The sequence below is a fragment of the Petromyzon marinus genome, chromosome 37, assembly GCF_048934315.1.
Source record: "Petromyzon marinus isolate PM22_M1 ecotype Great Lakes invasive population chromosome 37, UKy_Petmar_22M1.pri1.0, whole genome shotgun sequence".
Classification (NCBI taxonomy): Eukaryota; Metazoa; Chordata; class Hyperoartia; order Petromyzontiformes; family Petromyzontidae; genus Petromyzon; species Petromyzon marinus.
Window position 1 is genome coordinate 18,464,566 of NC_133703.1, and position 72,089 is coordinate 18,536,654.

The following is a 72,089-nucleotide window of genomic DNA, read 5'->3' on the forward strand; positions in this document are numbered from 1 at the left end:
GCCTTTGTCTCCCCAGTGGCGATGTTTGTGCACATCGCACCAGGTGCTCATTTGAGGCTGAGTCGACCGAGGGGCGACCCAGGACCGGGTTCAGATAATCGTCACCGGTGTTGGTCGTGAGCGGGAATCGAACTCTGTTCAGCGGGTTCGTAGTGCAACGTTGTCTTTACCAGAGAGACACAGACACACACACACACGTGCATTGTGTATGGTTAGTACGGTATGTTGAACTTCTTTCGCACCGTACGTCGCCAACCGTGCAAATCGGAGGTGCGCTTAGCGGCAGAAGAGCAGTCTCGGACTGTGTTGATCAGAGAAGATTGTGAACAACTTACAAATCCATCTCCATTAAGCACCTTTAATTAAAAAAAGACTTACATCGTATACATATATTTAAAAAAAAAACGGAACAATACAGTCCTCCGCAACGCATTGTACATTATTGTCACACAATTCATGCATTGGTTCACTACGCGGGTCGTTGTAGTCACCTGTGACATGAGATTAATATTACCGGATGCTGGATTTATGACTGATCATTGCGCCCGGATCATTGTGTCGCGTAAGATTCCGTGACGAAGCAGTCCTTCAGGTGTGCGTGCGTGTGTGAGTGTGTGAATGAGTGTGTGTGACTATGTGCGTGTGTGAGTGAGTGTGTTTGTGCGTGTGTGACTGTGTGCGTGTGAGTGTGTGTGAGTGTGTGAGTGTGCGTGTGTGTGCATGTGTGAGTGTGTGAATGAGTGTGTGTGACTATGTGCGTGTGTGAGTGTGTTTGTGCGTGTATGTGTGTGACTATGTGTGTGTGAGTGTGTGCGTGTGTGTGATTGAGTGCGTGTGTGTGAGTGTGTGCGTGTGTGTGTGAGCGTGTGTGTGAGTGTGTGAATGAGTGTGTCTGCTTGAGTGTGTGTGAAGGACGCTGCTGCTACTGGGCAGTTGGAGGCAGTCGCTCTCCAACAACAACGGAGGGCAGAGGAGCGACGCTCACAACAACGAGTGGAGCGCCGGGTGGCTAAAACACAGCAAGTTGGCACAGTAGGGGGCACAGGTGGTGCATCGGCCAGTCATCTCAGTCAGTCGACCCGTGGCACCTGGGTCTGTCCCGTGACCTCCTGCCAGCGGGCGTTCGACACTTCACGTGGACCTAAACGTGCACATAGCCTGGCACAAGCGCCGTGGGGACGTCACCGCCACTTAGTGACGAATGGCGGTTGTTGTTGTTGTTGTGTGTGGAGCGGCAGTGTAGCGGCTAGCGCGCAAACCTGGCGACCCGGGTTCGATTCCCGCTCACGGCCAACACCCAGTGACGATTATCTGAGCTGGTCCTGAGCCGCCCCTAGGTCGACTCAACCTCAAATGAGTACCTGGTGCGGTGTGTAGTAAACATCGCCACTGGGAAGGCAAAGGGGGGCCGCGCGTGGTGCTGGCCACCCACCCCCTCGTGTGCCGTGCCGGCTTTCACAGGTTGCTCGCTAACAGCACTTGCCCCAACAGTCTGTTGAGGCAACACGGGGGATCTGTGTCTGTGTTGTGTGTCACCCTTCTTTAATCAGTCAGAAACGTAAACATAAACCCGCTTCTCTTGTTTCACCGACGTACCGCTACTCGTACATATGGCTAAAGGGTTGGTGGATGGGAGAAAGTCCTCACCATCAATCGTTGGTCAACTTGTCTCACTGATGAATGAGCGTTTGTGTGTGTACGTGCGTGTTGACTTAGGTCGGCTCAGACTCAAATTAGTACCCGGTGCGGTGTGCAGTAAACATCGCCACTGGGGAGACAAAGGCGGCCGGGCGTGGTGCTGGTCACACCACCCCCTCGTGTACCGTGCCGGCCTTCACAGGTGCTGCTCGCTAACAGCACTTGCCCAAACAGTCTGTTGAGGCTATACGTAGGATATTTGTCTTTGTGTGCATGTACTGTATGTTGAACTTCTTTCGCACCGTACGTAGCCAACCGTGCAAATCGGAGGTGCGGTAAACGTGGTTATGCGCGTGTGTGTATCTAGACCGGATTTTTTGTTTAAACAAAAATAGTTTATTCCGGAATATCAGGAACGCATCCTACATGTATGAAGGCCACGTGTTCATGGCCCCCCCCCCCAGCCTAGCTTCTCTCCCCCAGCGAAACGAGACGTTTAAATATTAATAATAATTAAGACACATCAGTTAAGGTACAGCAGGAATAATCTCATCAACTCTAATCCACCAATAACCACAACACCGCGTGGTGACTACTCGTGTGTGTGTGTGTCTGTGTGTGTCTGTGTGTATCTATGTGTGTGTCTCAGTGTGTCTGTGTGCATCTGTGTGTCTGTGTGTGTGTCTGCGTGTGTCTGTGTGTATCTGTGTGTGTCTGTGTGTATCTGTGTGTGTATCTGTGTGTGTGTCTGTGTGTGTGTCTGAGTGCGGCAAAACAACCCCCTACCTCCTCGCGGTGCCGGACGGGCAACTCTGTCGTGGACAGTGCTGTGGGGGGAGGGCCAATTCCGATTGGCTCCTCCCCTCATGGCGTTGGTGTCCACCACAGTGGCTAAACGGGGGCTCTGGACGGGTGCGAGGGGCTGGTAACCCCTCCACCTTCAAAAATTTACCACTAAACCACGACTGAAATATGTAACTAATAAGCTTGTGCCGGAGGCCCCGGGGAGACAGGCGTCTATGACGTCTCCTGGCCAAACCCCAATTGGCGGAGCCAGGAGATTGAATCTCTACCCTCGGGGCTCCTCCAGAAACAACGAAAAGCCACTTTGTGTGGCCACGTGGAATGTTCGAACGCTCCCTGCGGAGGAGAGGCTGCCACTCCTCTGTCGGGAGCTGGTCCGGTACCGCCTGGATCTCTGTGGCATTCAGGAGGTCCGGTGGACCAGGTCAGGCTCCTGCCACCATGTGGGGTGGACAGTCCTCTACTAGGGGCAGCAGACAGCCAAACAACAGGGTGTGGCTCTTCTTTTGAACAAAAGAATGAAGGGGGCATGGGTGCGTGGCGGTGAGGTGTGGGAAGCTGTAAGCCCCAGGCTACTTTCGGCTCGCCTTCCCATCAATCGGAAGCGAGGAGTGGTGGTCGTGCTTACTTATACCCCCACCGAAAACGAACATCCGTGGAGGGATGCAGGCAAAGCCGATGAGTCAGATGCCTTCTATGAACTCCTGTCACAGGTGCTGGCTAAAGTGGCCCCTCGGGATAGAGTCATCTTGTTGGGTGACTTCAATGCCCGAGTTGGTCATGATGCTGGCACCTGGTCTGGAGTGATTGGAGGGCATGGGCCAGATCAGCTCAATAACAACAGTAGGAGGCTGCTAGATTTTTGGGCAGCCCATGGGCTTGTAATTACCAACACGCTGTTCCGGCATCGGCGCTTCCACACAACATCATGGATGCATGCCGGGTCCAAGCAAGAACATCTGCTGAACTACAGAGTGACGGACCAGCGAATGCGAGCCCATGTCCTTGACACCAGGACCTACCGTGGAGCTGATCTGCCCTCTGACCATCGACTAGTCATCTGTAAGATGCGCCTGCCATTCTTCCACTCCGGTGGTGGGTGTACACCCAGGACCCCATTCCAACCTAAAGTGGCCTGGTCTCAGTTATCTGATGAAAGTTGCAAGCGAGAATTTCATCATTGCTTGCGGCTGGGGTTGGCATCGTCCCCCACTCCTCCTGATGTCGAGAGTAAATGGGCGAGGTTTAGGACTGTGACTCATGCAGCTGCATTGGCTGCTTTGGGTACACGGTTCAGACGTCCCCAGAGACCCTGGCTGATAGAGGAGGTGTTCAGGATGGTTGAGAAAAAGCGACAGGCCCACTGTCATCGGCTACAGAATCACACGTCAGAGAATGAGGAGGCTTACCGCAGCCTTCGCTCGGAGGTTCGGAGAGCCGTGAGGCGCTGCAAGGGTGGGTGGTGGTCGCAGGTTGCTGAGGAGATGGAGTCTGCCTCAGTGGCCCGCGATCACAAATCTCTATTTAACTCCATCAAAAAAGTAACCTGCAGCGCCACACCTATTACTATCATTATGGGAAAAAACAGTGATCCAATCTCCGACCCCCAGGAACAGGTTTGCAGATTTGCTGAGCATTTCTGTGAGGTCCTGGGGGAGGGGAAATCCCTCAGCCAGGAAAACATCGTGGCACAAAGTGAGGATGACCCTTCTGAGGCTGCAGTGCCTCAAATATTGGAAGAAGTCACCCCCTGTGAGTGGCTGGCTGAGGTGCCATCTGTTGAGGAAGTACTGAAGGCGATCCGGAGTCTAAGACCAGGAAAGGCACCAGGTAGAGATGATCTCCCAAGCGAAATGCTGAGGGAGGATGGCGTGTGTGCACAGACTACCCTATATGACATCATAACAACAGTCTGGACCACTGGACGGGTTCCGCAGGATTGGAAGGATGTCCTGGTGGTCCCCCTCTTTAAGAAGGGGGACCTCACAGACTGTAATAACTACAGGGACATCTCACTCCTCAGTGTGCCGGGAAAGGTCCTGGCAAGGATTATTCAACATCGCCTTGCCAGGCACACTGAGGAGAGGCTTGCGGAGCCCCAATGCGGTTTCAGGAAAGGGCGGTCCTGCACAGATGCCATATATTCTGTCCGTCTGCTACAGCAGAGGTGTCGGGAATTCCAACAAGACCTACATCTCTGCTTTATTGACCTGGTCAAGGCCTATGATACCATCAGTAGGCCTGGGCTCCGGGTTGTTCTTCGTGCTTTTGGAGTCCCTGACCCTCTGCTCACGATCATTAAGGACCTTCATGATGGTGAGTGGGCCCGGATAAAACTACGTGGCCTGGAGTCAGAGCCATTCCTTGTACACCTTGGGGTGCAACGGGGATGTCCTCTTGCTCCCACATTATTTAACATCTATTTTGACCACGTAGTTCGTGAATCCTTCAATAGCTGTACCGGGGGAATCTCCATTTGGTACAGATATAATGGGAGGCGATTCGATGCCCGGGTGCGGTCAAGGGGGATGGCTCCCTATTGCTCAACCACGTTATGTATGCCTATGATTTAGTAATAGCTGCTCATTCAGAGGAGGAGTTGGAGACGCTGCTGCTGAGACTGGAGTGTGCCACTAAGAGATGGGGCCTTACCATCAGCCCCACCAAAACTAAGCACCCGCCTGGGTATTTTGTACCATCGGACACTCCACCCCCACAACTTCCAATCGGTGATTGGAGAGAGTGGAGAGTTTCCCATACCTGGGCAGTGTGCTTATGACCGGCTACAATTTAACAGCAGAGGTCTCACTCCGAATCAGTCGAGCGGCAATATCTTTTCATCGGTTGCGTAACGCTGTGTGGAAGCTACCTGGTCTGTCGCTCCGCACTAAGCTTCAGGTCTGCTCGGCCACGGTCATTTCCTCCCTTCTCTATGCTTGCGAAACGTGGACCCCCCTAATGGAACATCTTCGCCGGTTAGAAACATATAGGCTAGCCTGCCTACGATCCATCCTGGGTTTAACCAGGCTGGATTGTGTGAGGAGCTCACAAATCTTTGAAAGATCTGGGCAAGGTCCCATCGGTGAGCTCCTCCAGCAGGCAAGGCTGCGTTGGCTGGGTCATGTAGCCCGCATGCCCAGCTACCGCATGCCGAAACAGCTTTTGTTTGGCCGGATCGAGGGGGCTAAACGGGCGCGGCACGGGCTAGAGAAGAGATGGAGTGGTGTGGTACAGCAGGACGTGGAGCTGAGTGGATTTGCCGATGACTGGTACCAGCGGTGTTAAGATCGGCCTCTGTGGAGGAGGCTCGTGAAGGACGCTATTGGGCAGTTGGAGGTAGTCGCCCTCTAACAACAACGGAGGGCAGAGGAGCGACGCTCACAACAACGAGCGGAGCGCCGGGTGACTAAAACACAGCAAGTTGGCACAGTAGGGGGCACAGGTGGTGCATCGACCAGTCATCTCAGTCAGTCGACCCGTGGCACCTGGGTCTGCCCCGTGACCTCCTGCCAGCGGGCGTTCGACACTTCACGTGGCCTCAGGGTGCACATAGCCTGGCACAAGCGTCGTGGTGACGTCACCGCCACTTAGTGGCGAATGGCGGTTGTTGTTGTCTGAGTGTGTCTGTGTCTAAGTGTGTCTATGTGTGTGTTTGAGTGTGTCTGTGAGTGTGTCTGTGTGTGTGTCTGTGTGTGTCTGTGTGTGTGTCTGTGTGTGTGTCTATGTGTATGTTTGAGTGTGTCTGTGAGTGTGTCTGTGTGTGTGTCTGTGTGTGTCTGTGTGTGTCTGTGTGTGTTTTGAGTGTGTCTGTGTGTGTGTCTGTGTGTGTGTCTGTGTGTGTCTGTGTGTGTCTATGTGTGTGTTTGAGTGTGTCTGTGAGTGTGTCTGTGTGTGTGTCTGTGTGTGTTTCTTTTGTGTGTGTGTCTGTGTGTGTGTCTGTGTCGACTCAGCCTCAAATGAGTACCTGGTGCGGTGTGTAAACATTGCCACTAGGGAGACAAAGGCGGTCGGGCGTGGTGCTGGCCACCCACCCCCTCGTGCACCGTTCCGGCCTTCATAGGTGCTCGCTAACAGCACTTGCCCCTACAGTCTGTTAAGGCTATATGGGGGATCTTTGTTTCTTTTGTGTGTGTGTCTGTGTGTGTGTCTGTGTGTCTGTGTGTGTGTCTGTGTGTATATCTATGTGTTGCTGTGTGTATCTGTGTGTCTGTGTGTATCTGTGTGTATCTGTGTGTGTGTGTCTGTGTGTGTGTCTGAGTGTGCCTGAGTGTGTCTGTGTGTGTGTCTGAGTGTGTCTGAGTGTGTCTGAGTGTGTCTGTGTGTGTGTGTCTGTGTGTGTGTCTGTGTGTATGTCTGTGTGTTTATTTGTGTGTGTGTGTCTGTGTGTATCTGTGTGTGTATCTGCGTGTGTTTTTGTGTGTTTCTGAGTGTGTCTGAATGTGTGTCTGTGTGTGTCTGAATGTGTCTGTGTGTGTGTCTGAGTGTGTGTCTGTGTGTGTGTCTGAATGTGCTAACCGCACTTACCCCAACATTCCGTTAAGGCTATATGTGCGGGGATTTTTGTCTTTGTGTGTAAACATCGTCACGAGGGAGACAAAGGCGGCCGGGCGTGGATGCTGTCCACGCACTTCCTCGTGTTGCCGTTCCGACCTTCATAGGTGCTGCTCGCTAACAGCACTTGCCCCTCCAGCCTGCTCAGGCTATACGGGGCGGGGGCGGGTCTTTGCCTTTGTTGCGTGTCTTTGGAGCGGTGGCGCGGTGGTTAGCGCGCTGCGCTACGAACCCCGCGCGCGCTCCGAGTTTGAATCCCGGCCACGGCTTACATCGGCTGCTTCGTAACCATTAGAAGAACCGGTTGCGGGTTCTCCCCTAGGTCGGCTCAGCCTTAAACGAGTACCTGGAGTACCCAAACAAATTCGGCGGCCGGGCGTGGCGCTGACCTCTCACCCCCCCCCACCCCCGCCCAACCTCGTGTGCCGTGCCAGCCTTCGTAGGCGCTCGCTAACAGCACTCGCCCCAACAGTCAGTGCAGGCCACCTCTCGTCAGTGCACGTACAGGCGTAGGGCGCGGCGAGCATCTTGCCGGACACCTCGGTCGGTGAACGCCGCCGCCCTCCCCCCCCACCAACACCGCAGCCTCCGTTGACCTCCTGCCAGCAGCGAGAGACCTCCTCCTCCTCCTCTCTCTTCTCGTCCTCGCTTCTCGTTCTCCTCTCGCACGCTGCGCGTGACGGCCTCGGTGCACCCCGCCTGGCAGCTCGCGCCGGGGGTGACTTCGACGTCCGTGGGCTGTGGCCAACAGCGGCGGTGATCGACGAGGTGGGGGCGGGGGGCGGGGGGGGCAGCAGCAGCAGCAGGAGGAGGAGGCAGAGCGAGGGGCGCGGAGGAAGATTCCCGGGTGGAGCCAGGTGAGGGAGGACGTCAGGAGGAGGAGGAGGACGGACGGACGCGGTTGTGTCCACGTTGCGAGACTCGACGCTACGTCGCCTCGACGTTGCCGTGACCCCGACGCCGCGTTGTGTCCACGTTGCGTGGCCCCCACCCCCCCCACCCCCCCGCCCCCGACGCTTCGTTGTCCTGCGCGCGTCGACGACGACTCAACGACTCCGCGTTCGTGGCGATCGGCAATGGGACGCGGAGTCGAGAGTGGGGGTCACCGCCGCACGCCACGGGGCGGGCCCCGCGCCCTGCCGCTCGAGTCGACGTCGCGTCGAGACTCGGACACCATCACGTGGACCCGAGCCCCCCACCCCCTCCCCCCCCCGTTGTGGATTTGTTGTTTTGGTTCACGCCGCGGGACGCCGCGTGCGGTGTCCGTCTCGCGCCACTCACGATTTCCGCACCTACGATCGGCGCGGCAGGGCTACGTGCGGTGCGAGAGAAGATCGACACACGTGACACACGACACACGTGACACACGCCACACGTGACACACCACACACGTGACACGTCACACGTCACACGTGACACACGCCACACGACACACAACACACGTCACACGTGACACGACACACACGTCACACGAGACACGACACACGCCACACGTGACACACGCCACACGTGACACGTGCGTGCGTGCGCGTACACAGCGCAGAGAGGCTCGATGGCGCGTTGCTTCGAGTCGACGCAACTCGATTCGTGAGTTGCACCAGCGGCGGCGATGTTGTTGGGTAGACGAGGTATAGAGGTGTGGTCGCGGCGACGATGATGAAGACGACGATTATGACGACGATGAGCACGACGATGATGCCGATGACGATGCTGATGAAGACGACGACGAAGAACGATGCTGCTGATGAGGAAGACAACGACGGCGACGACGACGACGAGGAGGAGGACGCGGAGGACGAGGAGGAGGACGAGGACGAGGAGGAGGACGAGGAGGAGGACGAGGAGGAGGACGAGGATGCTTGTGGCTCAAGCGAGTCGCGTGGCGCTCGTGAGCGCGGCCGCCGCGTGCTGAATCCCGGCCGCGTGCTCCCTCGCCTTGGCGCGGAGGATCGCGATGCTGCACGAGCGGCGCTCCTCCACCGAACCGGGCCCCGGCCCCGGCACCGTGGACATCGCCGAGGAAGCCGAAGGAGTCAGCGCCGAGGAAGGGGCCAGAGCGAGGGGAGCCGCTGGAGCCGTCGGGGTCAGGCTCGGGGCTCGTGCGGGCGGGGTCGCGGGAGGCGAGTGGACACGTGGCCTCATCCCCAGCCACACGTACTTGGACTGCATCTGTTCTCTGATCGTCGGCGCCTGCTGCTGATGATGATGAGTGTGCTGATGCTGATTCCGCTGCTGCTGATGATGATGTTTCTGGTGATGTTGGATGCGCACGGAGGCTGATGGAGATGACGAGTCGCTGCCTTCGTGACTCGATTCTCCCGAGTCCCCTCGAGCCGACTCGGAGAGGTCATGATCATCACCGCCATCACCACCACCACCACCATCATCGTCATCATCACCCCCACCACCACTATCATCATCAACATCTCCGGCATCGCCATCATCAACACCATCACCGTCGTGGCTGGAGGCACTGACTCGGAAACTACCGTTTCCTCCTCCTCCTCCTTCATCTTCAAGTCCTCCTCCGTCTAGGTCTTCATCATCACCTCGTCCACCATCATCATCATCACCACCATCACCACCACCATCACTCCCTCCTCCTCCTCCAGCCCCGGTAGCAGAGTCGCTTGCCTTCCCAGCCATCTTCATCTGGCGTCGCATCTTGGCCCTTCTGTTCTGAAACCAAACCTGGAAGAAGACGATGGTGGTGGTGGTGGCGGTGATGGTGGTGGTGTCGGTTATGGTGGTGGCGGTGATGGTGGTGACGTTAGCGGTGGTTGTGATGATGTGACAATAATAATCATGATTATGTTGATGATGATGATGATGATTGTGGTGGTGGTGATGATGATGGTGATCATGATGACGGTGGAGGTGGTAGTGGTGGTTGTGATATTGATTATGATAATAATGATCATGATGATTGTGGTGGTGGTGATGATGATGATGATAATGATGATGACGGCAAAATGATGTTGGCAGTGGTGGTGATGTTGACAAATGATGGTCACGACGATGGTTGTAGCGATGATGATGATGGCATTGGTAGTAATGATAACCATGACAGTAAGGCGGTGGTGGTGACAATAATGACGGTGAAAGGTGGTGGTGGTGGTGGTGATTACCGTGATGGTTGTGGCGGGAATGATTATGATGGAGATTATGATGGTGGCGGTAATGATGATCGTGGTGATGACGAGGAGGAGGAGGATGGTGGTGGTGATGACGATGGTGATGAGCGCGAGTCACGTGAGTGCTCTAAGCAAAACGAGTGCGCCCTGTGCAGTCTTGCAGATAGGCCCCGACAACCTACTTGCTGCACCTCAATTATATATTCTTCTTCGTTGGTTCTTTCGGTAAAGTCACGTAGAATGAGAATAAAATAATAAATTGATAAAATAAAATAACATAACACAATAATATTCTCATTCTACGTGACTTTACCGAAAGAACCAAAGAAGATGAATCATTGCAGTCACGAAAGCTTTAAATCGAAATTTATATATTCTTATCGGGTGTTCTTTTTTTTACCGAATCAGGGCCGCCTTGTGGCGACCACCACCAACAGACAAAGAACCCCCATGTAGCCTCAACAGAACGGTTGGGGCAAGTGCCGTTCGCTCTTAGCCAGTAGCAACCCATTAAGGTCCGAACGGCAACACGAACGGGGTGGGTGGCTGTCAAGACCCCACCCCACCAACCCTCCCCCCCCACCACTCCTATCACCCCCAGCACCCCCAACCCCACCACCACCCCCTGACCACCACCCCCTCCCCCCCCCACTACCCCCCCCCCCACCACCACCCCTCTCTCGTCCCCCACGATCTCTCCGTCTCCTCACCTGCACTCTGGCCTCGATGAGGTCGAGACGGAGCGCCAGGGCCTCGCGCATGAAGATGTCCGGGTAGTGCGTGCTGGCGAAAGCTCGCTCGAGCTCCTCCAGCTGCCAGCTGCTGTAGTTCGCCCTGGCCCGTCTCTGCTTAGTGGGCTTCGTCTCGTCTGAGTGCCAACAAACATTGAGCCCCGCATGAGCCGTGGACACGCTGTTGGGCGGGGCAAGTGCTGTTCGCGAGTGGCGGCACGTGGCGCGCGCGCACACGCGCACACACACACATCCAATGTCCAAAACCTCAACACACACAGACAATCTCACAAATTTCACCACACACACACACACACAATCTCACAAATTTCACCACACACACACACAATCTCACAAATTTCACCACACACACACAATCTCACAAACTTCACCACACACACACATCCAATGTCCAAAACCTCACCACACACTCACACAATCTCACAAACCTCACCACACACACACAATCTCACAAACATCACCACACACTCATCCAATCTCACAAACCTCACCACACACACACACACCCAATGTCCCAAACCTCACCACACACAATCTCACAAACCTCACCACACACAATCTCACAAACCTCACCACACACAATCTCACAAACCTCACCACAAACACACCAAATCTCACAAACTTCACCACGCACAATCTCACAAACCTCACCACACACAATCTCACAAACCTCACCACAAACACACCAAATCTCACAAACTTCACCACACAATCTCACAAATCTCACCACACACACACAATATAACAAACCACACAACACACTCAACCTCACAACCCTAACCACACCCAATCTCGCAACCCTCACCACACACACACCCAATGTCCCATACCTCACCACACACACACCCAATCTCACAAACCTCACCACACACACCCATTCTACCAGCCCTCACCACACACGCACCCAATCTCACAACCCTCACCACACCCAATCTCACAACCCTCACCACACCCAATCTCGCAACCCTTACCACACACACACCCATTCTACCAGCCCTCACCACACACACACACAATATCACAAACCTCACAACACACCCAATCTCACAACCCTCACCACACCCAATCTCGCAACCCTCACCACACACACACACACATTATACCAGCCCTCACCACACACACACACAGCGGCCAGCCAGACCGTGTGTGATTTCAATCGAACGCCTTGCAAGACATTGAGAAACTGTGATCATCCCGACCCGCACTGTTTAGTCGTTACCGTTTGCTGCTACCACATTGCCCACCCCCCCCCCCCCCCCCAACTAGGAGCATCATATATCAATCACCCTGCGCTAGAGAGCAGCCCGCAGAAGCGGCTGTCACATAACTACTTCTGAGATACCTTCCGGTGCTTTCCCTCTCTATCACTCTCTCTCTCTCTCAACCCGTGGCAGTCAAGTCAAGCTCGAATTTGTTTAGCTCTCGTGCGCTGGAATTTGTCCAAATTCAAGTGAAACCCCAAAATTTAACTCGGGGGGGGGGGGGGTGGGGCGGTGTTGGTTGGGTGTTTAATGTGTGGCAGTCACGGGTGACCGGGCCGAGAACTTTAATTCGCCGCACTCGAGAACCCGGGTCGAGATTCACGGGAGCGGCTGAGACCGGGATTTGAACCTGGGCCCTCTGAGCCGTTCCCTCTAAGGCCCCCAACGCCTTTGAGGCGGCGTCGCCCTTCAGCCCCCCTCCTCTCTCTCTCGCTCTCTCTCTTAATTCCTTGCAACTCAGCGCGCTTTGCGCCCGGCCGCTGGTGCAGTTCGACTTTCAGAAACGCGCGTTTGGACCCTTAGGGTTTTCTTTGCTGCCATAGAATGTCCGTGTGGTGAGGACGCCTTGTTCAGCTATCATTTGTGATGGGCCAGGCGCGTGTTTGAACAATAAGTTGATGCCTCGGTGGGCTTTGCCTGGTAGGATGTGGATGGTTTAGTGTTTTATTTGTACGTGTTTTGGGTGTTTTGTTTACCTTTCTTGAAGTTTCATTGTACAAGGGGTTTTTTTTGGGTTAGATCGCGTAAATATATAAATGTGTTGTTGAACCCGCCACCACCCGACACAGCCAATTAGTTCTCCAACACACCGGTGTGCTGCACTAGTGGCGGACTGGCACGTTCTGTTTAAGTGACAATCCTTACTGGTTGGCTGGGTAGGGTGGTGGAGGATTTAACGACACATTTATATATTTACGCCATCTAACCCCCCCCCCCCCAAAAAAAACCCTCTATTATGAATGATATTGGTCGCGAACGCCTTCTACGTGTTGAAGTTCTTGTACTTTACACTCCTATCGTGTTGTTTTTAAATTGTATGTTGTAACATTCTTACACGCTCCACCTGGACATCTGTGATATAAACAAAGAGCTTCATAGCCCATCAGATTCCTCCTGCAGCACAAATAAATATTGTGATTCTGATACTGTGGTCTCCACCATGGGCCCTCCCTCCGTTCGCCCATCCGTCTTTGCGTCTGTCCGCCTATCCTTCCTTGTCCGTTCGTATGTGTCTGTGTGTTTGTGTCTGTCCGTGTGTGTGTGCGTGTGGGAGCGGTGGTGTAGCGGTTAGTGCTGCACTGTGCAACGAACCCCGGTGACCCAAGTTCGATTCCCGCTCACGGCCAACACCGGTGACGATTATCTGAACCGGTCCTGTGCCTCCCCTAGGTCGACTCGGCCTCAAATGAGTACCTGATGTGATGTGTAGTAAACATCGCCACTGGGGAGACAAAGGCGGCCGGGCGTGGTGCTGGCCACCCACCCACTCGTGTGCCGTGCCGGCCTTCATAGGTGCTCGCTAACAGCACTTGCTCCAACAGTCTGTTACAGGCGACACGGGGGATTTTTGTCCGTCCGTATGTACCTGTGTGTGTGTGTCTTGCCTGTCTGTCTGTCCGTATGTACCTGTGTGTGTGTGTGTCTTGTCTATCTGTCTGTATGTACCTGTGTGTGTGTGTTGCCTGTCTGTCCCTCAGTATGTACCTGAGTGTGTGTGTGTGTTGTCTGTCTGTCTGTCCGTATGTACCTGTGTGTGTGTGCCTTGCCTGCCTGTCCGTCTGTATGTACGTGTGTGTGTGTGCCTTGCCTGCCTGTCCGTCTGTATGTACCTGTGTGTGTGTGCCTTGCCTGTCTGTCCGTCTGTATGTACCTGTGTGTGTGTGTGCCTTGCCTGTCTGTCCGTCCCGACGCGTCTGCGCTGTCTGTCTGCCTGGCGCCGATGACGAATCCGTTTTGACAAATCATCCCAATTGTTTGCCTTTCCCCCCCAGCCCTCTCCAAGACAACCCCGGCCATGCCCCCCCACCTCGCTCCCCATCACCTCGTGTGGGCCGCGTGTCTCCTGCACTGCGGCTTTGGGAGCTCGGCATGATGATGATGATGAGGAGGAGGAGGAGGAGGGAGGAAGGAGGAAGGAGGAGGTGGAATGTTTGTGGCAAATGAAGCCGAGGCTGTGTGTCTCCGAGAGCCGCGCGGTTTGCGGTCGGGCGATTAATGGCAGAGTGCGGTGATGTCTCAAGGGGTCGGGAGGAGGGGGGCACGGGGGGGAGGGGGGCGGGGGAGGTCGAGAGGGGAGGGGGGGGCACGGGGGGAGGGGGGCGGGGGAGTTTGGGAGCAGGGGGGCACGGGGGGTTTATTGCAAGGCGCCTTAGAGTTGGAAGGGGTAAAGTACTTTGACGATGGTCGCGATGGAAATATTATTTAATTATTATTATTATTATTATTATCATCAGCGGCATCGTCATCATCAGCCACGGTCACTTCCACTGCTAGATGATGAGAGGGCTCCCCTAAGCCACCAGGGCCTCTTCCCAAGCCATCACTGCCATGGTCGGCCGTGGTTGAACACCGCGTGGTGGTAACGGGCAGCGATAGAAGAAGCAGGAGGAGGCGACAGAGCGCCCTGCTGTGAGTGAATCGGTGAGTGAATCGGTGAGTGAATCGGTGAGTGCGGTGAGTGAATCGGTGAGTGCGGTGAGTGCGGTGAGTGAATCGGTGAGTGCGGTGAGTGCGGTGAGTGAATCGGTGAGTGCGGTGAGTGAATCGGTGAGTGCGGTGAGTGCGGTGAGTGAATCGGTGAGTGCGGTGAGTGAATCGGTGAGTGCGGTGAGTGCGGTGAATGAATCGGTGAGTGCGGTGAGTGAATCGGTGAGTGCGGTAGCGAGAGGTTTGGAACTTGGCGTATCGTGCCAGATGTGACGACAGCCAGAATCGAACTTGTATGGGGGGGGGGGGGGGGGGGGGTTGGGCTATGGGGCTTCGGGGATGTGAATCTTGACTTAAAGCCTTCGTGACTGCAGGAATTCATATTCTATTGGGTCTTTCGGTAAAAGTCACGTCGATAGGGTTTAAAAAAATAACAAACACAAAATAGCGGCCGGTGTTGCGATCGAAACGTCGGAGTTTTTTTGCTTGTTTTGTTAATTTTCTTTGCAACCTATCGACGTGACTTTACCGAAAGACCCAATAGAATATTTCGGGGTTGATTTGAAGCTTTCGTGACTGCAGGAACTACTCCCCGTTTCTTTCGGTAAAGTCACGAAGCAAGAAAATAAATTAAATAATATAACGCGACGTTTCGATTGCAACACAAAGAGTAATATTTCGGTGGGGGGGGGGGGGTTAGACGCACGGCATTTTCGTTGGGAGTTGATGCGGCGGTGGAGCGGTGGCGCGGTGGTTAGCGCACTTGGCGCTGACAAACCCCGACGCGGGTACCGACTTTACAATAACAACAACAGCAATAATTAACAGCAACATTGGCGTGTTTTTTGTTTCGTTTGCAGCGGCGTCGTTCGTTCGTGCGTGCATCCGCGTCTCGCAGCGCTGCACAGTCCGCAACTGAGAGCGGCGCGCGTGGGCCTACGATGTTGCGATGCCCGGAGCGCCCGGGGGGAAACCCCACGCCTTGCGCGAGGGTGCAACGCTCGATCCCCGTGCAGCTGAGACGGATCGAGATTAGTCCACACACCCCTTGCTGTAGCCGCCTCCTTCTCGACGCGCACCCACGCGAAGGGCGTTTCACAACCCATCCGTGTGTGATCCACTAACCCCTCGCTGCTGACTCCACAGTGCTGGGTTCCAGACAGCAGCCATGTGCAACGTAGCCGTCACCACAATCATCATCATCATCACCACCATCATCATCATCACCATCATCATCATCACCATCACCACCATCATCATCATCACCACCATCATCATCATCATCACCACCATCATCATCATCATCACCACCATCACCACCATCATCACCACCACCACCACCATCATCACCACCATCATCATCATCACCACCACCACCATCATCATCATCATCACCACCACCATCATCATCATCATCACCACCATCATCATCACCACGACCATCATCACCACCACCACCACCATCATCACCACCATCATCATCATCATCACCACCATCATCATCATCATCACCACCACCATCATCACCACCACCACCACCATCATCACCACCACCACCACCACCATCATCACCACCACCACCATCATCATCATCACCATCATCATCATCATCAATCACCACCACCACCATCATCATCATCACCACCACCACCACCATCATCATCATCATCACCACCACCACCATCATCATCATCACCACCATCACCACCACCACACCACAACCACCATCATCATCATCACCATCATCATCATCATCATCACCATCATCACCATCATCACCACCATCATCATCATCACCATCATCATCATCATCACCATCATCACCATCATCACCACCATCACCATCATCATCACCATCATCATCATCACCATCATCACCACCACCACCATCATCATCATCCCCACCATCACCACCACCACCACCATCATCATCATCACCACCAATCACCACAATCACCACCACCACCACCACCAGCACCACACCACCACACCACCACCACCACCATCATCATCATCACCACCAATCACCACCACCATCATCATCATCATCACCAATCACCACCACCACCATCACCACCACCATCATCATCATCATCATCCCCACCAATCACCACAATCACCACCATCACCACCAACACCACCACCACCAGAACCACACCACCACCACCACACCACCACCATCACCATCATCATCATCCCCACCAATCACCACTACCACCACCACAATCACCACCATCACCACCACCACCAGCACCACACCACCACACCATCACCACCACCACCACACCACCACCAACACCATCATCATCCCCACCAATCACCACTACCACCATCACCACCACAATCACCACCATCACCAGCACCACACCACCACACCATCACCACCACCACCACACCACCACAACCACCATCATCCCCACCAATCACCACTACCACCATCACCACCACAATCACCACCAGCACCACACCACCACACCATCACCACCACCACCACACCACCATCATCATCATCATCCCCACCAATCACCACTACCACCATCACCACCACAATCACCACCATCACCAGCATCACACCACCACACCATCACCACCACCACCACACCATCATCATCATCATCATCCCCACCAATCACCACTACCACCATCACCACCACAATCACCACCATCACCAGCACCACACCACCACACCATCACCACCACCACCACCACCACACCACCACCACAACCACCATCACCATCATCACCACCAATCACCACTACCACCATCACCACCACAATCACCACCATCACCACCAGCACCACACCACCACACCATCACCACAACCACCATCACCACAACCACCATCACCATCATCACCACCACCATCACCACAACCACCGCCGTCATCACCATCACCACTATCAACACCACCGGTCCGGATATTTTTAGTTGTATTTCTAAACACGGCTAACATCAGTGTGCGAGCGGTGTGTGAAGCGTCAGCACGTGTGGAGACAAAGGCGGCCGGGGCGCGTCGACTCCCGCACCACCGCATCTCCTAACCATCATCATCATGGTGGCTAGGAGATGTTGACTACCTCGCCTGGAATACAGGAGGTCGTGGGTTCGATCCCAACCCTGACGGCTGCTTTATATTTGGAGTTTCCGTCTCTCTCTCTCTCATCATCATCATGGTGGCTAGGAGATGTTGACTACCTCGCCTGGTATACAGGAGGTCGTGGGATCGATCCCAACCCTGACGCCTGCTTTATATTTGGAGTTTCCGTCTCTCTCATCATCATCATCATGGTGGCTAGGAGATGTTGACTACCTCGCCTGGTATACAGGAGGTCGTGGGTTCGATCCCAACCCTGACGCCTGCTTTATATTTGGAGTTTCCGTCTCTCTCTCTCATCATCATCATGTTGGCTAGGAGATGTTGACTACCTCGCCTGGTATACAGGAGGTCGTGGGTTCGATCCCAACCCTGACGCCTGCTGTATATTTGGAGTTTGCGGTGTCTCACCCCTAGTCCCGTGGATTTTTCGACTCGTCCTCCGATTTTTTCCCCCTCCACATTTAGAAAGAACATCCGTTTAAAGTATTTGGCTGCTTCTGTAAATGTCCACATAATGACAAGCCACTTCGTTGAGCTATCATTTGTGGCCAGATCGCTTCTGAAAAAGAACTAATAGCTCAGTGGGGCTTTACCTGGTAAAATAAAAAAATAAAACATCCTTCAGTTTTAGTTAATCTCCATCTCGAGAAGGAATGTAAATCTTTAGCGAGATGTTAACGACCTCGTCTGGTATGCAGGAGGTCGTGCGTTCGATTCCTGACCCTGACGCCTGCTGCTCCATATTTGGAGTTTGTGTGTGTGTGTGTCTCTCTCTCTCTCCCCGTGGTCGTGTGGATTTTTCTCCGGGTCCTCTGGTTTTCGCCTTCATATTTAGAATCGACATCACGCGTTTGGAGTATTCTGGCTGCTCTAAAAATTCCAACGTGATGTTAAGCCACTTCGTTGAGTCTCTCATTTGTGGCGGAGACCGCTTCTGTGGGGCCTTAGCTGGAAAAAAAATAAAGATAGCAAAAATCTACAAAATCTGCCAGTCGACTCAACGCGAGCCTCGCCACCAGTCTTCAACTCCGGGTGCGATTTGACTGAATAATTTAAAGCTTATTCGGTCATTACACCAATTACCAAGATAATTACACGTCGTATATTCCGAACCCGCCGTGATAGCGGGTTACTCCGAAAGTACGGGTTTGTTTTGCGAGGCCGTTAATTGCGTGCTTTAAGAAACCAGTTCGTTGCATCTTTAATGAGCGAGTTTTTATGTTAATTCGAAATTATGTTTTTGTGCGTAAAATATGCGAGGTTCGAATTCATTAGGTGGCGATAAACACGATTTATTTCGTGGGACACGGACGACACGCGATATATCCTCGTGTCGGCGTGTCGCGAAGATCGTCATAACCTTTTATATAGTTTCGCTTCGAACTAGGGACCCATATCTAACAGACAGTGTCCTCGTCTAGACAACATCTGGGCAGTTCCACCAGTATGGGCTTAAGCCCGACTATGCTGCTGATGAGATACTAAATGTAGAAACCGTTCCTTGCCTAGACAACATCTGGGCAGTTCCGCCAGTATAGGTTCAAGCCCGCCTAGTCTGCTGATGAGACACTGCGTGCCGAAACCGGTCCAGATTTTCGCTGCTGAATTGTTACCCCTCCGAAGAGGAAAGGCCTTGGCGCTGATTGGTTGTGTGAATAAATGTAAAATAAAACGTTCATAAATGTCTTATCGCCTCCTAGTGACTTATATATATACGTCTATTCTGCACGGCAACGCCGATAACGATCGTCTGCTGTGTATCATATATACTCGTGCCGAGAGTTCCGCAGGTAAGACACAGACAAAGACACCCCGGGTAGCCTTTCACGGGCTGTTGGGGCAAGTGCTGTTCGCGAACAGCACCTATTAAGGCCGGCACGGTACACGAGGAGGTGGGTATTTATTTAGTTTATGTTGTATTAGTATCTTTTTGTGTAAGTAAGGTATGTGTTTCACTTCGTGTGTTAGCATGTTGTGTGTGAGTAAGGCATGTGTTGCATATTGTGTGTTTCGTGCAAGGCCTGTGTTGCGTGTTGTGTAAGGCGTGTGTTGCAAGTTGTGTGTTAGCATGTTGTGTGTGAGTAAGGCATGTGTTGCATGTTGTGTGAGTGTGTTTCGTGCAAGCCCTGTGTTGCGTGTTGTGTAAGGCGTGTGTTGCAAGTTGTGTGTTAGCATGTTTAGTGTTAGTAAGGGATGTGACACCGTATATCCTTATATTGGACGTACATTTGAGCAATATTCACTTCTCTCTTACGCATTCGGGCAATGATAAACCGTCAATCTATTTTAAAATTTTCTATAAATTTATCCCACGGAAAACAGATAATTATTTACGCAGTTGAATAGCGAGTTTGTACAATGATAACGATTCGTTTTAAAATAAACTTTGTAATACAATGAACAAGAAAAGTACAAATATCGCCAAACGGACGATATGATTATCTTGGGCTCCGTTTCGTACGATATTGTTATTATTATCGCGGCGATCATAATAATCTGTGATGATTTTGCATCAAAGTGAGAACCCGTATCTTAGAGACAGGGTCCTTGCCTATACACAGTTTAAGAAAGTTATTATCAGAGCCAACTTTTGTAAAAGTTAAATTGTACCTTTATTGAATATCGCTTATGTTTGCGAGCGATGATTTTCTATTTATTTTGACACGCGATTGCTTTTTTTTGCACCGACTCATCTTTGCCTCGTTGTTGAAATTAATATTTGTTGTTAAGTAATTAATCTTTCTTTCGTTTGTACATTTTCAGTGCCTCGGATTCGCCCTTTGCAAAATGCGACCCAATCCTGGCCTCGAGCATTCCCACCCTGGTGAAGCTGGAAAGCTGTTAACTCCCTCGCCCGGTATACAGGAAGCCGTGGGTTAGATCCCGACCCTGACGATACCTGCTGCTGTATATTTGGGGTTTGCATGTCTCTCTCTCTCTCCCATAGAGATGTTAACTCCCTCGCCTGGTATACAGGAAGCCGTGGGTTAGATCCCGACCCTGACGATGCCTGCTGCTGTATATTTGGGGTTTGCATGTCTCTCTCTCTCTCCCATAGAGATGTTAACTCCCTCGCCTGGTATACAGGAAGCCGTGGGTTAGATCCCGACCCTGGCGATGCCTGCTGCTGTATATTTGGGGTTTGCATGTCTCTCTCTCTCTCTCCCATAGAGATGTTAACTCCCTCGCCAGGTATACAGGAAGTCGTGTGTTAGATCCCGACCCTGGCGATGCCTGCTGCTGTATATTTGGGGTTTGCATGTCTCTCTCTCTCCCCCATAAAGATGTTAACTCCCTCGCCTGGTATACAGGAAGTCGTGGGTTCGTCGATAAGCGCACTTCTTTGAGCAATCATTTGTGGCGAGATCGCTTCTCAAAAAGAGCTACGTAGCTCAGTGAGCCATACCTGGCAAAAAATAAGCGAAGTAGTTTAAACAAAAACATAATCTTACGAATCTAACGGACGAGTATATACACCGAGCGATGCAATCGCATTAGGTTCATCAAAGAGGATGCATCCAGTGGCGTAACAACAACCAGAACAAAAAATAGTAGGGGGGGGGGGAATTGCACGTGTAGTTTATACACAAAGATACCCCGTGTAGCCTTCACAGACTGTTGGGGCAAGTGCTGGTCGCGAGTAGCAGCGCTTACGAAGGCTGCCACGACACACGAAGTTAAGTGGGTGGGTGGCCAATACCACGCCCGGCCGCCTTTGTCTCTCCACTGCTGTGATGTTTACACACCAAGTACTCATTTCAGGCTGAGTCGACCCAGGGGATGCCCTAGGACCGCCGTTGACGATTGGTTTGTGGGCGGGAATCAAACTTGGAAGGCCCGGTTCGCCGCACGGCGCGCTAACAGTGGCGCCACCGCTCGCCACGCATAGATACGCGTAAGACACAAAATACATAATGTACATACACATGCAGAGACAAATATCCCCCATATAACCTGACAGGCTGTCGGGGCAAGTTCTGTTAGTGAGCAGAATTACGCCCGGCCGCCTTCGTCGTCCCCAAGTGCTGATGGTAACAAGCCATGCCAGGGACTCACTTAAGGTTGAGTGGACATAGGGGATACACAAAGACCAGTTTAGACATCACTCGCCACTGATGTTAGCCGTGGGCGGGAATCAGACTTTAAAAAATTTAACTCAATGAAATGTCACCACGACTATCATCACCACCACCACCATCGAAGACAAATACAAAGATCCCCCGTATAGCCTACAACATACTGTTGGGGCAAGTGCTGTTAGCGAGCACCTATGAAGGCCGGCACGGCACACGAGGGGGTGGGTGGCCAGCACCACGCCCGGCCGCCTTTGTCTCCCTAGTGGCGATGTTTAAACATAGCAATAAGTTCTCTTTTGAGGCTGAGTCTACCTAGGGGAGTTCCAGGACTGATTCAAATAATCATCACTGGTGTTGGCAGTGAGCGGGAATCTGAATCGAACTCGGGTCGTCGGGTTTGTAGCACAGTGCGCTAACTGCTCTTCCCATCATCATCACCACCACCATCATCACCACCACCATCATCATCATCACCACCACCATCATCACACCCACCAGCATCATCACCACCACCACCAGCATCATCACCACCACCATTATCATCATCACTACCACCAACATCACCACCACCACCATCACCACCACCATCATCACCACCACTATCATCACCACCATCACCATCATCACCACCATCATCATCACCACCACCAACATCACCACCACCAACATCACCACCATCATCATCACCACCACCATCATCATCATCACCACCACCACCACCATCATCATCACCACCACCATCACCACCACTACCACCATTATCACCACCACCACCATCACCACCATTATCAACACCACCACCATCACCACCATCATCACCACCATTATCCACACCATCACCACCACCACCATCACCACCACTACCACCATCATCACCACCATCATCATCTACCCACCAGAGATCAAAGGGCGACAGTGACGGGGCGAAATTCCCCGTCACCGATGGAAGACGCCGACTCAGACGAGCACGGGGCGCGACTCGAGAGGAGAGTGCACGGAGGAAGATTCACACCGAGTTCGCTGATTGGCTGATGTGGTCTTATTTGGGGGGACGTGGTGGTGGGGGGGGTGGAGTGTTGCCTCGTGGGGAGCGGTGGCGTAGCGGTTAGCGCGATGCGCTACGAACACGGCGACCGGAGTTCGATTCCCTCTCACGGACGACACCAATGACGATTATCTGAACCGGTCCTGGGCCTCCCCTAGGTCGACTCGGCCTCAGATGAGCACCTGGTGCGGTGTGCAGTAATCATCAACACTGGGGAGACAAAGGCGGCCGCGCGTAGTGCTGGCCACCCACTGCCGTCATGTGCCGCGTCGGCCCTTCATAGGTGCTGCTCGCTCACAGCACTTGCCCCAACAGTCTGTTACAGGCTATACAGGTGTGGGAGGGGGGCTTTGTCTTTGTTGCCTTAAAATTAACAAATATACAAACGGCGATGTTCCGCTTAACGTCTCTGTGTGTGTGCGCGCAATTTCTTTTGTCAATGATCACCTGCCGATGAAGAATAACACCATGTTACACAATTTTTTTTCCTGGTTATTTCGTAATTGCTTATGCCTAAAAAGTATAGAAATGGCTATTATTCCGCACAAACTTTTCTTTTGTGACCAGTACAGTGATATTTTGAAATGTACCTATTTTCAATGAGAAAACGGACGAATTTGTGTCTTTTCGTTCACATAAAGTCAGAAAAAAACAGCATATGAATCAAAGTTAACATGTATTTATACTCAATACAAAAATAACTCCAAAAGATTTAGAAGTGAGTAGTTTTTCGAGATTTACGATTATACTGTAAATAACTTTCACGAATCTGCCCCCAAATGTAGTCTCCCATCATGTTCTCGTTATACTGTCCTTGGTAGCGGCATTCAAAGTCCAGTATATCCTGGTGGAAGCGCTCTCCTTGCTCCTCCGAGCACGCTCCCATGTGCTCCTTGAATTTATCAAGATGAGCATCAGGGATATGGACTTTGAGGGACATCCTACAGCCCATTGTGCCGTAGTTCTTCACCAGAGTCTCAACCAGCTCCACATAGTCACGTAGAATGAGAATAAAATAATAAATTGATAAAATAAAATGACACAATAATATTCTCACGACGTTTCGGCCACAACACAAGCGGCCTTCATCAGGTGAAGGGACGAGACTGTCTGGTAGGACAGACTGGTAGGACAGACTACCAGACAGTCTCGTCCCTTCACCTGATGAAGGCCGCTTGTGTTGTGGCCGAAACGTCGTGAGAATATTATTGTGTTATTTTATTTTATCAATTTATTATTTTATTCTCATTCTACGTGACTTTACCGAAAGAACCAAAGAAGATGAATCATTGCAGTCACGAAAGCTTTAAATCGAAATTCAGCTCCACATAGTTTTCGACCTTGTGATTGCCCAGGAAGCCACGAACCACTGCGACAAAGCTGTTCCAAGCCGCTTTCTCCTTACTAGTGAGCTTCTTGGGGAATTCATTGCACTCCAGGATCTTCTTTATCTGTGGTCCGACAAAGACACCGGCTTTGGCCTTTGCCTCAGACAGCTTAGGGAAGAAGTCTTGAAGGTACTTAGAGGCTGCCGACTCCTTATCTACAGCTCTGACATATTGTTTCACAAGGCCCAATTTGATGTGCAGTGGTGGCATCAGCACCTTCCGGGGGCCCACCAGTGGCTCCCACTTGACGTTGTTCCTCCCCACAGAGAACTCGGTCCGCTGTGGCCAGTCCCGCCTGTGGTCGTGCGCCTTGGTGTCTAAATCTTTTGTAGTCATTTTTGTATTACTTGAGTATAAAACATGTTAATTTTTATTCATATGTTGTTTTTTCTGACTTCATGTGAACGAAAAGACACAAATTCGCCCGTTGCCTCATTGAAAATAGGTAAATTTCTCAATAGCAATGTCCTGGTCACAAAATCAAAGTTTGTGTAGAATAATAGCCATTGTCTATACTTTTGAGGCATAACTAATTAGGAAATAACACTTACTAACCAGGAACAAAAAATAATTGTCACACAGCGTAATCTTCCCAAACAGACTGACGTTACGGTGGAGGAGGTGGTAGATTTTTAATTTTATTTATACGTCGATTTGAAAGTTTGTGCAACGGTTTCCGATTTCGGGTGTAGCTGTCACCACAATGGCCCGCGGGTTGTTGTTTGTTGTTGTTGTTGTTCGTCAGATGTTCGTGAACCCCTGGGGGGACAGGTTACCCTCGCAGATGAGACAACGCCTTCACCATCGCCGCCTCTCTGCACTTCTCTCGCCCTGGACGTTTTCAAACTGCGCTCGCGTGAACACCAACGTGTTATTCCGCGTGAACACCAACGTGTTATTCCGCGTGAACACCGACGTGTAATTCCGCGTGAACCTTAACGTGTAATTCCGCGTGAACACCAACGTGATATTTCGCGTAAACACCAACGTGTTATTTCTCCAACACCTATGCACGTGTGCGTGAGTATGTCAGTGTGTGTTGTGTGTGTATATATACATGTGTGTGCCACTGTGTGTTTGTGTATAAGTGGGGAGCGGTGGTGTAGCGGTTAGCGCGCTGCGCTATGAACCTGGCGACCCAGGTTCGATTCCCGCTCACGGCCAACACCAGTGACGATTATCTGAACCGGTCCTGGGCCTCCCCTAGGTCGACTCAGCCTCAAATGAGTACCTGGTGCGATGTGTAAACATCACCACTGGGGAGACAAAGGCGGCCGGGCGTGGTGCTGGCCACCCACCTCCCTCGTGTGCCGTGCCGGCCTTCAGCGGTGCTACGGGAGGTCTTTGTCTTTAAATGTGTGTGTATATATGTATACATATGTGTGTCTGTCTGTGTGTGCCAAGTCGCGCGCTGTGTCGGCTTTCTATCGGCTTTCGCGTCACACTCCACGGCGGGCGAATTACTCGGTGCACCGATGGGCTGGGGCTCGCGTGTGGAGCGAGAGGGCTTGGAGTGCGACAATTGGGAGCAGCGGCGATGGGACTCCAGGCCGAGAACCCGGCCTGGGATCAGCAAACCAAACTGCCCACTCGGTGCCGAAGCGACAGACCGTGCGACCTTATTTGGTTTTCTCTCTCTACATCTCCATATATATAGAAAAGGCAAAGTTGTGAATATGTGTGTCTAAATTTTGGTTTAAAGCTTTCGTGACTGCAGCAATTCATATTCTTAGCTCTTTCGGTAAAGTCACGTTGAAGGGAAACAATAAAATAATAAAATATATATATAAAACAATAAAAAAAATTCTCACGACGTTTCGACCATAACCTGATGATGACCGTTTGCGTTATGGTCGAAACGTCGTGAGAATTTTTATTGTTTTATATATATTGTATTATTTTATTGTTTCCCTTCAACGTGACTTTACCGAAAGAGCTAAGCATATAATATGTGTGTCTGTTCAAAATGTTTAGCGTACTTCTCGACATGCAACAAACTTGAAATTTGCCATGTGGGTACTTTCGACACTGTACATCGTGCACAAATTATAAAAATACAATTTTTTTGTTTTTAGGGGGGGGGGGAGCTCAATAATGCTTATATTTTTTGCACGGCAAGTGAGCTGTGACGTCAAATCTCTCACGTGACCGGCGCATGTGGAAGCGTAACGCATTGTAGTGTAGCGGTTAGCGCGCTGCGCTACGAATCCGGCGACCCGAGTTCGATTCCCGCTCACGGCAACCACCGGTGACGATTATTTTAACCGGTCCCTAGGTCGACTCAGCCTCAAACGAGTAACTGTTGTGGTTGTGTGGGGAGACAAAGGCGGCCGGGTGTGGTGAATCCAAGTCCCGGGCGAAGCCGGGTAGTACAGCTAGTCATTATACAAAGGTGGCACTGACTTAAGTTGTCACACGCAAAGCGCTCGCCGCAAACGGAGCACAATACCTTGACTGATCTCGTCAAGGCAAGAAATAAACCATCAACCACGCCGACTCCTGTGATCATCCTCGCAGCAGTAGCGGCGGCGGCGGCGGTGGTGGCGGATTTGGGCTGAGCTATCGAACAATCACGGTGGCCAGCGCATCATCTCACGGCGCTTTCAGATGCGATTCTGCGGCCGTCTGGAACGCGCTCTTTCCCGCCCGATGTTAACGATCAGCGGAGGCGCGGCGTTATAGTTTGGAGATATTATTATTTGGAGTATTGTCATCATTGTGATTATTGTTTTTAAAAAATACACACACACAATTACAAACCACGTGGAACCGGGGCAGCACGCCTGATGGGAACGGCAGTCGAGAGATGAGAGAGGAAAGATTATCTCTTGAGAAAGAGGTAGAGAGATTTGGGGACAGAGAGAAAATATCTTTAAAACAATGTTTTTGTTATTTTACCAGGTAAGGCCCCTTCTGAGCGATGTAGCTCTTTTTCGGAAGCCACCTGCCTATCGCAAATGAAAGCTCAACGAAGTGGACTCATCGTCTTCACGTGGAAATAAATAACAGCAGCCGAATACTCTAAGCGCGTGTTGTTGATTGTAAATGTCGAAGGAAACAATCGGAGAATCCGGAGAAAAGTCGACGCGATCACTGGGAGATCGACGTGCAAACTCCAAATACACAGGCGTAGTCATGGCCGGGAGCAGGACCCATAGACTCGCATCGAGATTCACTGACTTAGACTGAGACCCACAGACTCGCATAGAGACCCAGCGACATGCACAGAGACCCACAGACTCGCATAGAGACTCACTGACTTAGGCTGAGACTCACAGACTCGCATAGAGACCCACTGACTTAGACAAAGACCCACAGACTCGCATAGAGACTCACTGACTTAGACTGAGACCCACAGACTCGCATAGAGACCCACTGACTTAGACAGAGACCCACAGACTCGCATAGAGACCCACTGACTTAGACAAAGACCCACAGACTCGCATAGACAGAGACTCACTGACTTAGACTGAGACCCACAGACTCGCATAGAAACCCACTGACTTAGACAGAGGTCCATAGACTCGCATCGAGACCCAGCGACATACACAGAGACCCACAGACTGGCATAGAGACCCACTGACTTACACAGAGACCCATAGACTCGCATCGAGACCCAGCGACATACACAGAGACCCACAGACTGGCATAGAGACCCACTGACTTACACAGAGACCCATAGACTCGCATAGAGACCCACATACTCACATAGAGACCCACAGACTCGCATAGAGATCCGCCGACTTACCCAGGCACCCGTGGACACTGACGGAATGAGGGATTTACAATCTCACGTCGTTCGTGTCGACCACATTCGCCGCATGCACCCCCGCATCAGTGGCGACGCTCTCTATAACACCGTGCCTCCCCCTAGGTCGACTCAGCCTTAACTAAGCACCGGGTGCAGCGGACTGTAAACATTACCATCGGGGAGACAAAGGTGGTCGGGCCCGGGGTTCTGGCCGCACCACCCCCTCGGATTTCCCCGCGCCGTGATTAAAAGGTGCTCGCGAAAAGCACTTGCCCCAACATCATCTGTGGGCTACACGGGGGACCTTTGCCTTTCGTTTGTGTGTGTAAGGATATGTGTGTCCACTCGCGTATGCACATATACTTGCATTACCTACACATATATGTATGACAAATACGTGTCTGTATATATAACAAACGACAAAGATACCCCGTGCAGCCTTAACAGACTTTAGGGGCAAGTGCTGTTTTGCGAGCAGCTATGAAGGCCGGCACGGCACACGAAGGGGGGGTGGTCAGCACCACGCCCGGCCGCCTTTGTCTCCCTAGTTGCGATGTTTTACACACCGCACTGGGTACATTGCTCATTTGAGGCTGAGTCGACCTCGGGGAGGCCCAGGACCGGTTCAGATCATCGTCACCGGTGTGTGTAGCCGTGAGCAGGAATCGAACTCGGAAAATCCAGGTTCGTAGTGCAGCGCTAACAGCTACACTACCACTCCTCACATATATACACTCATATACACAAAATTAAAATATATACATACTTGTACACTCTCTACAAAGCAATAACTGCAAAAACCTTAAACGCGGACCCAACTCCGAGTTAGAATCAGGGCCACGGCTAACATCAGTGGCGAGTGATTTCAATAACCAAATATGCTCAAAATGCCCCCCCCCCCCAATATATTGCTTTCAAAATATTTTTAAAAAATAATAATAATTGCGATGCTATGTTAATAAAAAAGAACAATTTGCTAAACCTTGGCCACAAAATCTGGACTTGTCTTCATATACAAATGCATAGATTTCTGTTTATATGATTGCGTTGTACTTTATGAATCCCTAATCTCTACCATTACATACTATGAAACAAGAAAAGGTAAAAAAAAAATGTAATACAATATTAGACATTATCGTATCAACTAAAACAAATTCCATCCCATGTGTGAGTGAAATTTTTAAATGTTTTAGGCAGGAAATGGCAGGAAATTAGATTTCAAATTTACATTTTTTTTCTGGGGAGGGACCCCAGACCCCCTGGAAGATTTGGTCCCCCCCAAAAGTTGACTCCATGGCTACGGCCTTGCATTGACATTCTAATTTCTCTACCCCCCCTCTCTCTCTACCCCCCTCTCTCTCTATTTAAGGCCTCGACACAGAAGCGTTGTTTCTCTGTGTGCCTATGTGTGTATCTCTGTGTGTGTGTGTCTCTGTGTTATCTCTCTCTGTGTGTCTCTGTGTGTATCTCTCTCTGTGTGTCTCTGTGTTATCTCTCTCTGTGTGTGTCTCTGTGTGTATCTCTCTATGTGTGTGTCTCTGTGTGTATCTCTCTCTGTGTGTGTCTCTGTGTTATCTCTCTGTGTGTGTCTCTGTGTGTATCTCTCTCTGTGTGTCTCTGTGTTTATCTCTCTGTGTGTGTCTCTGTGTTATCTCTCTCTGTGTGTCTCTGTGTGTATCTCTCTCTCTGCGTGTGTCTCTGTGTTTATTTCTCTGTGTGTGTCTCTGTGTTATCTCTCTCTGTCTATGTGTCTCCGTGTCTGTGTGTTGTCTCTCTCTCTCAAATTTAGCAATCTTTGGAAGAACGTAATCAACCAGGTGGGGTGTTGACTGTTACGTTAGCCGACTCTCTGTGTTGTATTGCATTACATTTCTACGTTTACTTGGTTTGTTTTCTCTTTCATTTGTACCTGATGATGATTGCTTGTGTTGCAATCGAAACGTCGTGTGCCATTTGCACACAGCGTTGGTGTACGGTGCTTTTTCAGGAATATTTTGCAGTTTTTTTCCTGGATTTTCTGTTTGCACAGTCAACACATAGTCACTTCAAGATGTTTTTCTTGTTCGTGTTTTTGTTTTTGTTTGTTTGTTGCGGTTGCACCCGATGATTCAAGAGCAGAATGGCTCACGGGGCCATACCAAAATAAATGAAACTGAAAACTGAAATCCGAACCGGTCCACAGCAGTTTAATTCCTCCTCCTCCTCCTTCCACTTCACCGGCAAGCCGTGACCGGCGCGGTGAAGTATGGTCAAACAACCGTCCACGGGCCGACGCGGCGTGAGCGACGAAGCCTTCATCCAGCAGTGGATTCACAAAACGGCTGGAGTAGGGTGGGGTGGCGGCGAAGGGCTGCACAATCAATTGAATTAGTTATCCAAGTGCCCGTCGTTAATTGGCAAATCAATTAAACGCGATAGCTGTCACAGCGGCGTTTGGGATGACCATCGAACAGATGCGAGCGGTGACCGCATCCCAGCGCCGCTCTCAGACGCTGCTTCTGCGGCCGTCTGGAACGCTGTTGACTCCGATGTTAGGAAGCCACTAAAGAGCTCCATTGCACTTTCGAATCGTCTAGATGGACGAACTCATTTCCTTAGAACTGCTTTTTGTGTGGTTAGTTTGTTGGCCTTCTCGCCCCCCCCCCCCCCAACTCCTCCATCCCCGCACCTCCGATAATCACGGTTGGCCACTACGTACGGTGCGAAAGAAGTTCAACCGTACACTTAGCGAAAGCGCGTTCCACCTTGATCATCAACGTCAGCAGCCGTAGCGGCCATGGTCAATCCACTGCTGGATGGGAGACTGGGCCGGGAATACCAGATGCTATGGGCTTGGGATACGAGGAGAGAGAGAGAGGCAGATAGCAGTACTGTAAAGCGATGGATTGTTGAATCTATCTGTGCGGAGCGTTTAGTGTCCCCTCGCCGTGGGTGGGTCTCCGGTTCTCTCCCACGCTCATTGTTAGCCAGTTGATGACATGCGAATAGAGTCATTAATTATAGTCGATCGACATATCGGCCGTCCGTACATAAGTTCATCAGCAGCAAGCCATGGTCAATCCACTGCTGGATGAAGGCCTCCCTCCCCCCGAGCCGTACGCCATATGTTACGCACGTGTATGTGCGTTGAACTTCTTTTGCACCGTACGTAGCCAACCGTGCTCATCGGAGGCGCGGGGACAGGGGAAGGACAGCACACGAAACTAAACACGGCCCTGCAGGGCAACGATCCGCCTAGCACCAGCTGGACGCACAAGCTGATTTGGTGGTTCCGTCTCCACGGTTGACGGTTCTCTCTCGGCAGCGTTCGTTATACATTGGTGGGGGAGAGGGGGCGAGGATCAGCCCCAGAATTCTCATATTGCGGACCGTGAATTTTTTTTTTAAATAACAACAACAACAACAACAAACGAATTCACTAAAGTTGGGTGGCTCAAACAGCAGCAAGGTCGAGGGAAGAAGAAAAATAAACAAGCGGGGAGAAATATCATAGAAGAATAATAATATATCATGTCATAAAATACAAACTCATAGCAATACTTTACATTTGTAAGATGCAAATCATCCACAGAGATCTCAGTGCGTCACGCACAAAGTTAAGAAATATATATATACTATATAATGTAAATACTATACAAAATAAATACTATACAATATAAATACTATACAATATGAATATTATGCAATATAAATACTATAACATATTAATGCTATACAATACTATAAATTATGAATACTATACAACATAAATACTATAAATATAAATAAATATACAATATAAATACTATACAATATAAATAACTATACAATATAAATACTATACAATATAAATATTATTAAATATAAATACTATACAATATACATACTGTACATATAAATATTTTAAAAATATAAATACTATACACTATAAATACTCTACAATATAAATACTACACAATTTAAATACTATACAATATAACCTTTTTAGAAACCTACTGCAAAGAGAGGAGGAATATTGATCCAATAAGGAAATTCACAACGATGCAAAAATCCCAACCCCCCTATCCCCCCCCCCCCCCCCCCCAAATGTATAAACATTGGAATACGATCGGACAGATCGAAGTGTACTCAGCAGCAAATTTATAGGCAGAATCGTTATTTATACAGGAGGAATCCGATGAGCTATAAAGCTCTTTTTATCACAGATGTCCAGCAGGGGTACGGGGTAAGAAGTTTCCAACAACAACAACACAAACACACGATACGAGTGCAAAGTTCAAGTAAGGTAAACAAATCACCCAAATACAAACAAACACAACAACTCAACCATCCCCATACGAACGGGAAAAGCACAACTGATGTATTGACTTTATTTTTTAAAGAAGCGACCTGGTCCATCACAAGTGATAGCTCAATTAAGTGGCTTTTCATTTGGACAAAATCATCAAAATAATCTCATTGTAGAGGGCTGCCGGCATGGATACCGTGCAGGAAAAATTGGCAAAGTGAAGGGCTCAGTATCGCATCCTTTGGGCTAACGGTGCATGCCTACATCATACAGAGACCCATAGACTTACATAGAGCCCCGCAGACTCACATAGAGACCCGCAGACTCACATAGAGACCCGCAGACTCACATAGAGACCCGCAAACTCACATAGAGACCCACAGACTCACATAGAGCCCCGCAGACTCACATAGAGACCCTTATTCTCACATAGAGACCCGCAGACTCACACAGAGACTCATAGACTCACATGGAGACCCACAGACTCACACAGACACTCGTAAACTCACAGAACCCACAGTTACCTTGTGAGCGCAGGCTGTTCAAATAAATTTACGACAGTAAAAAATAATGATCGCGGCTTCGCGAACCGTAAACAAAAACAACAACCTCATCATCATCAACAACATCATCATCATCAACATCAAAGGGCATGACGATACCGTCTCGAGACGAGAAGCCACCACGTGATGCGTGGTCGCTAAGTGCAATCAATCGCGTCGCTACGTAAACAAAAAGAGACGAAGATCCCCTCCACCAACCATAGCCCTCGCGAATCTATTGGAGGCAAGTGCTGTTCGCGAGTAGCACCACCTATGAAGGCCGGCACGGCACACGATAGGGTGGGTGGCTAACACCACGCACGGCCGCCTTTGTCTCCCCAGTACTGATATTTATATAAACACACACACGTGACGTGCTATGTTATTCTATTTGATGCAGCGCAGTCCACTTAAAAGTTGTAATGATCGGCAAAGGTAAAATGAAAAAAATGTATTCCGTATTACGATAGGTCACAGCGCAGTGTATTGAACAGTGGTTAAAGTTATGATGATCGGGCTTAACTTAAGAAAAGCAATAGGCGGTGACCGAGCATTGAGAGACAGAGCAGAAATACATTATCCACCACCGCTGTCATCATTTCATCACTATCATCACTCACCCTCTCACTCACTCACCCTTTCACTCAACCGCTCACTAACCCACTCACTCACCCACCCAATCACCTACCCACCCACTCTCCTACCCACCCATTCATCCACACACATACCCACCAAATGACCCGCTCACTCACCCACTCAACCACCAACTCACCCACTTACACACTAACTCACCCGCTCACCCACCCACCAACTCACCTACTCACCTACCCACCAACTCACGCACCCACTCACTCACCTACCCACCAACTCACCCACTGACTCACTCACCCACCCACTCACCTACCCACCAACTCACGCACCCACTCACTCACCCACCCACTCACCTACCCACCAACTCACCCACTCACCCACCCACTCACCTACCCACCAACTCACCCACTGACTCACCCACTCACCCAACCACCCACTCACTCACCCACCCACCCATCCACTCACTCACCCACCCACTCACTCACCCACTCACCTACCCACCAACTCACGCACCCACTCACTCACCCACCCACTCACCTACCCACCAACTCACCCACTGACTCACTCACCCACCCACTCACCGTAGTCCGTCACCCCCTGCAGGCCGGCCGCTTGAGACGCGAGTAACAGGGCTTGTTTACACGACTCAGGCGGTACGTAGCCAGCAAGTACTGCTTGGTACGCGCACAGCGGATGCTGCTGCTGCTGCTGAAGCTGCTGCTGCTGATGGTGGTGGTGGTGATGGTGTGGATGGTGTGGATGATGTGGGTGGTGAGGTGCGTGGTGAGGATGGTGGTGGTGGTGGTGGATGTGCGGTGGTGGAGACACGAGGAATCCCAGAGCTTGTGCCGTCTCGGGCGAGAGCGAGGTGGACGCGAAGGGAGACGGGAAAAGTGTTGGGGAGTAGGGCATCAGCAGGGAGCCCGGGCGGAACATCGTGACTCGAGACGAGCTACCGCTACTACCACCACCACTGCAGCTACCAACCACTACAACAACCACTTCAGCTATGGCTATTACTTCGGCAACCCGCCACCACCAGTACGACCGCAACACTTATCGCGACTACAATAACAACACCAATGATTACAAACCACAACAATTACCGCTCTATCGCGAGCACTTCAACGACGTCTGCTTATAATACAGCCCACTGCATCTGTCTACCGGTTACACACAACCTCGACTGACACTACCAACCACTTCCTCTGCTGCCCCTCGACTACCACAACCACCACCAAGGACTAGCTACGCAGCCTCTACTCCTACATCAACCATAATAAAATCCACCTCGACTAAAACGACTACCAGAACCACTACCCCGACGATCACGCACAGAACCACCAACCACTATCACCAACCACTACCACTAACCACTAACCACTACCACCACGAACCACCACCACTACTACTTCACATATATATAAAATATCTCAGTTGCAGACCGCAGGCCTAATGTCGAAAGATGGCCAAGCGGCCAGTAACAAACAGCACAATTAAAGTCGTAATCGGTAGTTAGTTAGTTAGATCGATACGTCTCTTGAACTAAGCGAGGTGATTTCTGCAGGAACTTGGGGAGGAGAGAAGCGAAGGTGACGATGATGCTGGGAGGAGGAGGATGGTATTCCAGAGCCACTTGCACCACCACAATCACCACCACCACCACAACCACCTTGAGAGGGTGGTGGTGGTGGCGGTGTGGTCTGACAGGTGTGTGCCCCCCAACCAGGTAAAGTTAAACTAACAACTGAGGGCCCCCCCCCTCAAACCCCTCCTTCCACTCACACCCCAACTGCGCCTGCAACTTTTAACGAATAACAAAACAAAAACGATCAACTACAGAAGAGATGTGCGGCTGATTAAAAAAAAAAGATCAAACATCTAAGTAAGAAATTGAAAGTAAATCAACTTCACCGCGCCGATGTTAAGACGCTCAAATCTCACGGATACGCTTCGCGGTAGCTTGTGAAGCCGAGTATGTGAAGCAACAAAAGATACTCTTACGATGTTTGCGTGACTTTTAGAACCACGTGCAATTGAAAACAAACAAAAAGTAAATGCGCGAATGTTTTCCGGCGACAAAGCGCCGCTGGGATTCGTCCCGATCACTGCCCTCAATGGAATATAAATATACTCATATGCTATGCGTCGTTTGGGACGATGGTCCCTCTAAAAAGATTGATTGTGAACTGAAGTTGTATATCCGTGGTGGACGAGGTGGTGGACGAGATGGTGGACGAGGCGGAGGAGGTGGTAGTGGTGGAGAAGACGCGAATGTAGCTGAGTCTCTCTCGCTCTCTCTCTCAATCTCTTCTGACCGCGTCTTCCTCCTCGCTGTCTGAAGACACTCGCTCACAGGTGAGATGGGGGGTGGGGGAGACGTGGGAGGGAGGGGGGGGTGGTGGACAGGTGAGATGGGGAGGGAGGGCAGAGGGGAGGGACGAGTGAGATGGGGCGGGAGGGGGGCAGGTACAGGTGAGACTGAGGAGAGCGAGGGTAGGATGAGAGGATGCATGGGAGGGGAGGTGATGGAAGGGAATGGGGTGTGGTGTGCAGGTTGAGCTACGGCGATGGGGTCGAATGGGGGTGGAGTGAGGGGAGGAGGAAGGAGAGAGAGGGGGGGCGTACAGGTGAGATGGATGGGGAGGGAGGGAGGGAGGAGAGGGGTGAGGTGAGGATGAGAGCGCTGGCAGGATGGGAAGGAGGGAGGGAGTTAGGGAGGCCATCCATACCTGAGGGGTCACAGTTTGGCCGGCGAGGTGCCAGGCGAAGGCTCAGCCCTGCAAGTGCCTGCTCACGCCACTGCTGGCGGAAGGGCCCTCCGCTCTACCTCTCTCTCTCGAGGGTCATTTGGCCTACTCTTCCTCTTTGGTCAGAAGGTCTTGGGAGTAGGGAGGAGCACCTACACTTTACTTTACCGCACGCCACTGATAAGGTGTTTAGCGCAATGAATAGGGCTGGTGGTGTTCGTGATGGCACTGTTGGTGATGGTGGTATTGGTGATGGTGGTATTGGTGATGGTGGTATTGGTGGTATTATTGATGTTGGTATTGGTGATGGTAGTATTGGTGATGGTGGTATTGGTGATGGTGGTATTGTTGATGGTGGTATTGGTGATGGTGGTATTATTGATGTTGGTATTGTTGATTTTGGTATTGGTGATGGTGGTATTAGTGATGGTGGTATTGGTGATGGTGGTATTGGTGATGGTGGTATTGTTGATGTTGGTATTGGTGATGGTGGTATTTTTTTTATTTAAAGCTTTCGTGACTACAGGGATTCATATTCTTGGTTCTTTAGGTAAAGTCACGTAAAGGGAAATAATAAAATAATAGGTGTCATCTGCTGCCCGATTTGCGGTGAACGATCAATCTGGGGTGGAGGGGGCGGGGTAGTCCCCCCCCCCCTTGACCCCTACCCCTCCCCCCTGCTATCAAGGCACCACTCAAAACACTCACGGCCTCTCCCCCACCCCTCTCTCTCCCCGTCTCTCTCTTTTCCCACTCTCCCGCGAGCAAACAGTCCCGGTCTGCTGTTGACTCGGGGCTCAAGGAACAACACGCGGAGCAGGAGAGGGAGGAGGAGGAGGAGAGGGGCGAGGAGGAGTAAGGGGGATCGTTTGATGAGAAGCAGAGAGAGAGAGACTTTTGACTTTTAAACAACTTTTATTGCCGCCAGCAGCAACAGCACTGGAGGCGATTCCGATATGAAATACACAAAGTCACCAGCAAACACAAATACACAAAGTCACCAGCAAACACAAATAAACAAAGTCACCAGCAAACACAAATACACAAAGTCACCAGCAACACAAATACACAAAGTCACCAGCAAACACAAATACACAAAGTCACCAGCAAACACAAATAAACGCTATACATCCACGCGCTGCGGCGCTAAATGCACCGCGCACAAGTCACGTGGTGATGATGGTGATGGTGGTGGTCATCGCGCACAACACGAAAGAAAAGTCACGTGGTGGTGGTCACGGCGACGAGCGAGCGCTTCAGAACGTGAACACGAGGGGGGGGGGGGGGGTGCCGTCCACGCTGGTACAGAGAGGGGCTTGTCCGGCTCCCCAGCGTTCGAGAGCGGGGGGTAATCTTCTTCCTCTTCTTTCCTCCTCGTTGATGTCGATACAGAGCCAACGACTACAAATCTCACGCGCAGGTGACCCAGGTCCACGTGATTATTATTATTAATCCGCGCTAGCAGCAGCAGTAGCAGCAGCGATGTCTCCTTCGTATTTGTGGCTCAGGCGCATTGCGTCGCTCTCCGCTGCGTTCTGAATGAGCCGCAGTCGCGCCACTGCTACTGGGGAGGTTTTTTTGTTGTTGCTTTAAATGTCCAGTTGTGCATCAGAAATATCCCGCGTCTACTGACATCGGTTGTGCAGTGGATGCGCGTTGGGGTGTACTCGGCATCACACTCGCAAAACACTCACACGTACAAACTTTCACAATTCAAAAGGCAAAAAAAAAATGTTTTATCCGCATTGCCTTAACTTAATTTTGGAGAAAGTGATGTTAGCGTGCACGGCGCACGAAAGGGGTGGCTGGCCAACACCACGCCCGGCCGCCTTTGTCTCCCCAGTGGAGATGTTTACACGCCGCATCAGGTACTCGTTTGAGGACTGAGTAGACCTAAGGGAGGCCCAGGACCGGTTCAGATAATCGTCATCGCTGTGTGGTAGCCGTGAGCGGGAATCGAACTCGGGTCGCTGGGTTCGTAGCGCAGCGCGCTAACCAAGACACCACCGCTCCCCACCGCTCCCCACCCCTCCCCACCCCTCCCCACCCCTCCCCACCCCTCCCCACCCCTCCCCACCGCTCCCCACCCCTCCCCACCCACACTTTCACAAAGAAAAAGATCCCCCGTATAGCCTTCAACAGACTGTTGGGGCAAGTGCTGTTATCGAGCCACCTATGTAGGCCGGCACAGCGCACGTGGGGGTGGGTGATTAGCACCACGCCCGGCCGCCTTTGTCTCCCTAGTGGTGATCTTTCGACCTCGGGGAGGCCCAGCAGCGGGTTCAGATAATCGTCACCGATGTTGGCCGTGAGTGGAAATTGAACCCGGGTCGTAGCCGGGTTCGTAGCGCAGCGTAGCGTGAACCGCTACTCACTCACACTCACTGACTCACACTCACACTCACTGACTCACACTCACTGACTCACACTTACACTCGCACTTACACACACTCACACACACTCACTCTCACTCACACATTCACTCAATCACACACACACTCACACTCACTCATTCACACTTACTCACACTCACTCACACTCACTCACTCACACTTACTCTCACTCACTCACACTTACACACACTCACTGACTCACTCACACTCCCTCACTCACACTCACTCACACTCACTCATTCACACTCACTCACACTCACTCACACTCACTCACACTCACTCCCTCACACTCACTCACACTCACTCACTCACACTTACACTGACTCACACTCACTCACACTCACTCACTCACACTCCCTCACACTCACTCACACTCACTCATTTACACGTACTCACACTCACTCACACTTACACTGACTCACACTGACTCACACTCACTCACTCACACTCCCTCACACTCACTCACACTCACTCATTTACACGTACTCACACTCACTCACACTTACACTGACTCACACTCACTCACACTCACTCACTCACACTCCCTCACACTCACTCACACTCACTCATTTACACGTACTCACACTCACTCACACTTACACTGACTCACACTGACTCACACTCACTCACTCACACTCACTCACTCACACACACTCACACACTCACTCACACACACTCACTCAGACTCACTTATTCACACTCACACACACTTACTCACACTCACTCACTCACACTCCCTCACGCTCACTCACACTCAGACTCACTTATTCACACTCACTCACCCTCACTCACACCTACACACACTTACACTCGCTCACCCTTACTCACTCACACTCACAAACATCACACCGAACACAACACCACGCGCACACCGACAACAACAACAACAAAGGGTGGGAAGGAGGTGGGGGGGGAGAGAGCGCGAGGCAAGCTGATAACATTGTAAACAATCACAAAGACAAAGCTCCCCCGCAGTGGACACTTCAACAGACTCTTTGGGCCAAGTGCTGCCAAGCGAGTCGCACCTATGACGCGTCGGGGCGCGGGGCGAGTGGACGGGCTGGCGAGAAGTCAACGGCGCCGGGCCGCCTTTGTCTCCCCGTGTTCGCTGATGCTTTGGAGATGTGACACAAGCGCGCATGACACTCGTTCTACGGCCGAGTGGCCCTAGGGAACACCGCCACCCACCCACCCCCACCTTTCTCTCTCTCAGCATTCTCGTCATGTGAACGAGGGATCTCTGTGATTTATTGATTGATTTTGCACGCGCACGCACGCGCGCGCGCTTCCACTTTATTGACGGAGAGGCGTTGCAGCGTCTCGCTACGAAACCCGGCGACGATTTTCTGCACCCGCTCCTGGGACCTCCTCCCCCTAGGTAGACTCGGCCTCAAAACGAGCACCTGGCGCGGTGCGTAAACGTCGCCACGGGGGAGACAAAGGCGGCCGTGGCGTGTCGCCGGTCACCCGGCCCTTCGTGTGCCGCGCCGGCCTTCATGCAGGCGCTCGCTGACAGCCCTTGCCCCAACTCGCTGCTCGGCCTACACGGGAACCTTTGTCAACTCTACGGGGAGCGGTGGCGCAGTGGTTTAGCGCGCCGCGCTCCGAACCCGGCCACTCGTCGAGTTCCATTCCCGCTCGGGTGACAGCGAACGTCTGAACCGATTATGTGGGCCTCGTGTAGGTCCACTCAGCCTTAAGCACCGGCGCTGTGAAGACAAAGGCGGCCGGGCGTGGTGGTGGTGGTGATGTTGTTGTGCCACCAACCTGGTCTCTGGCGTCCCGTGGCCGGTCCCCGTAGTTGCTGCTCGCTAACAAGACTTGCCCCAACAGCCTGTTGAAGGCTACACGGGCTATCTTTGCCTTTTGTTCGTACTTTTCTGCTTGCCGATAATAGCGCGCCCTCTCCACGCACGCTTGATCTATTCACGCGATGTCTATACAGGGCTCGAGGTACTGAGTTATTTATAGCCCTGACAGCAGCGTTAATTGTGGAGACTCGGAACGCGCCACCGACGCGACGGGGTTGACTCTCTCTGTCTCTCCTGGAGAGAGACAGAGAGAGTTGAGACACACAGAGAGAGACAGAGAGAGACACAGAGAGAGAGACAGAGAGAGAGTTGAGATACACAGAGAGAGACAGAGAGAGACAGAGAGAGAGACACAGAGAGACAGAGAGAGTGAGACACACAGAGAGAGACAGAGAGAGAGACACACACAGAGAGAGACAGAGAGAGTTGAGACACACAGAGAGAGACAGAGAGAGAGAGAGTGAGACACACAGAGAGAGACAGAGAGAGACACACAGAGAGAGACAGAGAGAGACATAGTGAGAGAGAGAGAGAGTTGAGACACACAGAGAGAGAGAGACACAGAGAGAGAGACAGAGAGAGTTGAGACACACAGAGAGAGACAGAGAGAGAGAGAGACACAGAGAGAGAGACAGAGAGAGAGAGTTGAGACACACAGAGAGAGACAGAGAGAGACACAGAGAGAGACAGAAAGAGAGTTGAGACACACAGAGAGAGACATAGTGAGACACACATAGAGAGACATAGTGAGACACACAGAGAGAGAGAGAGAGTGAGACAGAGAGACATAGATAATGAGACAGGAGATACGGAGAGAGTGAGACACAGAGAGACAGAGAGAGACAGAGAGAGATACAGAGTGAGAGAGACACACACAGAGAGAGACAGAGAGAGTTGAGACAAACACAGAGAGACAGAGAGAGAGTTGAGACACAGAGAGAGAGAGAGAGAGACAGAGAGACACACAGAGAGATATACAGAGAGAGACATAGTGAGACACAGAGAGACAGAGTGAGACACAGAGAGAGAAAGAGAGAGTGAGACACAGAGAGAGAGACATAGTAATGAGACAGGAGATACGGAGAGAGTGAGACACAGAGAGAGACACAGAGAGAGACAAAGAGAGACAGAGAGAGTGAGACACAGAGAGAGACATAGAGAGTGAGACACAGAGAGAGAGACATAGATAATGAGACACAGAGAGAGAGAGACATAGATAATTAGACAGGAGAGACAGAGAGAGTGAGACACAGAGAGAGACACAGAGAGAGACAAAGAGAGAGACAGAGAGAGTGAGACACAGAGAGAGACATAGATAATGAGACACAGAGAGAGACATAGATAATGAGACAGGAGAGACAGAGAGAGTGAAACACAGAGAGAGACATAGAGAGTGAGACACAGAGAGACAAAGATAATGAGACAGGAGATACGGAGAGAGTGAGGCACACAGAGAGAGACAGAGAGAGTGAGACACAGAGAGACATAGATAATGAGACAGGAGATACGGAGAGAGTGAGGCACACAGAGAGAGACAGAGAGAGAGTGACACACACAGAGAGAGACAGAGAGAGTGAGACACACAGAGAGAGACAGAGAGAGTGAGACACACAGAGAGAGACAGAGAGAGTGAGACACACAGAGAGAGACAGAGAGAGTGAGACACAGAGAGAGACAGAGAGAGTGAGACACACAGAGAGAGACAGAGAGAGTGAGACACACAGAGAGAGACAGAGAGAGTGAGACACACAGAGAGAGACATACAGAGTGAGACACAGAGAGAGACAGAGAGAGACACACAGAGAGAGACAGAGAGAGAGACACTCAGAGAGAGACATAGTGAGACACACAGAGAGAGACAGAGAGAGAGATAGTGAGAGACACAGAGAGACAGAGAGAGTGAGACACACAGAGAGAGACAGAGAGAGTGAGACACACAGAGAGAGACAGAGAGAGTGAGACACACAGAGAGAGACAGAGAGAGTGAGACACAGAGAGAGACAGAGAGAGGCAGAGAGAGTGTTACACAGAGAGAGACATACAGAGAGACACAGAGAGAGAGACAGAGAGAGTGATACACAGAGAGAGACATACAGAGTGAGACACAGAGAGAGACATACAGAGAGACACAGAGAGAGACAGAGTGAGACACACAGAGAGACACAGAGAGAGACAGAGTGAGACACACAGAGAGACACAGAGAGAGACAGAGAGAGACACACATAGAGAGACAGAGAGAGACATAGTGAGAGAGACATACAGAGTGAGACACAGAGAGAGACAGAGAGAGACACAGAGAGAGAGACAGAGAGACACACAGAGAGAGACAGAGAGAGTGATACACAGAGAGAAACATACAGAGACACACAGAGAGAGACAGAGAGACACACAGAGAGAGACAGAGAGAGTGATACACAGAGAGAGACATACAGAGACACACAGAGAGACACACAGAGAGACACAGAGAGAGACAGAGAGAGACACACAGAGAGAGACAGAGAGAGACAGAGAGAGTGAGACACACAGAGAGAGACAGAGAGAGTGAGACACACAGAGAGAGACAGAGAGAGAGAGAGACAGAGAGAGACAGAGTGAGACGCAGAGAGAGACAGAGAGAGACACACAGAGAGAGACAGAGAGAGAGTGATACACAGAGAGAGACAGAGAGAGAGTGATACACAGAGAGAGACATACAGAGTGAGACACAGAGAGAGACAGAGAGAGACACACAGAGAGAGACAGAGAGAGACACACAGAGAGAGACAGAGAGAGAGTGATACACAGAGAGAGACATACAGAGTGAGACACAGAGAGAGACAGAGAGACACACAGAGAGAGACAGAGAGAGGCAGAGAGAGACGCACAGAGAGAGACAGAGAGAGACAGAGAGGACGACTCAGAGGCGACAGGAGAGGAACCAAAGGAGAGCGCAAAGGCAGCAGCAGGAGCAGGCAGATTCAGAATCTGTATTTGTACTGGAGGAATCCGATGAGCTATGAAGCTCTTGTTCAAAGATGTTCAGCAGGGGCGGGTAAGAACGTTACAACAACAAGCAGTCAGTGCGGATTATCCTTGTCGCTACTACTACACGTTTAGTAGCTACTGCATATGTAGTAGCTACTATATATGTAGTAGCTACTATATATGTAGTAGCTACTATATATGTAGTAGCTACTATATATGTAGTAGCTACTATATATGTAGTAGCTACTATATATGTAGTAGCTACTATATATGTAGTAGCTACTAAGTATGTAGTAGCTACTATATATGTAGTAGTAGCTACTACTTATGTAGTAGCTACTACTACATATATATACTATATATGTATATATATGTAGTAGCTACTATATATGTAGTAGCCACATAAGTATGTAGTATGTAGTAGCTACTACATAAGTAGTAGCTACTACATATGTAGCTACGGGCCCCGCACTTTCAAGGGCCCCGCGCTAAACGCTTTCAAGCTATCAATTCCGGTTCAGTGATTCTGCGCTTGCTCTATTACTATAGTACTATACCGCCTTCAACTTGTATTAACGACTGGGTGTTTAAGGTTAGCGACGTGTCGTATTACCTGTGGCTGTATAGCAAATGGAAACAATACGATAATTTTATTATGCTAGTTAAAAGTTTGTGTTTTAATATGTATGCGTGCTTTTTTGTTGTTGTTAACTTAGGGCCCCTTCATAACACATGCGACAGGCCCCACACGAGCTTCATCCGGCACTGCAAGCAGTACATAAACACCATACGAGTGCAAAGTACACGAAAGGTGAACAAACCATCCGAACACATACGAGAAAAACCACTAAACCATCCCCATCCGTGGGCAGGCAAGGCCCACTGAGGAGCCGGCGCCAACAATTGCCCGAGCTCTGCCGTCCTCTCTCTATATCAACGTGTTGCCGTCCAACGAATGAGGTGCCACCGTCGAGGGTGCAACGCTCAGACAAGGAACGCGTCGAGTCCACACTTCCTTTTGCTCCATCGAAGTCTCCTGCCCGAGCCAGGGAAATGCGGCTCCAACCTCCACGCCCACGGGGAAGGAGGTTTACACAACATCTGTGTGTGACCCACCAACCCTCGCAGCTGCAATCGCCACCTCTGGCCATCTGTACCGGGGGGATGGGGGGGGGGCGGGATAGAGCGTTGCTCCTTCGCTCAAGGCGTGGGGGTTTCTCAGGGCGCTCCCGTTTCCTCGTCCCCACGTGAATAATAAACACGACGATATTACCAATCGGCTAAAAAAAACATCTTACAATAAACACCCAAATGTAGACACAGCAGCAGGTCCGTCGTGAGTTCCTGTGCGACCCACGGTGGCTCTCCAGACTAATTAAGTTATTTAATTAGTTAAATAACAATTAATGACACTCTTCCACTCTGCCCAAGAAGAAGATCACCGACACGTGACTGCGAGGCGCACCGACACGTGACTGCGTGGCGCACCGACACGTGACTGCGTGGCCCACCGACACGTGACTGCGTGGCGCACCGACACGTGACTGCGTGGCGCACCGACACGTGACTGCGTGGCGCACCGACACGTGACTGCGTGGCGCACCGACACGTGACTGCGAGGCGCACCGACACGTGACTGCGAGGCGCACCGACACGTGACTGCGAGGCGCACCGACACGTGACTGCGTGGCGCACCGACACGTGACTGCGAGGCGCACCGACACGTGACTGCGAGGCGCACCGACACGTGACTGCGTGGCGCACCGACACGTGACTGCGTGGCGCACCGACACGTGACTGCGTGGCGCACCGACACGTGACTGCGAGGCGCACCGACACGTGACTGCGTGGCACACCGACACGTGACTGCGAGGCGCACCGACACGTGACTGCGTGGCGCACCGACACGTGACTGCGTGGCGCACCGACACGTGACTGCGAGGCGCACCGACACGTGACTGCGTGGCGCACCGACACGTGACTGCGTGGCGCACCGACACGTGACTGCGAGGCGCACCGACACGTGACTGCGTGGCGCACCGACACGTGACTGCGTGGCGCACCGACACGTGACTGCGAGGCGCACCGACACGTGACTGCGAGGCGCACCGACACGTGACTGCGTGGCGCACCGACACGTGACTGCGTGGCGCACCGACACGTGACTGCGTGGCGCACCGACACGTGACTGCGAGGCGCACCGACACGTGACTGCGTGGCGCACCGACACGTGACTGCGTGGCGCACCGACACGTGACTGCGTGGCGCACCAACACGTGACTGCGTGGCGCACCAACAAGACACACGGGCGAGAGGGTGGTTAAAGTAATAAATAAATTATCCGCTTGTGTGTAAAAAAAAACGGCGAGGGAGTGGGGAGAGGGGGGGGAGAGCGAGCGAGCGAGCGAGGGGGGAGACGAGTTGAAAAAAATGTCGAGCTAAAAAAGTCAAAACAAAAATCGTGCTCGTCTGCCCTGGCGTGTAATGGATACTGTAGCCCTAACGCGCAGTCATTGAAACGGAGCGTGAAGACTTGGGGAGGGGAAGGGGAGGGAGATAGGAGTGGTGGGGGAGTGGAGGGGCGAGTGGAGGGGGCGAGAGAAGGGGGGGGGGGTAAGACTTTACTTTTTAAACAACTTTTATTGCCGCCAGCAGCAACGGCACTGGATGCGCTTTCGATATGAAATACACAAAGTCACCAGCAACCACAAATTAAAATAAACGCTACAAATCCACGCGCTGTGGCGCTAACAGCACCGCGCACGACACGAAAGGGTAGGAGTAAGAGAGAGAGAGAGAAGGGGAGAGTTAAAACATCTTCCGGGGATGTGAATGTTGTTTAAAACGATCTTCCTCTGCATCCTCCGCACCACCGCTGATATGCAGGTTCGGGCTGGACGATTTTGGGGAAAATATCTAATTGCGATTTTTTTCTGACAGATATTGCGATTTGATTTGCGATTAAATTATTGTAAGTCAAGCTTCAGTTGAATTTTCACTGTGTAATAGATTTAAAACACGTGATGGAGCATTACCACGTGATACCATCAACATATATGAACTGCTCTCTATATATTCTAATGCAAGGATGAGAACTTAAAACATATGAATTTCTTCCAACATGTATTTATTAAAACATTTTAATTTAAATAGAACAATCAAACATCGAACAACTGTTAAGTTTAATTTACCAAAAAAAGTTATAATAATAATAACAAAATAAAACAATTCCAATAAGAAAGCAATCGAACTTTTCAATTCGCAAAATAATCGCACCCTTTGCGATTTGCTAATCGCGTTGTTTAAAAATTGCGATTAACCGATTTTGAATCGATCGAGATCGATTCGTCGTCCAGCCCGAACGCAGACGCACGGCGCACGGATCCTCCACTTCCACACTGATGCGGTCGAGACAGCAGCAGCAGGCAGCAGCAGGCAGCAGCAGGCAGCAGCAGGCAGCAGCAGGCAGCAGCAGGCAGCAGCAGGCAGCAGCAGGCAGGCGGCGTCAGGAGCGAGCAGCTGAGGCGTGCGTCCTCGCTGTGTGATGTCGCCTTCGAGTTTTTTGTCGATTTCATGTGACGATGGGACGGGCGCTGTGTCGGGAATAGGGACGAGGATTTCGGACGCATTTATTTGTTTCATTATGCAAGACCTGACACACACCCCCACCCCACCCACCCAACCAACCACCAATTGAATAAAAAAAATCCCCAATTAAGAAGCATGAACAGATGAACAGGAAGTGTTTACACACGGGCAAGTCACATTTTACTATTGATCGACAGAACAATAGAGAGAGAGAGCGAGAGACGAACCCACGACCTCCTGTATACCAGGCGAGGCAGTTAACATCTCCTAGCCACAGTGGCGCCCTTAGACTTGGCATCTCCAGCCCTGTTCACGAGTATCAGCTGATCGTTTACTGAACGCCACGTGGATTATTAAATCTAAACGTAACACCGTCCGTTAAAAGTATACGTTAATATATATTGTATAAACACTATATATACACACGCGCGCTTTCAGATTCGCTTATGCGGCCGTCTGGAACGCTCTTCTTTCCGACATTAGGAAGCCACTGGAGCGACGCACTTTTAACTCATCATCATCATCTACATTGAGAACTCATTTCTTTAAAACAGCTCGCTGTGTTTAGTTTGTTGTCAAACCCCCCTGAGCCTCCAATCAGCACGGTTGGCCATGTACGAAAGAAGTTCAACAAACATACGAGAGAAGGGATAAGAGGGTAGAGGAGAGATATAATGAAGTGAGGGGAAAGAAAGGACAGAGAGGAAACGGGAGCATGAGAGAGATTGGAGAGAGAGAGAGTGGAAGGAGAAACGGGATAAATGGGAGAGAGATTGGAGAGAGTCGAAGGAGAAACGGGATAAATGGGAGAGAGATTGGAGAGAGAGAGTCGAAGGAGAAACGGGATAAATGGGAGAGAGATTGGAGAGAGAGTGGAAGGAGAAACGGGATAAATGGGAGAGAGATTGGAGAAAGAGTGGAAGGAGAAACGGGATAAATGGGAGAGAGATTGGAGAGAGAGTGGAAGGAGAAACGGGATACATGGGAGAGAGATTGGAGAGAGAGAGTCGAAGGAGAAACGGGATACATGGGAGACAGATTAGAGAGAGAGTGGAAGGAGAAACGGGATAAATGGGAGAGAGATTGGAGTGAGAGAGTCGAAGGAGAAACGGGATACATGGGAGAGAGATTGGAGAGAGAGTCGAAGGAGAAACGGGATAAATGGGAGAGGGATTGGAGAGAGAGTGGAAGGAGAAACGGGATAAATGGGAGAGAGATTGGAGTGAGAGAGTCGAAGGAGAAACGGGATACATGGGAGAGAGATGAGAGAGAGAGAGAGAGTGGAAGGAGAAACGGGATACATGGGAGAGAGATTGGAGAGAGAGAGTGGAAGGAGAAACAGGATAAATGGGAGAGAGATTGGAGAGAGAGAGTCGAAGGAGAAACGGGATACATGGGAGAGAGATTGGAGAGAGAGAGTGGAAGGACAAACGGGATACATGGGAGAGAGATTGGAGAGAGAGAGTCGAAGGAGAAACGGGATACATGGGAGATAGATTGGAGAGAGAGAGTCGAAGGAGAAACGGGATACATGGGAGATAGATTGGAGAGAGAGAGAGATTGGAAGGAGAAACGGGATAAATGGGAGAGAGATGGAGAGAGAGTCGAAGGAGAAACGGGATAAATGGGAGAGAGATGGAGAGAGAGTCGAAGGAGAAACGGGATACATGGGAGAGGGTAGACCAGGCGAGAGAGAGGTAGGGGGGAGAGAGTTTGCTCCGGCAGAACATATACTAACATTGGAGCAATACAGAGAAGATTAGCATGGCCCCTGCGTAAGGATGACAAAGAAAAACAAAAACAAAGAGATTGGAGAGAGAGAGGGGGAGAGAGAACGGAGACAGCGAAGCGGAGTAGAAGGCCAATAAAGCAAAGCATAAAAAAAACCCCGAAATGATGAACGAAGCCAAGTGCCGACTACACCGAGCATCTTCTTGATTCCTCTGATCGTACAAACAAGAAAAGAGAGAGGAGCGAGCGAGAGAGCCATGAGAAGGTATGAAGGGAGAGAGGAGGATGTGGAGGGGGGGGGGGTGCAGGGGGGGGAGGAGGGTGGGGGGAGGGGGGGTCACGGTTCAACAGAGCGGCAGAGCCATGCTGGTGGATGCCCCTCTCTGTTGGATCTCACGGCGGAGCGCGCGAGGGGCTAATTGAGAAAGTGGCAGAGGCGATGTGGGGCACGAGGCTGGGGGGCTGGGGGGGCGGGGGGGGGGATGGGGGGAAAGGAGGGGGGGAGGAAGGCGTTGATACTGTGTGTGTGGGTACCCTCCAGCCCCGCCCCCCTATCCCCCCTCCCCCACCGTCCCCCACTCAACACAAACCCCGCACCTGCGCTCATCACCTGGATCCACCGCCCATTGGTTCGACGCGGGGTCACGTGGGGTCGCGAGGGGGCGTGGCGGACCTGTCAGTGTGACGCGCGGACGGAGCCTGGGCGGGAGGGGGGGGTGAGTGGGGGAGGGGGTGAGGGAGGGGGGAGGGTGAGTGGGGGGAGGGGGTGAGGGAGGGGAGGGTGAGTGGGGTGAGGGTGAGTAAGGGGAGGGAGGGTGAGTGGGGGGAGGTGAGGGAGGGGAGGGAGGGTGAGTGGGGGAGGGGGTGAGAGAGGGGAGGGTGAGTGGGGTGAGGGTGAGTAAGGGGAGGGAGGGTGAGTGGGGGGAGGTGAGGGAGGGGAGGGTGAGTGGGGGGAGGGGGTGAGGGAGGGGAGGGTGAGGGAGGGGAGGGTGAGTGGGGGGAGGGGGGGAGGGAGGGGAGGGTGAGTGGGGTGAGGGGAGGGTGAGTGGGGGAGGGGGTGAGTGGGGGGAGGGTGAGTAAGGGGAGGGAGGGTGAGTGGGGGGAGGTGAGGGAGGGGAGGGTGAGTGGGGGGAGGGGGTGAGGGAGGGGAGGGTGAGGGAGGGGAGGGTGAGTGGGGGGAGGGGGGGAGGGAGGGGAGGGTGAGTGGGGTGAGGGGAGGGTGAGTGGGGGGAGGGGGTGAGTGGGGGGAGGTGAGTGGGGGGAGGGGGTGAGGGGAGGGGAGGGGGTGAGGGAGGGGAGGGTGAGTAAGGGGAGGGAGGGTGAGTGGGGGGAGGTGAGGGAGGGGAGGGTGAGTGGGGGGAGGGGGTGAGTAGGGGGAGGGTGAGTGGGGGGAGGGGGTGAGGGAGGGGAGGGTGAGTGGGGGGAGGTGAGGGAGGGGAGGGTGAGTGGGGGGAGGGGGTGAGGGAGGGGAGGGTGAGGGAGGGGAGGGTGAGTGGGGGGGAGGGGGTGAGGGAGGGGAGGGTGAGTAAGGGGAGGGGAGGGTGAGTGGGGGGAGGGGGGAGGGAGGGAGGGGGGTGAGGGAGGGGGGAGGGTGAGTGGGGAGAGGGGGTGAGAGAGGGGAGGGTGAGTGGGGTGAGGGGAGGGTGAGTGGGGGGAGGGGGTGAGTGGGGGAGGGTGAGTGGGGGGAGGGGGTGAGGGAGGGGAGGGGGTGAGGGAGGGGAGGGTGAGTAAGGGGAGGGAGGGTGAGTGGGGGGAGGTGAGGGAGGGGAGGGTGAGTGGGGGGAGGGGGTGGAGGGAGGGAGGGTGAGGGAGGGGAGGGTGAGTGGGGGAGGGGGTGAGGGAGGGAGGGTGAGTAAGGGGAGGGAGGTTGAGTGGGGGGAGGTGAGGGAGGGGAGGGTGAGTGGGGGGAGGGGGTGGGGGGAGGGTGGTGGGGGGTGGGGAGGGGGGGGGGTGAGGAGGGGAGGGTGAGTGGGGGGAGGTGAGGGAGGGGAGGGTGAGTAGGGGGGTTGGGGGAGGGGGGAGGGAGGGTGAGGGGGAGGATGGAGTGAGTAAGGAGAGAGTGAGGCGAGGGTGAGGAGTGAGTGTGCGAGGAGTAGGGGGGAGGGGAGTGGGTGGGGGCGGGAAGTAGGTGTAGTAGGGGTGGGTGTAGTAGGAGGGGGGGGGCTGCATAGTTTCTAGAACGTGAATGAGTTGAGAATGTAACGCGGTGGTGGCTTTGACCGCTTCGTCTTCTTCGTAGGACTGGAGTGTGACCCAGAGCAACAACTACAGGTCCATCGTAGTAGACTACAGTGTCACATCGTAGTAGACTACAGCGTCACATCGTAAGTAGACTACAGTGTCACATCGTAGTAGACTACAGTGTCACATTGTAGTAGACTACAGTGTCACATTGTAGTAGACTACAATGTCACATCGTAGTAGACTACAGTGTCACATTGTAGTAGACTACAGTGTCACATCGTAGTAGACTACAATGTCACATCGTAGTAGACTACAGTGTCACATTGTAGTAGACTACAGTGTCACATCATAGTAGACTACAGTGTCACATCGTAGTAGACTACAATGTCACATCGTAGTAGACTACAATGTCACATCGTAGTAGACTACAGTGTCACATCGTAGTAGACTACAATGTCACATCGTAGTAGACTACAGTGTCACATCGTAGTAGACTACAGTGTCACATCGTAGTAGACTACAATATCACATCGTAGTAGACTACAGTGTCACATCGTAGTAGACTACAATGTCACATCGTAGTAGACTACAATGTCACATCGTAGTAGACTACAGTGTCACATCGTAGTAGACTACAGTGTCACATCGTAGTAGACTACAATATCACATCGTAGTAGACTACAGTGTCACATCGTAGTAGACTACAGTGTCACATCGTAGTAGACTACAATGTCACATCGTAGTAGACTACAATGTCACATCGTAGTAGACCTACAGTGTCACATCGTAGTAGACTACATGTCACATCGTAGTAGACTACAGTGTCACATCGTAGTAGACTACAATGTCACATCGTAGTAGACTACAGTGTCACATCGGTAAGTAGACTACAATGTCACATCGTAGTAGACTACAGTGTCACATCGTAGTAGACTACAGTGTCACATCGTAGTAGACTACAGTGTCACATCGTAGTAGACTACAATGTCACATCGTAGTAGACTACAGTGTCACATCGTAGTAGACTACAGTGTCACATCGTAGTAGACTACAGTGTCACATCGTAGTAGACTACAATGTCACATCGTAGTAGACTACAGTGTGACATTGTAGTAGACTACAGCGTCACATCGTAGTAGACTACAATGTCACATCGTAGTAGACTACAATGTCACATCGTAGTAGACTACAGTGTCACATCGTAGTAGACTACAGCGTCACATCGTAGTAGACTACAGTGTCACATCGTAGTAGACTACAAAGTCACATCGTAGTAGACTACAATGTCACATCGTAGTAGACTATAGTGTCACATCGTAGTAGACTACAATGTCACATCGTAGTAGACTACAATGTCACATCGTAGTAGACTACAGTGTCACATCGTAGTAGACTACAGTGTCACATCGTAGTAGACTACATGTCACATCGTAGACTACAGTGTCACATCGTAGTAGACTACAGTGTCACATCGTAGTAGACTACAGTGTCACATCGTAGTAGACTACAGTGTCACATCGTAGTAGACTACAATGTCACATCTAGTAGACTACAGTGTCACATCGTAGTAGACTACAGTGTCACATCGTAGTAGACTACAGTGTCACACCGTAGTAGACTACAGTGTCACATTGTAGTAGACTACAATGTCACATCGTAGTAGACTACGGTGTCACATCGTAGTAGACTACAGTGTGACATTGTAGTAGACTACAGCGTCACATCGTAGTAGACTACAGTGTCACATCGTAGTAGACTACAGTGTCACATCGTAGTAGACTACAATGTCACATCTAGTAGACTACAGTGTCACATCGTAGTGGACTACAATGTCACATCGCAGTAGACTACAGTGTCACATCGTAGTAGACTACAATGTCACATCTAGTAGACTACAGTGTCACATCGTAGTGGACTACAATGTCACATCGTAGTAGACTACAGCGTCACATCGTAGTAGACTACAGTGTCACATCGTAGTAGACTACAATGTCACATCGTAGTAGACTACAGTGTCACACCGTAGTAGACTACAGTGTCACATCGTAGTAGACTACAATGTCACATCGTAGTAGACTACAATGTCACATCGTAGTAGACTACAATGTCACATCGTAGTAGACTACAGTGTCACATCGTAGTAGACTACAATGTCACAACGTAGTAGACTACAGCATCACATCATAGTAGACTACAGTGTCACATCATAGTAGACTACAGCATCACATCGTAGCAGACTACAGTGTCACATCGTCGTAGACTACAATGTCACAACGTAGTAGACTACAATTTCACATCGTAGTAGACTACAATGTCACATCGTAGTAGACTACAGTGTCACATCGTAGTAGACTACAATGTCATATCGTAGTAGACTACAGTGTCACATCGTAGTAGACTACAGCGTCACACCATAGTAGACTACAATGTCACATCGTAGTAGACTACAGTGTCACATCCTAGTAGACTACAATGTCACATCGTAGTAGACTACAGTGTCACATCGTAGTAGACTACAATGTCACATCGTAGTAGACTACAATGTCACATCGTAGTAGACTACAATGTCACATCGTAGTAGACTACAGTGTCACATCGTAGTAGACTACAATGTCACATCGTAGTAGACTACAATGTCACATCGTAGTAGACTACAATGTCACATTGTAGTAGACTACAATGTCACTTCGTAGTAGACTACAGTGTCACATCGTAGTAGACTACAGTGTCACATCGTAGTAGACTACAATGTCACATCGTAGTAGACTACAGTGTCACATCGTAGTAGACTACAACGTCACATCGTAGTATACTACAGTGTCACATCGTAGTAGACTACAAAGTCACATCGTAGTAGACTACAATGTCACATCGTAGTAGACTACAGTGTCACATCGTAGTAGACTACAGTGTCACATCGTAGTAGACTACAGTGTCACATCGTAGTAGACTACAGTGTCACATTGTAGTAGACTACAGCGTCACATCGTAGTAGACTACAATGTCACATCGTAGTAGACTACAGTGTCACATCATAGTAGACTACAGTGTCACATCGTACTAGACTACAGCGTCACATCGTAGTAGACTACAATGTCACATCGTAGTAGACTACAATGCTCACATCGTACTAGACTACAGCGTCACATCGTAGTAGACTACAGTGTCACATCGTACTAGACTACAGTGTCACATGGTAGTAGACTACAGTGTCACATCGTAGTAGACTACAATGTCACATCGTAGTAGACTACAATGTCACATTGTAGTAGACTACAGTGTCACATCGTAGTAGACTACAGTGTCACATCGTACTAGACTACAGTGTCACATCGTATTAGACTACAATATCACATCGTAGTAGACTACAATGTCACATTGTAGTAGACTACAGTGTCACATCGTATTAGACTACAATGTCACATCGTAGTAGACTACATGTCACATTGTAGTAGACTACAGTGTCACATCGTAGTAGACTACAATGTCACATCGTAGTAGACTACAATGTCACATCGTAGTAGACTACAGTGTCACATCGTAGTAGACTACAGTGTGACATCGTAGTAGACTACAGCGTCACATCGTAGTAGACTACAATGTCACATCGTAGTAGACTACAATGTCCACATCGTAGTAGACTACAGTGTCACATTCGTTAGTAGACTACAGTGTCACATCGTAGTAGACTACAGTGTCACATCGTAGTAGACTACAATGTCACATCATTGTAGACTACAATGTCACATTGTAGTAGACTACAGTGTCACACCGTAGTAGACTACAGTGTCACATCGTAGTAGACTACAGTGTCACATCGTATTAGACTACAATGTTACATCGTAGTAGACTACAGTGTCACATCGTAGTAGACTACAATGTCACATCATAGTAGACTACAGCATCACATCATAGTAGACTACAGTGTCACATCATAGTAGACTACAGTGTCACATCGTAGTAGACTACAATTTCACATCGTAGTAGACTACAATGTCACATCGTAGTAGACTACAGCGTCACATCGTAGTAGACTACAATGTCACATCGTAGTAGACTACAATGTCACATCGTAGTAGACTACAGTGTCACATCGTAGTAGACTACAGTGTCACATCGTAGTAGACTACAATGTCACATCGTAGTAGACTACAATTTCACATCGTAGTAGACTACATTGTCACATCGTAGTAGACTACAATGTCACATCGTAGTAGACTACATTGTCACATCGTAGTAGACTACAGTGTGACATTGTAGTAGACTACAGTGTCACATCATAGTAGACTACAGTGTAACATCGTAGTAGACTACAGTGTGACATTGTAGTAGACTACAATGTCACATCGTAGTAGACTACAATGTCACACCGTAGTAGACTACAATGTCGCATCGTAGTAGACTACAGTGTCACATCGTAGTAGACTACAATGTCACATCGTAGTAGACTACAGTGTCACATCGTAGTAGACTACAATGTCACATCGTAGTAGACTACAGTGTCACATCGTAGTAGACTACAGTGTCACATCGTAGTAGACTACAGTGTCACATCGTAGTAGACTACAATGTCACATCATAGTAGACTACAGTGTCACATCGTAGTAGACTACAATGTCACATCGTAGTAGACTACAGTGTCACATCGTAGTAGACTACAGTGTCACATCGTAGTAGACTACAGTGTCACATCGTAGTAGACTACAGTGTCACATCGTAGTAGACTACAATGTCACATCGTAGTAGACTACAGTGTCACATCGTAGTAGACTACAGTGTCACATCGTAGTAGACTACAATGTTACATTGTAGTAGACTACAGTGTCACATCGTAGTAGACTACAGTGTCACATCGTAGTAGACTACAATGTCACATCGTAGTAGACTACAGTGTCACATTGTAGTAGACTACAGTGTCACATCGTAGTAGACTACAATGTCACATCGTAGTAGACTACAGCGTCACATCATAGTAGACTACAGTGTCACATCGTAGTAGACTACAATGTCACATCGTAGTAGACTACAGCGTCACATCGTAGTAGACTACAGTGTCACATCGTAGTAGACTACAGTGTCACATCGTAGTAGACTACAATGTCACATCGTATTAGACTACAGTGTCACATCGTAGTAGACTACAGTGTCACATCGTAGTAGACTACAATGTCACATCGTAGTAGACTACAGTGTCACATCGTAGTAGACTACAACGTCACATCGTAGTAGACTACAATGTCACATCGTAGTAGACTACAGTGTCACATCGTAGTAGACTACAGTGTCACATCGTAGTAGACTACAATGTCACACCGTAGGTGTCCAAGCCGGATCCGCCCCCCGTCAGGGTTGTGGGTGATCTGCTCTGGAAGGCCACAGTCGCACCATTGCTTATAGAGTTCGTGTTTATTTTACCCATTTGTGAATTTAATCATGCTACCCCCCCCCCCCCACATCTTCTACTGCCGTGGTTTGTGCAGCCGATGGCGGGTTTATGGAGTTGGGACTTTCGCCGCTGCCTGTCGGCTTCAACGTCTCACTCTCAGGACCTGCACCGCCAAAGGAAGTATTGAATGGACGACGTTTCGGGCAACGGCCCTTCTTCACAGCACACAGAGAGAGGGCCATAGGAGGTCAATTTGATGGCGGACAGCGCGCCCTAATCTATTTAAACTTTGTTGTTTTTGTTTTTTTAGCAGGAAAGACCCACTGACCTAGGTGGATCGTTTTCAGCAGCGATCTGGCTCTCATAAATGATAGCTCAACGCAGTGGCTTTGTCAATCGCGTGGGGAATTTCGAACAGCCAAATGCTCTAAAGGCACAAATTCTAAACGTGGAAGGGAAAACCCCGCGACCATAGGGAGAGAGAGAGAGACACGCAAACTCAAAATATACAGCAGGAGTCAGGGTCAGGATCAGGATCGAAACCCACGACCTCCTGTGTACCAGGCGAGGTAGTTAACATCTCCTAGCCACGGCGGTGCCCACGGGTAGCTTGGCAAGAGTTAATCGTGGAGAGGCGTCGCCACGATCGGCAGTTATCGTTGTTCTTCTTGCATAATTCACTTCTATATTTTACGACGCAATCCTGGGCTAAAATGATCACTTCAACGAAAGTCTTGCACCCTGCCGCTGATGTAATGTTATCCAACTTCGCCTGGTTTAACGCAGGAGTGCGTGGGGTTCGATCCCGGACCCTGCCGACGATGCCTCTTGTTGTTATTTTTGTGTCTGCGTGTTCTCTCTCGACGCGTGGTGCTCGCAACGTGGATTGTTCTCCAGGATTCCGCCGGGTTTTTCCCTTCCTCCAACCACGCTAATACACAACACGCGCTTAGATTGTTAGGCTGCTGCTATGAATTCCCACGAGTGGTGGTGGTGATGATGATATCAGCCATATTGATGAACTATCATCACGTGCGTGGCCAGGTCACCTCCGATAAATAAAAAGTGGGGAGCGGTAGTGCAGCGGTTAGCGCACTGCGCTACGAACCCATCGACACGGGTTCGATTCCCGCTCACGGGCAACACCAGTGACGATTATCTGAACGGGTCCTGTGCCTCCCCTAGGTCGACTCAGCCCCAAATGAGTACTTGGTGATGTAGTAAACATCGCTATTGGGGAGACAAAGACGGTCGGGCGTAGTGCTGGCCTACTCACCCCCTCGTGCACCGTGCCGACCTTCATAGGGGCACCTCTGATTAACACGATTTGGCTACGTACGGTGCGAAAGAAGTTCAACATGCATAGGTGCTTCTCGCTAACAGCACTTGCCCCCAAACAGCCTGTTAAGCTTGTACGTAGGGATCTTTGTCTTTGTCGGCTAACGAGGTCATCTGAGCGGACCTCACCTGCTCAATGGAATAGTTTTTTAGTTGATGGTCTTGCAGTGGATTGAGCAAGACATTGCAGGGATGCGCCTCTATCACTTTGTAGGGGGTGTTGGGGGGGGGGGTTACACCAGGGGAGGGCCATCGAGAAAGGTAATTTTCTGTGCCTCTCTCTCTCTCTCTCGAGCCAAGGGGAGACTCTGGGTGAAAACAAGTACAAACACAACCGCTCTCAATTACAGCGATTATCTCTTTGAAAAGAGACAGCTAATTAAATTAAACGTACACATTAAGACAAGTCGGTACGTTACGAAATTGAACGGCAAAACAACATTGGGTGGGGGGGGGGGTGAAACCGAGTGATTAATAATAATGAAAACATGTAACTTCGGAGATGGAATTTTGAAACATTGCGTTGGAAGCACGTGACAACAATAGCGTAACGTGCGAGAGTCAGCCAAATGCCGGCTACTGGTCGGGGCTCGCTAGTGCTGGTGCACTTACACAGCCCTGCCGGCACGTCTGTCCGACGTGGAAGAGTAGGCCAAGCACTCTAAGAGGTGGCGCCTTCCGCCAGCAGTGCAGGGAGCGAGCACATGCAGAGCCGCGCCTCTGCCTCTAAATTGCAGGAGCGCACGCTAAACAAAGGCAAAGATCCCCCATATAGCATGGTCAGACTTTCGGGGCGAGTGCTGTTAGCGAGCACCTATTAAGGCCGCCACCGTACACGAGGGGGGTTGTGGGTTGGCCAGAAACCACGCGCCGGCCTTCATCGGCCGATTCCCGCTCACGGCCACCCCAACACCCATGCAGTGACTCTTATCTGAACCGGTCCTGCGCCTCCCCTAGGTCGACTCAGCCTCGAATGAGAACCCGGCGCGGTGCGTAGTAAACATCGCCGCTCGGGAGAGACAAAGGCGGCCGGGGCGTCGTTGCTGCCCACACCACCCGCTCGCGTCTCGTTCCGGCCTTCATAGGTGCTGCTCGCTAACAGCACTTGCCCCCAACATGTTACAGGCTATACGGGGGGGGGGGTGGGGAGGAGGAGGGGGGGGGGAGAATCTTCGTCTTTATTTTTATGTGTGCGTGGGCGTAGGTGCGTGTCTCTTGTCTCTCTCGCTCACTCCACTCACTCCACTCACTCCCAACCCTGTCGAGAAGCGGCGTTTCGCACAGCCGCTGAGTCGTCGCGATCCAGCCCCGCGCGCTCCGCGAACAATGAAGGCTCAATGTTTTTGAGTGGCGGGTCTCGCTGCGCTCACCAAATGAAAGGTTAATAGACGCTTTACAGGAATCGCTCAACGAAAATCACCCCGCGGGCCAATAACTAAGCCCCCGCCCCCCCCCGCCCGCTCACCCTCCTCCTCCCCCCGCCACCACCACCACGCCCCCCCCCCTCCTCCCCCCGCCACCACCACCACGCCCCCCCCCCCTCCTCCTCCCCCCGCACCCCCCCCCCCGCGCGCCCGAGTTGCGGGCCGAATTCTTGAGTCACAGACGCGAAATGACAACCATTCCACCACCCCGCCCCTTACACCCCCTTACACCCCCAGCCTCCACCGACCCTACCCCCAAAACAAGCTCCCCACAATCATTCCCATCATCCGTATTGACTGGAGGGGCGGGAGATACGTTGCGCATGATGTTAGCGAGCAGCTGTTATGACCATTATTATTACTACTACTGCAGAGGGAAGAGAGAGAGAGAGACAGAGGCTGCGGCTAAACTAGATTTTATTTTAGCCCAGGTAAGGTCCCACTGAGCGACTTTTTTATTTTATTTTCAGAAGCGATCTGGCTACCAACAAATGATAGGTCAGCGACGTGGCCAAAATACTCTAAGACGCGTGGTGACGTTCACTCGAAATGTCGAGGGAAAACGCGGAGGACCCGGAGGCAAATCCACACGACAACAGGGAGACAGATGGAGAGAGAGAGACGCGCAAACTCCAAATATACAGCAGCAGGCATCAGTGGCTGGGATCTAACGCACGACCTCCTGTAGGCCAGGCGAGATAGTTAACATCTCCTAGCCAGATGGAGAGAGAGAGAGGGACGCGCAAACTCCAAATATACAGCAGCAGGCATCAGTGGCTGGGATCTAACGCACGACCTCCTGTAGGCCAGGCGAGATAGTTAACATCTCCTAGCCAGATGGAGAGAGAGAGACGCGCAAACTCCAAATATACAGCAGCAGGCGTTCATTTAAGTTCAGTTCATTTATTTGGTACAGCCCTGTGAGCCAGTCGGCTCTTGAATCGGGTGCAACCGCAACAAACAAAAAACACGAACATGAAAACATCTCAAAGTGACTACGCGCAAACAGAAAAATCCAGAAGAAGCACCGTATATCAACGCTGTGTGCAAAAATCCCAGTGGGATGCAAGTCAAACAATAACAACCATGAGACAATTTAGATTAACGATATCAGTATAACTCTGTAAACAACAAACAAATATGGCTAACCCACGACCTCCTGTATACCAGGCGAGGTAGTTAACATCTCATAGCCACCGCGGCGTCCACACGGAGACATCGCGAGGCCACACACGGACGGACGTGCCCACCCAGCCGCCTTTGTCTCTTCCCCCGCGCGCCTCTCCCCTCCTTCCACACACACCACACACACACACACACTCCCCACACACCACAGACACACACACCACACACACACACACCACACACACTCCCCACACTCCACACACCACACACACACCACACACTCCCCACACACCCACCACACACTCCCCACACACCCACCACACACACCACACACACACACCCCACACTCCCCACACTCCCCACACACCACACACACCACACACACACCACACACACCACACCACACACACCACACACACACACACACACTCCCCACACACACACACCACACACACACACCACACACCACACCACACACACCACACCACACACACCACACACACACACACACACTCCCCACACACACACACCACACACACACACCACACACCACACCACACACCACACACCACACACACACCACACACCACACCACACACCACACACCACACACACACACCACACCACACACCACACACCACACACACACACCACACACACCACACCACACACACCACACCACACACACTCCACACACCACACATACACCACACACCACACACACCACACACACACCACACACCACACACACCACACACACCACACACACCACACACCACACACTCCCCACACACACACACCACACACACACACCCCAAACTCCCCACACTCCCCACACACCACACACGCACACCGTGTCTATTGATCGCCGATGGGTACCCCCCCCACCTCACCCCCTCATTACATTGCGGGTTAGACCGCAACTCCCCCGGGGGCGCTGTGCCACGACAGCCCCCCCCCTCACCCCCCTAAACCCTCCCCCTCACCCCCCCTCACCCCCCTAAACCCTCCCCCTCACCCCCATTACCCCCTCACCCCCCCCCATCCCGAGGGCACCTAGCGGACAGCAGCGCCCTCCCCGTGCCACACAACGCACGCGACCCGCGCCATGTGGGGGGCGCGAGGCGGGGCCGGGTTAAGATGTTGTTCGGTCCCCTGGGCTACAGGTACTGTGAGCCCACCCTCGCCCCCTCCCCCAGTTATATTTAAAAACAAAGTTAAAGAAAAATTAAATCTAATTTTTCTTAACAAGGCTAACAACAAATAAAATTCAGCATTCACAAGCGAAATCACTTTTACACTTCATCTCTGCCGACGGAGTTCCCTGGGCGGCAGTCCCTGAAGCCCCGCCCCTTAACCCGGCCCTGCACGGGTGGGGGGGGGGGGGCGCCCGGGTTCCACTCCTGGCACGGGTAGAGGTGTCGGAGTGGCACGGGTGGGGGTGTCGGAGTGGCACGGGTGGGGGTGTCGGAGTGGCACGGGTAGGGGTGTCGGAGTGGCACGGGTGGGGGTGTCGGAGTGGCACGGGTGGGGGTGTCGGAGTGGCACGGGTGGGGGTGTCGGAGTAGCACGGGTGGGGGTGTCGGAGTGGCACGGGTGGGGGTGTCGGAGTGGCACGGGTGGGGGTGTCGGAGTAGCACGGGTGGGGGTGTCGGAGTGGCACGGGTAGAGGTGTCGGAGTGGCACGGGTGGGGGTGTCGGAGTGGCACGGGTGGGGGTGTCGGAGTGGCACGGGTAGAGGTGTCGGAGTGGCACGGGGTGAATCAATCCAAGAGCCCCACATTCATCACCCGGCCCCTCCCTTCACCCCAACCCCCCACGTAGAGACGCGAGATTTGTCCGTGCGTCTGCGTGGATTGTAATGGAGGATCGCGGTGGAGCTGGACGGTGGCGGTGGTGGTGGTGGTGATGATGGCCGTGATGGTGATGTTGGTGATGTTGGTGATGGTGGTGATGGTGGTGATGGTGGTGGTGGTGATGGTGATGTTGGTGATGTTGGTGATGGTGGTGGTGATGGTGATGTTGGTGATGGTGGTGGTGATAGTGGTGGTGATGGTGGTGGTGATGGTGGTGATGGTGGTGGTGATGGTGGTGGTGATGGTGATGTTGGTGATGGTGATGTTGGTGATGGTGGTGGTGATGGTGATGGTGGTGGTGATGGTGATGTTGGTGATGGTGGTGGCGATGGTGGTGATGGTGGTGGTGATGGTGGTGGCGATGGTGATATTGGTGGTGGTGATGGCGGTGATGGTGATGGTTGGTGATGGTGGCGGTGATGGTGTTGGTGGTGATGGTGGTGTTTGTGTTGGTAGTGTTGGCGGTGGTGGTGATGTTGGTGGTGGTGATGGTGATGTTGGTGGTGGCGATGGTGGTGATGGTGATGTTGGTGGTGGTGATGATGATGGTGATGGCGGTGATGGTGATGGTTGGTGATGGTGGTGATGGTGGTGTTGGTGGTGATGGTGGTGTTTGTGTTGGTAGTGTTGGTGGTGGCGGTGGTGGTGATGGTGATGTTGGTGGTGGTGATGGCGGTGATGTTGGTGGTGATGGCGGTGATGGTTGGTGATGGTGGTGATGGTGGTGTTGTTTGTGATGGTGTTGGGGGTGTTGGTGGTGTTGGTGATGGTTGGTGACGGTGGTAATGTTGGTGGTGGTGATGGTGATGTTGGTGGTGGTGGCGATGGTGGTGGGGCAATGGTGTGGCTGCTGTCCGTAGCCCAGCACTGCTGTGGAGGCAGCCGTCGCTCGGGATTGGTGGATCACCGCACAGAGCTGGGCTGTAAAACTCCCTTCTATGCCAGGAGAAGGCGGTACAGCAAAGTGTGGACTCATCGCCATCTGTTTCCAGCTGTACGGGGATGTGCGCGTTATGCATTGGCTCTGTCCGTCGTGCCTACTTCTTTCGTGCCGGACGTAGCCAACCATGCTCCTCGGAGGCGCGAGGGATGTTGGTGGGACCCCTTCGGCGCGGAGCTCCGCGTCGCTCTTCGGAACTCGTCCGGTGGAATCCCCTGCCTTCAATTGTGCACGCGGTCGTGGTGATGATGATGACAGGATGATGATGATGATGGTGATAGCAAGGATGATGATGATAGCAATAATGATGGTGATAGCAAGGATGATGATGATAGCAATAATGATGGTGATAGCAAGGATGATGATGATGATGACAGTAAGGATGATGATGGTGATAGCAAGGATGATGATATCAATGATGATCGTGATAGCAAGGATGATGATAGTGGGGATGATGCTAGTGAGGATGATAGCGAGGATGATGACAGTGAGGATGATGCTAGTGAAGATGATGATAGTGAGGATGATGATAGTGAGGATGATGATAGCGAGGATGATGATAGTGAGGATGATGATAGTGAGGATTATGATAGCGAGGATGATGATAGTGAGGATGATGATAGTGAGTATTATGATTACTACGAAATAATCACAACGATTCCCCACATAGCCTTCTATGGACAATTGAGCCAAGTGTTTTTCGGCACGTACACCCGAAGGAGCGGTGAGGTCACCACCACGCCCGGCCGTCTTTGTCTCCCCCGCGGCGATGTTTACTCACCGCACCCAGGTACTCATTTGAGGCTGAGTCAACCTAGGCGAGGCCCAGGACCGGTTCAGATAATCGTCATCGATGTTGCCCGGTCACGATTCTGAACTCAGGTCGCCGGGTTCGTAGCGGAGTGCGCTAACTGCTGTGCCACCACTCCCTCCCCCCTCCCCAACACACTCCCTCCCCCCTCCCCCCTCCCCAACACACTCCCTCCCCCCTCCCCCCTCCCCAACACACTCCCTCCCCCCAACACACTCCCTCCCCCCTCCCCAACACACTCCCTCCCCCCTCCCCAACACACTCTCTCCCCCCTCCCCAACACACTCCCTCCCCCCTCCCCAACACACTCCCTCCCCCCTCCCCAACACACTCTCTCCCCCCTCCCCAACACACTCCCTCCCCCCTCCCCAACACACTCCCTCCCCCCTCCCCAACACACTCCCTCCCCCCTCCCCAACACGCTCCCTCCCCCCTCCCCAACACACTCCCTCCCCCCTCCCCAACACGCTCCCTCCCCGCTCCCCAACACACTCCCTCACCCCTCCCCCCTCCCCAACACACTCCCTCCCCCCTCCCCAAAACACTCCCTCCCCCCTCCCCAACACACTCCCTCCCCCCTCCCCAACACACTCCCTCCCCCCAACACACTCCCCTTGTACTAATGACAGTGACTCAGGTACTGGAGTGATGCTGCTGCTGCTGCTGCCACGTGTGGGATGCTTTGCCAATTCCTTTTTGAATGTAGAAGTTCCTAATTACATTTGCGAGTAAGCGGTGTGCAGCTCATCGGATTCCTCCAGGGTAAATCGATATTCTGACAATTTTAACAAAACATTTTTACGACATCCTCGCCTCTGCTGCTGCTCATTCCCCTGCTGTGTTTGGCACCGGTACACAAAAAATCGTCTAATCCCCCCAATTTGGTTTTCAATAATCCAGCAGTGAATCGATCATAGCTGATGATGCTGATGATGATGGTGGTGATGATGCTGATGGTGATGATGCTGCTGATGATGGTGATGATGCTGATGATGCTTATGGTGATGATGATGCTGATGATGATGGTGACGCTGATGCTGCTGATGATGCTGATGATGGCAATGATGCTGCTGATGATGTTGATGATGCTGATGCTGCTGATGATGTTGATGATGCTTATGCTGATGATGATGGCAATGATGCTGCTGATGATGCTGATGATGATGCTGATGATGCTGATGATGATGCTGATTATGCTGATGATGGCAATCATGATGATGCTCCTGATGCTGCTGATGATGCTGATGCTGATGATGCTGATGGGGACACAACTCCCGACGACGGTCAGACCGTAAATCTGTGTAACGGATGGCGCCAATGCAGAAAGAGAGACAGAGAGAGACAGAGACACAGATACAGAGACAGAGAGAGAGAGTGATAGACAGAGAGACAGAGACAGAGAGAGAGAGTGATAGACAGAGAGACAGAGACAGAGATAAACAGAGACAGATAGAGACATAAACAGACAGAGTGAGACAGAGAGAGAGAGACACACAGACAGAAAGAGACAGACAGAGAGAGACAAACAGAGAGAGACAAAATAGAGACAGATAGAGAAAGAGTGAGACAGACTTTAGTCAAAAATCAGAGAGAGAGAGACAGAGAGAGACAGAGAGAGAGAGAGAGACAGAGAGAGAGACACAGACACACAGAGAGAGACAGAGAGAGACAGAGAGAGACAGAGAGAGACACAGAGAGACAGAGAGAGAGACAGACAGAGAGAGAGACAGAGAGAGAGAGACAGAGAGAGACAGAGTGAGACAGAGAGAGAGAGACACAGACAGAGAGAGAGACAGAGAGAGAGACAGAGAGAGAGAGAGACAGAGAGAGACAGACAGAGAGAGAGACAGAGAGAGACAGAGAGAGAGACACAGACACAGAGAGAGAGACAGAGAGAGACAGAGAGAGAGACAGACAGAGAGAGAGACAGACAGAGAGAGAGACAGAGAGAGAGAGACAGAGAGAGACAGAGAGAGAGACAGAGAGAGACAGACAGAGAGAGACAGAGTGAGACAGAGAGAGAGAGACACAGACAGAGAGAGAGACAGAGAGAGAGACAGAGAGAGAGACAGAGAGAGACAGACAGAGAGAGACAGAGAGAGACAGAGACACACACAGACAGAGAGAGACAGAGAGAGAGACACACAGACAGAGAGAGAGACAGAGAGGGAGAGGCTGGTGGCCGCTGGTGGCCGCTGGTGGGCGGTGTGCCTCATGCGGGACACGGCGGCGTGCTCACGCTCGGCCTACAAGTATATTTATTTATTTATCTATTCCACTTGTGTGTAAATCTGTGTATACCCCGGATATTTTAGAGATGGCAATTCTCCTGCTGTGTGTCCTACTGCTGTCCCTCCCGGCCATATCTAGTGCCACACTCAACTCTTCAAACGGCTACCCTCGTTATTTTGCGTCCACTACACCTGCAAATGAAACAGCTCATAGACACTTCTACACTTCATCATTGTATCCTTTTAAACCCTATCTTTGTCCCATTACTTCACCAGCACTCCTTCCAAACTTCATTCTGCTCTTAAAAAATAACACCATCTGCGAGCTGCTGCTATTCGTCCAAGGTTCGCCGCTCTTCATCCTTTCACAGAAAATACTTATGCAAACTGTTAATTCTACTTTTCTTATTTCTGGGTGGTATTGAGCTTCATCCTGGCCCAAATGAAAAGAGCTCGCATAATTATGTAGATTTTTCTGGCAGGAAAGGTGTTGGTGTTATACATGTCAACATCAGAGGGCTTGTGATTAAATTAAGTCAACTAAAACTAGAAGTGGCAAATCTTGACCCGGACATTTTTTGCCAAACAGAAACATTTCTCACTCCTGCCGTCAATGACTTGCAGATTACGATTGAAAACTACAACCTTTTTCGGCGTGACCGAGGATCTAAAGGAGGTGGAATTGCCATCTATGTTCGTAACACTATTGCATGTTCACCAGCTCACTCCTTGTTTAAAAAATGTTGCTTTGAAGGTCTGGCTCTCAGAATAACTCTCCCAAATAATCAACAGATATTGGTAGTGTGCTGCTATAGACCGCCTTGTGGGAAGGATGTTGAAGCTGTATCGGCACTGAGAGAGCTTTTTGGGGGCCTCCCTAAAGGTGAAATTATTTTAGTGGGTGATCTAAATCGGAATTGGCTAAACCCGCCGGCCGTGGCCACAAATTTTACAGATTAATTTAACTTGTTTCAATTAATAAATGTCCCCACAAGACCCAATCTAAAAAAATCCGGGACAGTCAACTCTGCTTGACGTCCTATTGACAAATGCCCCTCACAATGTCGCACTGACTGGTGTTCTGGGTAATAACCTTAGTGATCACTCCTTCATTTTTAGTGTGAGATCATCAGCCAGACCCAAAGCCCCCCTAAAATTGTTGAGAAGCACTCTTTGAGGCACTTCAGCACTCAGGCATTTACAAATGATGTGCTTCACTCGGATATTGATAAGGTCTGTGATATCCCCAACCTGACTACGGCTTGGGAGACTTTCAGGTACACGTTTCTCCAAATTCTTAACAAACATGCTCCGTTGGTTAGATTTAAAACTAAAGGCAACCGCCCACCATGGTATGATCCTTTGATTACAAAGCTCATGAAAACTAGGGACAAGGCTTGGGCATGTGCTCAGAAAAGTAATTTGGTAAATGACTGGCTAGAATACAGGATTTTAAGGAATAGATGCGTAAAAAAAATACGGTATGCAAAAAATGCCAATTTTTTCTCCACTCTCCTGGAATCACATGGAAATGCCAGGATTTTTTGGAAAACAATCAAATCTATCCAAAAGGCATCCAAAACAGACAATCTGCCCGTTGAGCTTCACCGAAATGGGGAATATTTTTCAGATCCCCAAAAAATAGTTGACAATTTTAACCTTCATTTTTCTGAAGCTGGTAATCTTTTTGATAATGTATTGGGAGTCACCCCTGCTCCTGCAAATTCCTACACCCCTGTCCAAACATTAAACGAATTTAGTTTCCAACCAATCCACGAAAGTAATGTTCCTCTACCGGAGCAGATAGTTTTCCCGTCTTTGCTCTACTAACTGTTGGTCACCTAATATACAAACCTATAGCCCATATTTTCAACCTGTCCATCAAAGAAGCATCAGTTCCTCTAGAATGGAAACATTCCTATGTCCGTCCACTTCACAAAAGGGGCCCTAAAGATGATCCCAATAACTACCGACCTATCTCAATTTTGTCCCCATTGATGAAAATGTTTGAAAAATTATTGAACTACCAAATTAGCAGTTTCCTGTCCACCAACAATCTACTACATCTAAAACAATCTGGGTTCCGGAAAAAATACAGCACCACATCTGCTTCATTAGACTCTTTGAATCAAATTTACAATAGCCTTGATAATAAGCAGTACTGTGCCTGTCTTTTTCTTGACCTGTCCAAAGCTTTTGATACAGTTGACCACAACACCCTGCTTAGTAAACTAAGTTGCCTCGGTTTTTCCGAGAACACAGTACAATGGTTAAAAAATTACCTCTTTTCTCGCACCCAAACTGTATTCACAGATGGTTGGAGGTCAAACAGTGTTAAGATAACAAAAGGGGTTCCACAGGGTTCCATCCTCGGCCCCCTCTTGTTCTCTCTTTATGTCAATGACTTGAGCACTGAACTGGATCATTCCAGGGTAAATCTTTTTGCAGATGACACGATACTGATTACTGCTGGCCGCTCTCCGGATGACGTGATTGCTAAGCTCCAGGGTGATTTCAACAAACTACAACATCAGCTAGTCCTGAATACCTCCAAAACCAAGGTGCTATGCTTCTCTCCGGGACTAAAACAGGAAGTTATTTTTCCCCAATTACATTCCTTGAATAATTATCAAATAGAGCAAGTCAAGATCTATAAGTATCTTGGGGTCATCCTGGATTCAAAACTTAGTTTTGAAGATCACATTGATTATATTGGTAAAAAGACAAAAATAAAAATTGGTTTTCTGTATCGACACAAGCACTGCTTCCCCCCAATGTTCCGTTTGGAATTGATAAAAGCTACCATACTGCCTCTACTTGACTACTGTGACATCGTGTATAAATCATCCCCAAGTACTGTACTGAAGAAGCTTGATTCCATCTATCACTCGGCCTTAAGATTTGCATTGAACTGCCCATATAGGACTCACCACTGTGATCTCTACATTGGGTCAAACTTAACATCCCTTAATGTTCGACGGCTTGTGCACCAGATCTTATTTATTCACGATGTACTTACAAAAAATTCCGCAGACTACCTACTGGATCTCCTCTCTGTTTCAAAGAACAAATTTGACCTCAGGTCTTCGCTCATTTACCAGCTTCACATTCCCTATTGCCGTACAAAAACTGGAGGAAGGGCCTTTGCTATTGATGCCCCCAGGGTCTGGAATGCTATTGCCAATAAACTGCAACTTGAATCACTACCTATGAGATCTTCACTCAAAACTGCTCTAGAGGAGTTGTACAACCCTAGCTGCCACTGCTATTCAGTGGCCTAAATTATGGCTCAGATTATGATGTTATCATTTATTTATGTAGTTTATTGTTAAAAAATCGGTCACAGTCCCTATGATCACTCTTACATTGGATTTATGGCTTTTATTTTTGGTGATTTCGAAAAGTTTTTTTTTTTTGCCCATGTTTTTGTTTGTTGTAGTACGGAGTTAGACTGATGGCCTTAATCTTAGTTGTCTTGTGGTTGTTGTTGTTATTTTGACTTGCATCCCACTGGGGTTTTTTGCACACAGCGTTGGTGTACGGTGCTATTTCAGGAATATTTTGATATTTTTTTCCTGTATTTTCTGTTTGCACAGTCACATAATCACTTTAAGATGTTTTCTTGTTCATGTTTTTTGTTTGTCGCAGTTGCACCCGATTCAAGAGCCGAATGGCTCACAGGGCTATACCAAATAAATGAACTATGAACTATGCTTGTGTAGTGACACACTCAGAGACACCAGGAGTAGGAGGAGGAACTCTCTTGATCACAGCCTTCACAGGGTGCAAGGGCTAACTACACTCCCGGCCAGGACAGCTGGCAGACTGCCTGACTGACTACGCCGAGGAGGTGAAGACGGAGACAACGAAGGCTCCAGGTGCACGACGGGAGGACCCCACTCCAAGCGACAGCCCCGAACATTCGCCTCGGGGGTCCCCTTTTATCCTCCCGGCGTGGCCTCACTCCGCCCCACGCCCCCTCCCCCGCGCTTCTAGAACCTACTCGCGGGTTCCCAGGCTCACCTCACGTGCCCCCCCCCACCTCTATCATCCTTTGCCCTGCATCCCCCTCTCTGACTTGTCACGTGACCTGCTGACAGGCAGGTCAGCCACCCGCGCTGTGCTCCGTAGTGACCCATTCCGTGTCACTGCACTTGTTCGCGTGAAACTCGCATATCTCTCTGCGGCCCGTCCGCAGCGGTGCTGTGCGGTAGGGCCATTGCCCGAAACGTCGCGCGTTATTTAACGTGCTTTTATTTTAAGGCCACACACACACACGCACACGGAGTTGTTGTTGTTGTTGTTGTTGACGAATGTGTTGAGTTTGTTGTTGCTGTTGGACTGTGCTTGTGCACCACTGTTAACGCAGCAGCAGCAGCAGCGTCATCATCGAAAACAAATGTGTTTAGAAACTGCTTTTGTGCGTGTCTCTAGTTGGTTGTCCCCCCTCCCCCGCACCTCCGACGAGCGCTGTTGGCTACGTACGGCGCGAAAGAAGTTCCCCGTCATTGGCCTGTGTGTCTCGAGTCACAATCCCTGGCACAGCAATTGCAAGCGAATGCGGTGGCAGCTGCAGCTGTATTTATCGCTCTTTCTTTAAGTCGCTCCCCCCTTGGTCTGCCAAGCAGTGTGTCTCTTTTCTCCCCGCCTCAACGTACAACCACACACATCGCACGCACATCACAGTGTGCCTCTGTAACGACGAGGGGTGTGGGCGAACCGAGTGACACTAATTATCATGGAGGCGATCCAACGCAAACAACAAAAAGAGGAGTGTAACTGTCGCGTCGATATTTGGGATGCATCCAAAGGAGGGAGATTAAACACACACACACACAATAATTAAACACACACACAATAATTAAACACACACACACAAAATCATTCTCTCGAAATGTATCAAAGGGCTGCCCCCCTGCGATTTTAAAAAAATAAAATTAAGTGAATAATAACAGTGCTAAAAAAGGATTAATCGCCCTCATCGGCCAAGAGGTGAAGACGTCACGCGCACGTGACATCGTCTCGCCCGTGTGACGTCACCTCGCTGCCGGCTGCAATGTGCTCGTTCGCGTTGAGAGGTAAACTACAAATGGATCTTCGTTTCGATCGCGGATTTTGAAACGAACAATCGTCGCGCCCGAGAACGAATCTCCTAGCGTCCGAGGGGAGCGGGAGAGAAGCCGTGCGCGTGGTTTTTCTTCCTACCTCATTAAACTAACGCTCCGGGGCGAGAGACGTTCGAGAAAATTGACGGCTGCTCGAGACTTGAACGTCTCTCTCTCTCTCTCCATCCCTCAAGGTGGTTTAAAAGTCAAGGCCTGTCTCTCCCTCTCTCCCTCTCTCTCTCTCTCCACCCTCTCATCGGCCGTGTCGCTCAGCCGAATCTCGCCAGGGGGTAACAGACTTGGTGCATTTCCTGCGGTGCCAGGGAGGATCTGCCCCACCGGTACTGACACTGCCAGCGGTTCAAACCCAATGTTCCGCCTTTTGGGGGACATCTTCAGGAAACTGGGGTGCCCTTCTTCAACAGCAGCTTCGTATATGGGGGTGGTGCCTTACCTGGCTAACAAGCGCCATTACCTCGCCAACTTCGCCTGTGCTCAGGCGAAGTTGGCGGTGTACAGAACGAGGTAAAAGATGCTGCAAGGTGACACTGACGGCTGCTCTGTGCTGCTTCCAGTGTTCAGGGGCCTGCTCAAGGCGCGGCTCCGGCTGGAGCACGCCACGTACCACACACACGTGTCGGTGATGTGCAGCGCGTCTTCTTCGAACGTTGGGGAGTCGGACAAGCCCCTCTCTGTACCAGCGTGGACGGCACCCCACGTGTTCACCTTCTGAAGCGCTCGCTCGTCACCGTGGCGTGTGCGATGATCACCACCACCACGTGACTTTTCTTTGTGTTGTGCGCGCTGCATTTAGCGCCACAGCGCGTGTTTGTTTATTTGTGTTGCTGGTGACTTTGTGTATTTGTGTTGCTGGTGACTTTGTGTATTTGTGTTGCTGGTGACTTTG

General features: G+C 51.0%; 1 protein-coding gene and 1 pseudogene across 1 annotated transcript; one reads left to right on the forward strand and one right to left on the reverse strand.

Moving 5' to 3' along the window:
- Nucleotides 1-8,859: 8,859 nt before the first annotated feature.
- On the reverse strand, nucleotides 8,860-35,900 carry LOC116949540 (uncharacterized). Its single transcript, XM_032966956.2, has 3 exons — nucleotides 34,127-35,900; nucleotides 10,838-10,995; nucleotides 8,860-9,684 (listed from the first exon to the last, which is right to left on the reverse strand). Exons 1-3 carry the CDS (start codon nucleotides 34,479-34,481, stop codon nucleotides 8,860-8,862), a joined length of 1,338 nt encoding a protein of 445 aa, XP_032822847.2. The 5' UTR covers nucleotides 34,482-35,900.
- A 12,862-nt stretch (nucleotides 35,901-48,762) lies between these two features.
- On the forward strand, nucleotides 48,763-48,862 carry LOC116949762 (U6 spliceosomal RNA; annotated as a pseudogene).
- Nucleotides 48,863-72,089: the final 23,227 nt, after the last annotated feature.

What these genes read in the sequence shown, in the direction of transcription:
- LOC116949540 (XM_032966956.2), bottom strand. Translation starts at nt 34,481, where the DNA reads ATGTTCCGCCCGGGCTCCCTGCTGATGCCCTACTCCCCAACACTTTTC. An exon ending in GCAGGGGGTGACGGACTACG is followed by an intron (nt 10,996 to 34,126) that starts GTGAGTGGGTGG and finishes GTTGGCACTCAG; the next exon opens with ACGAGACGAAGCCCACTAAG. An exon ending in TCATCGAGGCCAGAGTGCAG is followed by an intron (nt 9,685 to 10,837) that starts GTGAGGAGACGG and finishes GTCTTCTTCCAG; the next exon opens with GTTTGGTTTCAGAACAGAAG.